Genomic DNA, 51,181 nt, shown 5'->3' with positions numbered 1-51,181 from the left:
ACGTGGAGCTGACACTGGGGGCACTTGGCGACATGGAGCTGACACTGGTGGCACTTGGCGACGTAGAGCTGCCACTGGGGGCACTTGGCGACGTAGAGCTGCCACTGGGGGCACTTGGCTTCGTGGAGCTGCCACTGGGGGCACTTGGCGACGTAGAGCTGCCACTGGGGGCACTTGGCTTCGTGGAGCTGCCACTGGGGGCACTTGGCGATGTGGACTTGGACCTGGACTTGGACTTTGACGTGAAGTTGGACTTTGACGTGAAGTTGGACTTTGACGTGGACGTGGACATTGACTTTGACGTGGGGTTTGGTTTGATCTTGGAGCTGGATGAGGTGGCCTTGCTGGAAGCTGCGGCTTAATCGGCCGAAAAACTGGAGGTGGGGGACGTGCTGGCCGCTGTGGCTTGGAACCGCACCGGGCAGAACCAACCCACAAGCTCCCAGCCCCAGCCCCCCCCCCCAGTGGTAATGAGAAAACAGGTGTGAGAGCTGAGGGACGGGGCGTGACTAGGATGGCAAGGTGAAAATCAATGGGTTGGCATGGAAACAAACAAAACCAGGGAATGCAAAACGTGAAGCAAGAGTCCAAAAACAAAACAAAACAAAACATGATCAAACATAAAACCAGATTCACAGGCGTGACACCCTGGCAGTTTGATGGCATTATACAGCAAGGTCCATACAAATCATGTACATAAAAGTTAGACAGCACCAACTTACGACAAAAAAAGTACAATAAAATACACAAACTCAGATGTAATAATCAAAATAAAATAAAATAGAGACCCACATAAATCATTAGGTTGCTGCATGACCTCAGCTCAGGACACATAGTTTGCGTGTGCTAAAACATGTGCAAAGCTGATCTACTAAACGTTTGCAAAGTGGATTGTGTCAGGTTAGTGAGCAGAATAAGGCGTGCAATCCATTTTGCGTCTATGTCTTCATTTTTATGCAAAATGTATGCTGGTCATCAAAACCCTCACGATACCTAAAAATGCAAACATAATTATTAAGCACACGCAATTTGGTTTATCAACACTCATCACTGTTTTGGAGCTCTATTTTCCGTTTTGTTTGGCACGTGTGAAAAAGACACGCAAACTGACACAGACACACACACGCCTGCATGATCAGTGCTTGCGCTGAAAAAATCCTCTGTCCTATGTGTGTGTGTCAACATATTTTGGACGCTCTGAAATAAAATATATTAGACAGATCGTCTATTCGGCAAAATCCTTTTGTAATTTTACTGCTGCTGTAATAATTAAATGATGCATTTTGATGTGTTTTGGTGTCTGCTGGCGCTTTTAATTTAGTGAAGTGAAGTGAAGTGAATTATATTTATATAGCGCTTTTCTCAAGTGACTCAAAGCGCTTTACATAGTGAAACCCAATATCTAAGTAACATTTTTAAACCAGTGTAGATGTAGGAAATATATTACTATGATATATCTCCTAGATTAAAAGACATCTTTCATTTTGCATTTCCTTGCGTTTGAGTCATTCCAGCTGCATGAACACACTGGTGATGCGATCCACAGCCTCGTGCACAGAATGAAGTGTCACTGTGCGTATGTTTCTGTTGTCCAGCTTGCGATTCAGAAAACGTGTAATGGATGATTGATGTGTGCTGCTGGTTCAACACATTGCACACAGTTAGGAACGTAATAACATGATTGTGCAGAAAAATGTTTCCGTGGTGAAATCTCATATGCATGCAAAATCCTCATTTAAAAAGGGCGGCCTGCACCACTTTTCAATTGCCCATGCAGTCTTAGTACATTACAACACGCTCACTCATAGAACATGCTTTTTTTTTTTCACACGCTGTCGAGCTTGTGATATATGGATCTTAGTAAATCGGGCCTTTTGTGTTGTAACTTGCCTGTGTATGAAAAGTGCTGAATAATATAATTTTTTGGTTTAATTTTATGATATAAATAAGCTCTGCTTCTTTCTTTTTTGTGCAAATGTAACCATGAGACGTTCCCTAATAAAACTTGTTTTAGATGTAAGCCACAAATAAACTTTTCTCTTCAACAAAAGTGTTGCTCCGTATCAGTCACAACATGCTATACATCTGTGCTTCACAAATAGTTTCCGTCATGACCTCCCTGGGGGCCAAAATCCATACATCCATCCATTTTCTACCGCTTATTCCCTTTGGGGTCGCGGGGGGCGCCGGCGCCTATCTCAGCTACAATCGGGCGGAAGGCGGGGTACACCCTGGACAAGTCGCCACCTCATCACAGGGCCAACACAGATAGACAGACAACATTCACACTCACATTCACATATTTTTCACAATTCCCTTGAATTGAATATAATTGAGCACTTGATATTTTTCAATTATTTATCTGTACAACACTGCGTGGGTTACATCTTTTACATATACGGCTAATGACTGCATTTTACCATTTCATTCCTGTCCAAACCTTTTCCATTACTTCCGAAGCGTCCGAGCTGTAGAAATACCGTATTTTTAGGATTATAAATCAGAGTTTTTTTCATAGTGAAATTATTAACACATTACCATAAAATATTAAATAATACTATCTATCTAATTCGCGGAAGAGACGAAGAAAATGTCAGCAATCGTCACACACACGTCAACCAATAAGAATTCGGTGGGGGAGGGTCATGGCAGAAGTGCATTTTGGGTCATGGGATGCTAACACCTATATACTATATGCTACTGCCGTAGCTATTAAAATTATCATTTCAACTTTGGCGGTAACTTATCAAAATTGAGAAAGGCTGAACAAAAATGGCACCGAAAAGGAAATCATGTACTGCAGATTACAAGCTGGATGTAGTGAAATATGCAGCAGAAAACAACAAGAGCAAGCGGCCCATACCTTTAGAGTTGGCAGAGTTGTTTGAATGAAGAAGATTTCATTGGATTTATCGATTAGGAGTGACAGATTGTTTAGTAAATGTATAGCATGTTCTATATGTTATAGTTATTTGAATGACTCTTACCATAACATGTTATGTTAACATACCAGGCACCTTCTCAGTTGATTATTTATGCGTCATATAACGTATACTTCTTAAGCCTGTTGTTCACTATTCTTTATTTATTTTAAATTGCCTTTCAAATGTCTATTCTTGTTGGATTTTATCAAATAAATTATCGCCAAAAATGCGAATTATATATATTTTTTTCCTTCTTTATTATGCATTTTCGGCCGGTGCGACGTATACTCCTGAGCGATTTATAATCCGAAAAATACGGTACTCTTTTAAATGACAAAAATCACTGAACTGATTATGGTTTTGGAGCGAGTGTCTCCTGTTTTAGTTTTCTCTGGAGATCCCGCCACAACAACACTGTTGCCCTCTAATGATGTCAGTCCTCTAATGTTCACATTTCAACATATACCAAAGCAAAATGAATGAAAAAAGACACACAATATCATGTTTACATCTGTAAACTCTCCATATAGCATGTAAGGCATATGACCACTCTTGAAGCTTACATTTTTTGTTGTTGTTTGAAAAAAGTACAATCATGATGCAGATTGTATAAAACATACTAAAAACATGCATAAAACTGTCGAACAAAAAAACACATCATCTTCCAAATAAACAGGTTTTAATGGCCTACCACCCGTGACATAGCCATGACAACAGTCCGGGCAGGGGAGTCTAACTCAACAGAACCAAACTTGGTTCCAAAACACTGCTCAAGTCCACCCCATAAAGAAACATTCCTAAAGGGCTACTGGGTGTAGCAACCATGTCCTGCCATGTAGTGGGTGGGGAAGGAGAAATAGGTCTTCTCTCAGGCCTGGCAAGGGATACGCTACAAGTAAAGTGTAAAGCTGCAATTGGTCATAGTGAATGATCTGCAAAACAGGCTACTAATCTGATGAGTGACCCCCTATCTCACCATCCCTATCCATAGGGATGGTGAGATGATGATTAACTTGTGTGAAGACTGTATTATGCTGATAGTATGTATTTGTACCATGAATTGATTAACGTGGACCCCGACTTAAACAAGTTGAAAAACTTATTCGGATGTTACCATTTAGTGGTCAATTGTACGGAATATTAGACAAACTTAGACTTAGAAAAAATGTAATGATCCACAAGGGAAATTGTTCTGAATATGAACTGAACTATGCAATCTACTAATAAAAGTTTCAAAGTTTCAATACGTCGCCGCACAACATAAATCTAAAGCCCGTTTACGGCGGCTCTCCATGGGGTTATTCAACCAGACAAGTTCCCCAACTTCATACGAGTCGTACCTTACCTTGGCGTCATAAAAAGTATTTTGCATCCTGCTGGCCACAATGGTGTTGTCCTGAGCCTTGCCAAAAACTGTGCCCTAATGCCAGAGGAGAGAGCTAACAGAGTCTTCTGAGGACCGAGGCTCCAAGCCGCTTTGCACCACCTCAACTGGTGTCCATGCCTCCCTGCCCTGAGTGAGGATGTAAGGTGTGCAATGCACAGTGATATTATAAGCAAAGGCTACCTGTAGCAAGAAACAGTCCCACTCCCCATTATGTGACAGGAACGTTTTGGCTAACTGATCAATAGGAGTCCTATTAAACCTCTCGACCATACCATCTGACTTTGAATTGTAGGGTGTTGTATTAGATTTTTTTCACCCCCCAAATCCTGCATAGATGTTTCACCACGTCTGACTCAAACTTTCTCCCCATATCAGTATGCAACTTCTCCATCACCTCATTTTCCAGATTGTAGTTCTGAAAGAAGCATTCAGCTAAGGTGACGGCCCTCTTACTACAGATGGCATTTTGGTTGACCAACTTAGTGAAGTAGTCCTCAACAACTGACTGGTAACTCAAGTATGACGGCTGCAATACGCTGGAAAGGCTACTCCCCATGTAAAGTCCTCTTAGGGCCATGATGTGAACTGTGGACTTCCTCCTTTGACGGGCATAACAATGGTCACGCCAGTTCTAGGCCAACAACAAGCAATTCGGCCACCTGCCAAGACCTGGTCTTTGGCAAGGTAAGCTGTCAAAGAAGTACCATGCAAGTGAGCCAGGACCTTTGACACTATTACAGCCGGAACCACAACCTGTGCCATTTGCTCTTCCTCGGACAGCTTCACATTTCTACACAAATGTCCATCAACAATAGAAAGTTGGTAGAACTCATGCCACAGTCTCTTTAAACCCCGGATCGCATTCTTCAACCTCCATCGGAACTTTTGCGAGACAGGTTAACCATCAAGGTCTGGTCCATACAAGAGGGTATACAAGGCATACACGAAGGTCAGAAGGTAACTGGCACCATAGGCTGAAACTAAAGTCCATCGCAGGGGCCCCGGTGGGGGTCTCTACCACACACACCGTAATGGGGGCGTCATCCATGAGTAGCCGTGTGTATGAAAGTCTGGAATCCACGTCCACCAACTCTGCATTAAAGTTAAAGTTAAAGTACCAATGATAGTCACACACATACTAGTTGTGGCGAAATTACTCTCTGCATTTGACCCATCACCCATGTTCACCCCCTGGGAGGTGAGGGGAGCAGTGGTTCAGCAGCGGTGACGCGCTCGGGAATCATTTATGGTATTTTACCCCCAATTCCAACCCTTAATGCTGAGTGCCAAGCAGGGAGGTAATGGGTCCCATTTTTATAGTCTTTGGTATGACTCGGCCGGGATTTGAACTGACGACCTACCGATCTCAGGGCGGACACTCTGCATTGGGGACAGGCCTGCGCGAAATAGCATCCGCATTAGTATGTAAAGTGTCACCGCCTGCTGCCACATTGTGGTTTGTATGTTCAGTTTTCCTTTGTTGGTGCAGTAGACCTGGCTCTTACATTTATTCTTCCCCCTAGAGTTCTTCTTGTAGGCGGAGTTGTGAGATGTGCACAGCTGTGTCCAATCTTCCCGACACAACTTAAGCGGCACCTTGACAGCTGGATGGCACTCGGCAAATTCCACTCCTCGACTCTCCATGTCAGAAGACTGTTATGCTCCTGAAGTTTTTGATGCTTACCTTCTTGACAATTCCCAATGCCATCCAGCTTGGTGTTTTGTGGTAGTTTGCACACCTTGCAGCGCCAACCCAAGTCTAATTACTTTTGTATATTAGCTTTTGTTATTTTTTTCCATGGTGCTCATTTTGTTTTCTTTTTTTCGCACCGTCACTTTTTGTTATCTCCTGTTTGGATCATTGTTGTGAGTACTTTTTCCTTAAGTAAAATAACTGTTTTACTCACCGTCCATCTGCATCCTTGGGTTCCTCTGTACTGCATTTAATTGCATTGTGACACTAAGGCCCACTTTAGTGCACAATCACAAAAGTGATTGCTGCGACACGTGGCAGCAATTAACCCAGATAAAGGCCCATAAAAGAGCCTACGACTCCCAATCGTATGTAGACCACCGACGTTCAACTGCCATGAGGGAACAACTAGAATACGCCACGACTCTCTCTATACCATCAGCATCCTGCGCCAACACTGCATTGACAGCCGCAAGTGAAGAATCTGTATAAAGAATGAAACAATAGTGGAAGTTTGGACGTCTCATAATTGGTTCAGCACAGAGAGTGTCCCGCAGGAACTTAAATGCGTCTTGAACAATAAACTCTGTGGTTTTGACCAGTTGGTTGTTTGTGAAAAGTGCATCCAATTCCAGAAGAAACAAGAACAGAGTGGTTGAGTAATAAAAGGGTGACAGACACCAAGTGATTATCATTCCATATGTGTCAGGTCTGTCTGAAAACATTTTTAACCAACACAACACATCACAACATCCCAGTACACTTTAAACCAGGCAACACCCTGAGACTGGTGCATTAAAAAGACCGGATGCCCCACTCCCACAAAAACAATCTGGTGTATGCTATCCAGTGTAATGATGAATGCACCGATTCATATATTGGGGAAACATAACAACCACTAAGTCGACGCATTGCACAGCATAGACGGGAGAACTCTTCAGGCCAAGACTCAGCTGTCTACCTGCACCTTTTGAAGAAACAGCACTCCTTTGATAACAAACGTGTACATATACTGGACGAGGAGGATGGATGGTACAAAACAGAAGTGAGAGAAGTCATCAATGTCAAGGTTGAAAAACCATATTTGAAAAGAAGGGGTGGTCTGCGACACTGTCACTTCAATCAGCAAGATGGCTGCAACTGTTTCTCTCTGCTGAAAGGCCTAATGAAATCCACTAAAATCATCAAACTGCACTGACATCCAACAAAAGTCCAGACTGCTCAAAGAACAATGACTACCAATGCAAAGTTAGCAGCTGAAATGGTGGGAATTAAAGATTCCCTAAACTTTATGTCAAGGGAACTCAGTGAAGTGGTGGAACAACAGAGGAAACTGACAGGCCTCATGGAGGAGATCAGGCAGCTAAAGGCTATCATCCAACACAAGAATGAACGGATTGAGCTCTTAAAACAAAGAGTGGAGGATTTGGAACAGTATTCCAGAACTGATGACCTTGTGGTCACCGGCCTGGAGACCAGGCATCGGAGTTATGCCCGGGTTGCTGGCCCACCTGATGACAAGCATGGTGAGGATGCACCATTTGAGGAGCTTGACACCTTGGAGCAACAAGTGGTACGCTACATGAAGAGTAAACATATTCCTCTGGAGAGTCAGCACATATCAGCATGTCACATTATTCCAAGTAAGGACAAAAAAAACAAGCCTAAAGTCATCATCACGTTTGCAAATAGAAAGCACAAAGTGGACATTTTGAAGGCAGCTAAAAAACTTAAAGGCACTGGAGTTTAACTAAATGAGCACCTGACAAAGAAAAATGCGGAAATTGCTTGGACAGGCCGGATCCTCAAAAAGCAAAATAAAATCCAATCGACCTGGACCAGGAATGGAAAAGTTTTCATCCGGACAAACGGACCACCAGAACAAGCCAAAGTGATTGTGATGAGAACATTGAAAGACCTGGATCAGTACAAATGAACATAGTGAGTGCATTTTTCATTTTCTTTTTTTTCTTTTTTTGCTTGATAATTGGATCTCCTGTAAGGAACTCATGACTCTTTCTTTCAAGACTAAAGCCCTATCAAGTGTTGATTACACAGAACGTGGCACATTTGATTTTCAGAATGAAGTGGATCCAGAGACTCATATATTTAAGCATGTTAAGGATTCTTGCCAGTATTATACTGAGGAACAACTTGATGACGCAAGCATAGAAAATACATTTTCTTTGATTCATTTTAATTGTAGAAGTCTACCAAAACACTTTGCTAAAATCAAAGATGTTTTAGAGTCCCTTAAAGGTAGATTTAAAGTCATTGCTTTATCTGAAACATGGATAAAGAAAGACAAGGAGGTTGATCTGAAATTAAAGGACTATGATCTGTATGTCACTAACAGAGACAATAGGACTGGAGGAGGGGTGGCCCTCTATATATAAAATGAACTTAAATGCAGACCAGTTAAATGTATGACAATGGCCATAAATGATTTACTGGAGTGTGTAGCTGTTGAGATAGAATTACAACAAAACAGAAACATTGTTGTTGCATGTGTATATAGAAAACCAGGATCAAAAGTGGAAACCTTCATGGATAAATTAGAGGAAATGATTAATGGTTTAAATAAAAATAAAACTAAGGTAATTTGTGGAGATTATAATATTGATCTTCTAAAGGAGGATTCACATAAACAAACATCAGATTTTTCAGAGATATTATATGAAAAAGGGCTGTACCCATTAATTACAAAGCCTAGCAGAATAACCACAACTAGTGCAACCTTAATAGACAATATCTTTACAAATGTTTTAGGGATTCACATCACTACTGGGTTAGTGATAAATGACATAAGTGATCATCTGCCTATATTTGCAATATTTGACTATCAATTCCCTAAAAGAACATACTATCAAATACTTAAGAGGAAAAGAAGTGTCAACCATATTAACAACTTTAGGGATGACCTATTAAAACAAGAGTGGAAAGAGGTGTACACAGACGATATAAATACTGCCTATGATTCTTTTCTTAAACATTATATTACTCTGTATAACAAGCATTGTCCTGAGGTTCCATGCAGATCTAAACAAAGGCAAAATAATGCACCTTGGATGACAAACAGTTTGAAAAATGCATGTAAAAAGAAAAATAGACTTTATAAGGAGTTTATCAAATCAAGAACAGAGAATGCTGAAAAACGATATAAAAACTACAAAAACAAGTTGACCAATATATTGAGACAAGCAAAAAGGGAATATTACAAAAGACTGTTGCATGAAAATAAAAATAACATAAAGGCTACATGGAATATTTTAAATAAAGCAATAGGGAATACGACAAGGCGAACAGAACTACCTAGATGTTTTAAAAAAGATAATATGTTCATTGAAAACAAAGATGAAATTGTCAATGAATTGAATCAATTCTTTGTAAATGTAGGACCTAGCTTAGCAAACAAAATACCTAGAGCTAATGATCAATCAGGGGATGTCTGGAAAAGGGAAAATAGGGTTATGCAGTCAATGTTTCTTAGTGAAGTGACTGAGAATGAAATATTATCTGTGGTTTACAAACTAAAAAACAAGACCTCAATAGACAATGAGGGCATTGACATGAGTATAATAAAAAACACAATTGATTGCATCATTAAACCATTGCATTATATAATTAATTGTTCTTTTAAAGTAGGGGTTTTCCCAGACAGTATGAAAACTGCTAAGGTTATACCTATATTTAAAACCGGAGATAAACATACATTTGGTAATTATAGACCAGTATCTCTCTTATCCCAATTTTCAAAAGTGCTTGAAAAACTGTTTGTTAATAAATTAGACTGTTTTATTGAAAAACATAAATTATTAAATGAAAATCAGTATGGATTTCGATCAAACAGGTCTACGAGCTTGGCCATCATGAACATTATTGAAGAGATTACAACTGCAGTTGATCAAAATAAATACACAATAGGAGTGTTCATTGATTTAAAGAAGGCTTTTGACACTGTAGATCATCAAATTCTCATTTCTAAATTATATACTTATGGAGTCAGAGGAGTTGCACTGGACTGGTTAACCAGTTATTTACATCAACGACAGCAATATGTTGAGATCGATGATCATAGGTCAGAATGTATGAATATTGAATGTGGAATTCCACAAGGTTCGATTTTAGGACCCAAACTTTTTACTTTATATATAAATGATATTTGTGAGGTTTCGAAAATTTTACAGTGCGTATTATTCGCAGACGATACAAATTTATACTGTTCAGGAGATGACTTGAAAATTTTAGCCAATAATATTAAAGAGGAAATGGTTAAACTAAAATTGTGGTTTGATATAAATAAATTATCTTTAAATTTGGAAAAGACTAAGTATATGGTATTCGGTAATAAAAGAAAGATAGAAGTTAGTTTATCCATAAACAATGTGAAAATTGAGAAGGTGTCTGAAATCAGATTTCTTGGGGTCATCTTAGATGAAAAGTTGACATGGAAAGCTCATATAATGCATGTGAAAAATAAGGTATCTAAAAGCTTATTTATTTTGAACAAGGTTAAATATAGTTTTCCATACAACACAATGAGAATGTTATATTGCTCAATTATTCTACCTTATTTCAATTATTGTGCAGAAATATGGGGAAATACATATCATAGCAACATAATGCCTTTATTTCTTTCACAGAAAAGAGCAATTCGAATCATTTTTAAAGTAGGATATAGAGACCATACAAATCCACCCTTCATTAGGTCGGGATTACTAAAACTAAAAGACATTGTAGAATTGAATACACTATTAATGATGTTCAAAGCGAGAAATAAAGTTCTTCCGAAGGACATACAAAAGTTATTTGTGTTCACATCTGAAGATGAGAACCACAGAAGGCCGTATGACTTTAAACATCCAAGAGTGCGAACAAATTTGAAACAAATGTGCTTGTCTGTTGTTGGTGTGAAAGCATGGAATTCTCTAAACAAAGACTTAAAAAGCTGTAAGAATATATTTGTATTTAAAAAAAGTCATAAAAAGAGAAAACTGAAATTATATCAAACTGAGTTTTGATTTAGATTGGACGTGTCATTGTGAAAGTGCTTAAAGGAAAATGGAAAAGTATGTTGGAGTTCGGGTGTTGGTGGAGGGAACAGTTATAATTCATCTAAAATACTGTAATTTGTGTTAAAAAAAGGGGCAGATAAATATAAGAATATAATTCTTCCATCTTTTAGATTAGATAGTACTTTATTTATTCCGTCAGGAGAGTTCCTTCAGGAAAATTAAAATTTTCAGCACAATCCAATTCAAGATCAGACAAACATTACAGGGAGACGGAACAGGATCGCTGACGGGTCTGCCGGCTTCCAGCGCCCCTTACAAAAAAGATGACATACAGGTAAACAAGGGGGGGTAGAAAAAAAAAATAGAAGATTAAAATTAAATAAAAAAATAAAAAATCGGTCTTAGCCTAGGCCCTGGAGTGGGGGTGCAGACTGAGGCCAAGGGAAAAGAACAACTCATAGCCATAGTACACATCCCTCTTACATGTGTGTAAGAGGGAAACATCAAACATCAAAGAACACAAAGGACATTAAAGACATTAAAGCAGCAGATAAAAGCAGACACTTCTACATACAGCTATGAATAAAAAGTAAAATAAACATATCCACTGTGGTGGCCTCTGCGGTGTTCCACGCCATCATCCGCTGGGGAGGAGGGAGCATGGCCAGAGACAGAAGCAGATCCAACAAAGCAACCAAGACAGCCGACTCCACTCTCGGCCAATGTCCAGTCCGCATGGATGAGCGATGATACGTCCAAGGTGACTGAGGTGTCCGACACCTGCTCACCCAGTCAAGACACCGCGGAGCCTCAAAAAAAAAGAATGACAGTGTCAATTGTACGTGGCTTGTAAATATGCATTTTCATGAAAGGAATAAAAATAAATGATGATGATGATGATGATGAATCATTCCTAACAGCCTCTACAATTTAGCCTCCAACAAATAACAGGAGTTATAATGATTCTGGTCACTGTATGCCATGTATGCCATTTGTTTACAACTGAATGGAATGCTTACGTGGGGGATTCCGACTATTTTGGACTGGTAGTAGTCGATCCACAGCGATTGTTCTGGCACACAATACTTCAATGGTATCGAGGGGAAGTTACACTTCAATCACTGTTGTTGGTTTTGACAGTAGGACTGCTTGTTTGCATCAAAACAGTTGCTTTTCCCACTACGATAGGGCAAAACCATCCTTGCCCAGGCCCACCCTCCTGGTTTTTGAGTATAAACATTAGGGGTTATGGCACCAGCCGCGAGACTAGACTGATGAAGCGTACTTGTATGAGAGGATAAACGTCTTCCAAGACAAACCAAGCAGTTCAGTTGCGATCCATTGAATGCCCTAAGATTACAGTGACCTGGATGAATGAAAACATTCATAGACATTCCTTGCGGTCGTATTCATCTTGGCGCCTAATCTTCGGAGACCAGCCCCTCATGCCCTTGTCCAGTCGGAGGTTCCTGGTGTTGGACCCGCAGCTGTATTTGCCATAAGCACAGCCACATGAGGGATGTTGCTTCCTGTGCGCCCCAAACCCAAGCAAAAGAGAAGTGACGACTGCTGCACTCGGCTTCACCTGTGCGTGCTCTTAAATCCTTCACTTCTGTCTGCAAGTTGTCCGTTTTTCTAGTGAGCTAATACAAGGCATGCACAAGATTTTCAGTAACATGGTCATTATAATTCACAACTTTATGCGGGATGGAGTAGGGCATTACGGGTGTGCCTGGTGCGTTCACAATGGCCCAAAGATCAATGCTTCTGTCACGTCTGCAGCCCCCTTCCCATAACACTTTGCATGGAGAGCTGGGTGAAATCCAGCCAGAAAGTCTTACCATCTCTGGCTGTTTGTCATATTTTGGAAAAGCCTCCCCATAGTCATCCAAACTTACGTCCAGCTAGCGGGGCCGTGCTGAAATGCACAGAGAGAAACTGCCTTTGTTTGAAAGCCTCCTTCAACATATCCTTCACACGCTCATAATCACCTGTGTATTTACAACTCACTACTTTTACTGGATAGTCGTGGCAAATATACATGTGTTCCTGTGTATTTACTACTGCTACTGAGTAGTGGTATAGTAAGTACGCATGTGTTCCTGTGTATTTACTACTTTTACTGGTTAATACTCGTAAGTACACATGTGTTCCTGTGTACTTACTACTACTAGTGGGTAGTACCATAGGCGCTGATCCCGTGGGTTCTTTGGAGCCCGAGCACCAACAGACAATGCTGAGCACCCACGAGGGATTGACAGCGAATTCTTTCTCACCAACAAGTAAAAAAACGCACATGCTGAGGCCACTTCTACACTAAGGTTATCCAGGGTAAATCCCACCTAACCTAATCCTTGTCCACACACACACAATGGTCATCAAACTCACCTCCAGTGTTGCTTCATGTGCAAGTTTTTAAATTTAACTTATCTCAACAATATCCAGTGTTGTGGTATTTCAATCTGCTGTGGGGCCCTATTGAAGTGAAACACACCTGAGCCATCATAAATGAATCAAATCTTAATTGGACAAAAAAGTACACAATGTGACAAAAAACATTTTACAACAATCAATCCATGGATCTAGATATCTAGTCAGGACACTCCTCACTCTTTTGCCTTCACCTTCATTGTCCATTCCTTTTTGTTGACTTTAGATACTCTGGACCTAGATGTTGAGTCCGTGACATACATGGCAGAGAATAACTGATAGTCTGCTTTGCCAGTCCAAAAGCATTCGCCATTTTCCGTAGTCTTCCCTCGACGGATACAAAACACACGCTACCTTTTTTATCACATACACGGGAGCCAGCATTCTCGTTGACTCTCCTTCGACAAATGGACAAAGTTTTTCGGTAAGTAGAATCACAGCTGACCTCGACCTTCGAAAGTTCTCTTGCCGTCTGAGAAGTGTTGTTGTCGTTTTCTCTTAAAGGCCTACTGAAACCCACTACTACCGACCACGCAGTCTGATAGCTTATATATCAATGATGAAATATTAACATTGCAACACATGCCAATACGGCCTTTTTAGTTTACTAAATTGCAATTTTAAATTTCCTGTGAAGTGTCTTGTTGAAAACGTCGCGGAATGCTGACACACACAGCTAAAAGTCGTCTGCTTTAACCGCATAATCACACATGGACATCTGTGTTTCTGAATCTTTTACAATTTGTTCAATTAATAATGGAGAAGTCAAAGTAGAAAGATGGAGTAGGGAAGCTTTAGCCTTTAGCCACACAAACACACGATGATTCCTTGTTTAAAATTCCCGGAGGTGAAACTTTACTATGGATCAGAGCGGTCAAGTGAACATGGTTCCCGACCACTTGTTAACCATCACTTTTCGGTGAGAAAATTGTGGTAAAAAGTCGCCACTTACCGGAGATCAGCTGAGCTTGTGCCGTCCATACAGCTGCCATCGACTTCCATCAGACACTGGCCTCAAGACACCTGTGGACACACCCTTCCCACTACCAGGTACTATCAAACTCACTAAAATACTAGCAACACAATAGAAAGATAAGGGATTTTCCAGAATTATCCGAGTAAATGTGTCTGAAAACATCTGAATCTGTCCCAATGCAATCGCGTTTCTTTTTTTTAACTAGATTTTTTTTTTTTTTTCTAGTCCGTCGCTATCAATATCCTCAAACACGAATTTTTCATCCTCGCTCAAATTAATGGGGAAATTGTCGTTTTCTCGGTCCGAATAGCTCTTTTTGTTGGAGGCTCCCATTAAAATCAATGTGAGGATGCGAGGAGCCATCAACGGGTGACGTCATCGTCTGCGACTTCCGGTAAAAGCGACCAAAAGTTGCGAACTTTATCGTCGATGTTCTCCCTTCTAAATCCTTTCAGCAAAAATATGGCAATATCGCGAAATGATCAAGTATGACACATAGAATGGACCTGCTATCCCCATTTAAATAACAACATCTCATTTCAGTAGGCCTTTAAGGTATTCATGTATGATGTCCACAAGCGTCTGTACAGATGGAAGGAAACACGGGCATGTCTGGATGACTCCACTTCATATTTCCAGTGGTTAGCTCCGAGTTACGAAACCGCTTTATTATGAAGCTGGCTGTGGCGCGTTCCTCCTGACGGCACTTCCGGTGTGGAGCGCGGTCTTCCTGGCGTCACTTTCTCCCCAAACTCAGTTTGTAAACGATCAATGAGTCCCTACAAAGCTAAGGACTGGAAATTCAAGAAATACACGGCGCACTGCGCCATGTAAAAACATTTCCGTGGAGAGGAACCTTAAACGATAGTTTAGTGTGGTTGAAACGGGGCTTAGGCTAAGTAATAATCGTTTAAGAGATTATCCGGCTTAGTGTAGACATAGCCTCAGAAAAGTAGCGTCAGATTTACCGCCCGTCCGAGGACCCACTGGCAGAAATATAGATCGGCCCCTATGGTTAGTACTGGGAGCTTGTTGATTTATTTGAACACCCCCTGCCACCTAGCTGTAAGTTTGTGTATTGTTCGAACATGAATACTAGAGTGTTAGACAAAAATAATGAACATTTCCCCTGCTGCTCACCATCACCTAGGCCAGGGGTCGGCAACCCGCGGCTCCGGAGCCGCATGCGGCTCTTTGCCCACTCTGATGTGGTTCATCTGCATAATCGCCGACCCCTCCAATTATTTCGGGGGTTTCCGGATTTTGGTGCCTCTCCCGGACATCACTCGGGCCTAACATTCTACGATTTTCACTCAGACTACAATATTGAGGGTGTGCCGTGATGGCTTTACTTTTAACGTCCTCTACATGTCATTGCGCCGCTTTTACATTATGCCCCCCTCTGTGCGTCGGTTGAGGGGGGCGGGGTTTGGTGCTAGCGGGGTGCATAATATAGTCAGGATTAGTCATGGATGGAAAGGATTCTGGGTATTTGTTGTGTTGTGTTTATAATGTGTTACTGTAAGGATGTTCTCGCGAAATGTGTTTGTCATTTTTGTTTGGTGTGGGTTCACAGTGTGGCGCATATTAGTAAGAGTGTTAAAGTTGTTTATATCACAACCTTCAGTGTGGCCTGTATGGCTGTTGAAAAACGATGCCTTGCAGTCGTGTACGTCCATCTGTGGAAGCCACACATAACATATTACTCGGCTGGTAAGCTGTTTGTACATGTTGTAGAAGGCGTCAAAGGCAGTGGCTTCATAGCACGCCCTTATTATTGTTATATGGGTGACCATCAGCAGATATTCGCGACAATGGCAGCTTTGAGAATCAGGGAAACTCCCGGAAAATTTGGGAGGTTTGACAAGTGTAATGCTGTCAAGCGGAATTCATGTAAAAGTCACGGGCCGGGTGTCTAAGACCCCTGGTTTACACATAGCACAAAGCAAAACGAAACTTTTTATGCTGAGTTATTTCATTTTAAATTTCAAAAGAGTTTTGTGGCTCGCGTTGTCTTCATTATTTTGTGAAACGGGTCAAAATGGCTCTTTGAGTGGTAAAGGTTGCCGAAAAACACTGCTACAAAGACAGAAAAGTTTCCTGTATAGTTGCCACTGAAGTAATTTAGAGCTAACAAGTGGACGCACTGTGCACTAATGTGTGGATACCCAGAGGAGAGAGAGAAAAAAAAAGTTTAATTTGGATGCCAAGCCCTCGAGCAGCAAACCAACACTATAATCAACTAAGCCACAGCAAGCGAGAGAGGGATAAAAACAAGAAGCACAGCAAAAGCTTGAATCTACAAACTGAGAGTGAGAGGAAGCCAAAAAAAAAAAAAAATGTTATCTGCAAAGGCCTCAATCCAAACTCTATCTCCCTGCCAAGGCCCCACAGGACATCAGGCTGATTGACAACAACGGATAGTCCACTGTTAAAAGGACAGGAAGTTACTATCTAAATAGATGGCGTGAGTAAATAACATGATGTGACATTCAAAAGCCGCGAACAATGGCGCTCAAGGACGGCATGTAGTGAGCTGAAAATATTTGTGTGGCTGCCGTTGAAAGAAGTGGGAAAAGCTCTCAGATGGTACAGCTCGCCAAACACACTGCCTCGTTCTGCAGGGCGCGGGCAACCTGCAAAAAGCCAATGAGTGACAGTGTTCATCCTGCCACAACAAAATCATAGAGAAAAAATTCGGACGGTGTCTTACAACCTGCACTTTCTTGCACAAATATAGAAAAAAAAATTGATCTACGGTCCTCATGGAGCCTTGATGTGACACCATGTCCCCTCAATGGATTACAGTACTGTTACACAACTGTCTACTGCTAAGGATGGGAAAGATAACACATCTCAAGAGCAATGAGTGGACAGTTACAATATAACAGAGGCTCTCAATAGCCAGAAAAAAAGTCTATATTTTAATCATTTTTATAGAATCTTCTAAATCCGAAATGGCTAAAGTCAGCAATGAGCACAACAAATTGCATCATAATCTGATTTCATCAATCATGCATATGTCTGGTAATCTTAAATGTGATTCATTTTTGTGTATCAAATTCAACAGAGTAAGATCTTATTACCATTGAGCTGAAATCCAGATCAAATCAGTTTATTTTTCAACATCTGACATATTTATTTATAAATCACATTCTTGTATTTTAGTATGTGGATTGACTCACTCATTTTAAAGGTATGTGATCTGCTTATAAAAAAAAAAAAAACGGAGGATAAAAACACCAGTATAAACATAACTTCCCTACTTCTGTTAGTAATATACATTTTGACACATCTGTTTTTTTAAAGTAATTATAATAGTTTTGTGGTTGTAATATAACTGACATTTCACATTTTTCAACAACCAACAAGAAGTTAACATTTATTATTGATTTGATATGCCTGGCCTTCAGTTAGAATTGAACAATAAACAATACTAAGCAAGTTACTGTAAGACTTCTAACGATAACTTTTGACTGGCTTTTGTAAATGTTATTCTTATTTTGAAGAAAGCAATGAACCTGTCAAAACACTCACAGCGCTCCAAAGGTGTTGATCAGATGCAATGCATTTAATTAGTGTTGCGTTTTTGAATTTTCCACTTTTTTTATAAAGCAGAATAGAGTATAGTCTTACTTCTCCTCCTCCTCCTCCTCCATCCAAAAAAGGGGAGAAAGGAGGCTGGCTTGTTGACTTTATGGGCTGGAAGTCCTGACTTGGCTCACAGAGGCACACGGTGGTGGAGGAGCAGAGGCTGGATGTCAGAGGACCACAGAGAAATACTGTAATAATCCCTGAATGTGATGAACATAGAAAACCAATAATCTGCAGGATAATCTGACGCACAGAGGGAGGCAACAATCTTGGAATTTGGAATTAATATTATATTTCTACTCAAAAGGTAGGGAACAATGAATTACCCTGTTTTTCATTTCAAGTCATCCAATTGTAACTATAATGTTTTCATAGCAATATTAAGCTGCACATAAAGTTTCACCGTATTATACCATTTCTAAACTGTTTTATGTAGTCAGGCATTGGAGTTTAAACTCTCTCACCTGTGCACATATGGTCATGGTGATTGTAATATATGTGACAAGTTCTTTACTAATTTACCTTTCCTCAAAAATGGGACTATTACAGTGTGGCAAAAAAGTATTTAGTCAGCAACCGATTGTGCAAATTTTCCCACTTAAAATGATGACGGAGGTCTGTAATTTTCATCATAGGTACACTTCAACTGTGAGAGACAGAATATGAAAAAAAAAAATCCAGGAATTCACATTGTAGGAATTTTAAATAATTTATTTGTAAATTATGGTGGAAAATAAGTATTTGGTCAACCATTCAAAGTTCTCACTGATGGAAGGAGGTTTTGGCCCAAAATCTCACGATACATAGCCTCATTTATTCTTTCCTTAACACGGATCAATCGTCCTGTCCCCTTAGCAGAAAAACAGCCCCAAAGCATGATGTTTCAACCCCCATGCTTCACAGTAGGTCTGGTGTTCTTGGGATGCAACTCAGTATTCTTCTTCCTCCAAACACGACGAGTTGAGTTTATACTAAAATGGATACATGGATGATACAGCAGAGGATCGGGAGAATGTCATGTGGTCAGATGAAACCAAAATAGAACTTTTTGGTATAAACTCAACTTGTGTTTGGAGGAAGACGAATACTGAGTTGCATACCAAGAACACCATACCTACTGTGAAGCATGAGGGTGGAAACATCATGCTTTGGGGCTATTTTTCTGCTGAGGGGACAGGACGATTGATCCGAGTTAAGGAAAGAATGAATGGGGTCATGTATCATGAGATTTTGAGCCAAAACCTCCTTCCATCAGTGAGAGCTTTGAATGGTTGACCAAATACTTATTTTCCACCATAATTTACAAATACATTCTTTAAAATTCCTACAATGTGAATTCCTGGATTTTTTTTTCTTCCACATTTTGTCTCTCACAGTTGAAGTGTACCTATGATGAAAATTACAGACCTCTGTCATCATTTTAAGTGGGAGAACTTGCACAATCGGTGGCTGACTAAATACTTTTTTGCCCCACTGTATTTGCCTGATCTAAAACATTTGACTTTGCTCTGATTGCATCCTTCTGTCCACATTTACACTAGATGGCGCAATCTGTTGCCAAAAAGGACATAATTACTCTTTGCGTTCGGTACCCTGATATCAGCACACCCTTCTCCTTATACCAGACTTGATATGTAATTGTCAGCAGCAACAGATGCTTCTGTCCGTCTCAGGTCATAATCAGCCTCTGTTTGTTCTGTTCATGCGTCACAGGGTGAAGGTAATACAAATATTACCATAGCAAAATGATTACTTTGTCGTCAGCAACCTGGGTTTTATTCTGATGCAAAGACTTTTCAAAGGTATAGGGCTGCCTCCCCCGGCGGCCCCATCGCTCCTGTTACTGTGACCTCACGTCCAACAGTGAGTCACCTTGACTGTGCAGAGACACAGCAAACAGTGTGGTGTCCCTGGCCAGACACCGAAAATGAAGCGTGTCTGTTTCCTGCCACTTTTACGTAGCCTGCTTATTAGCCACCCTGTGGGTTGGTGTGTCCGTCTCCATCCACCTGTTTGTCTCAGCAGCCATCTCAAAGAACCGCTCCATATTTTGAATGGGTCATTATCTATGAGAAGAAAGTACATCTGAACAACTCTGCAGTCAAACCCTTCTTTTGACTCTTTTGCATGCAGCCCGGCTCTCTGCTCTAGTTTGACTTTGTCTCTGCATCCTGCCACCACATCCAAGCTCGGCCGCCTCATGAAGTTGCCAAGCAGTTCCTTTTTTAGGGGCAGCAGTCACCAAATTACAGCCGCCATGAGGCACTTAACTCCACCCGGAGACTTCTGCTGGACCCGCCTATACAGTAGTTTGTCCTGTGTGTATGTGCTTAGTTTGTGTGGAATTGCCTGCGTGGACACCAAAAAAAAAAATGTCTTGAAAAAATAGGCACTTAAACCAACCCCTTTTAAGGAGGGTTTTTCGAAACAAAACACCTCCATAATGTATTTTTGCTTGTGCTTGGCCCTGAGGCGAACACTTGAGAGTTTTACGTTTGTGTTGGTTTAGCTTTATTGGATTGTGTTTTATATTGGCTTCCGGTTCAAAATAACATGGACTTGTTACAAAACACTTTCTGTACACACAATTAAATCCCAGGATATAATTAGATTCTCTCTTGGCGCAACAATAGAAAGCCGTTTATCAGTAGCAGAGGCTAGACATGGCAACTTTTATGACATTTTATGCTCCTCCTTAACTACACTCTTCTTGTTTGATCTTGTTAATGTTATCATTACTTACCCTACCTCATTTTTTTCTGAAATACCAATACCAGCCTCTCTGTCTTCTTCCTACAAACCTAACTTCAGTACATGCAAACTCTCCAAATAAATGATTTAGCAATTGGATCGTCTTTTCTCTGGCTAAACACTTAACTACCATAACCTACTCAGTGGCCTAGTGGATAGAGTGTCCGCCCTGAGATCGGTAGGTTGGGAGTTCAAACCACAGCCAAGTCATACCAAAGACCATAAAAAAATGGGACCCATTGCCTCCCTGCTTGGCACTCAGCATCAAGGGTTGGAATTGGGGGTTAAATCACCAAAAATGATTCCCGGGCGCGGCATCGCTGCCGCCCACTGCTCTCGTCACTTCCCAGGGGGTAATCAAGGGGATGGGTCAAATGCAGAGGACAAATTTCACCACACCTAGTGTGTATGTGACAATCATTGGTACTTTAACTTTAACTTAACATTTCCCATGTCTCTAATTACTTTACGTACCTGGATCCACACTATCAACCCAAAAACTTGTCTGCAGTGCCAATTTAGGAATGTTAAATACTTATCTAAATAACTTTGCGCTTACTTACATAAAAACTTATCTAATACCCATTTTTTAAAAAAACTAAAACTATGCCACCAGCCTCCATGCTTTTCAGGGGTCTTCTACTGCACTGGTAGAGACATGACGTGGCAGCTTTTGTTAAACTCATGACCCCATTGTAACTCCGCTTCCAGTCTGTATCATCTGACGGTGACAAAGCCACAGAGGGGGGAAAAAATTAAAATGGCTTCCTATTTTCAAATAATGTGGAAATATAGTCATTAAATATCACCACGTCACTCAATTTTCTTAATTATTTTTATGAGACTTGACTCCAAATCAAGTAATTCAAAGTGTAACAATGTGACTTAATTAGTTTTATGAGTCTTCTGACTCACTCACAGCATGCCAGGGTAATTGCTTTTGTCACACAGACAGATTGGAGTTTTATGTAGATATATTGAGTTTGGCAAGGGCAAAACCTGCCCTGGGGTATCGACAGTTGGATTAGATATTAGTGATGGATGGAAGGTATGACAGCTATCCACCTCTCGATGGAAGATGCATAGTCCATATAGAAAATATGAAGCCAACCTCTCAAACCTTAAACCACCAATATACCTAGAGGCTACAGTGTTAACGGGGTGGTTTTCACACCCATCAATCATCTGGTTCTCTTTTAAATATAACTAAACCACTGGAATTCATTCCTCTTTAAACTTTTATACCTGTCTGGGCAATGAATCCCAAAATACTTTTGAGCTGGAATAGAAGCTGGCGAAGATGCAGAATTGTCTAACAGTGAAGAGTTTTGGCGAACAGTCTGAGAATTGACAGTTCGATCCAAAAGTACGTCGATGCTTTAACATTATCGACACTAACAATTTCCAAAAACTGAAGTGTGGTCAGTGGGTTATTTATTAGTTTAATTTGGAATGGAATTAAGTTTGAATATATAAATATTATTCCTATGTCTTATCTGCCAATTCCTATTTTTCTTGCATACAATCCTTTCAGAATTTTTATTTAATTCATTGTCGTCTCATCAGTTCAAGCTTATTAACATTATGGGGTTTGTTCAGTTTGTTAGGTTAATTTTTCAATTTCTTTTATATTCATAATAATAATATTTTGTACTGTACAATGCTTTCTGAATCTTCATCAATGTGAATTCCTTGAAAATATACAAATTCCATCCATCCATTTTCTACCGCTTATTCCCTTGTGGGGGTCGCGGGGGGTGCTGGCGCCTATCTCAGCTACAATCGGGCGAAATTCCTCTTCACTTTTTACACACGTTCAAACATACAGCTACTAGTAGTTCAGTTAAAGCCTTTGATCTCTGTCTTGCAACATAGCCAGTAAACAAACAAACAACACAATATTGGTTTGTTTACATCTCACATGAGAAGCTGCATGGCCTAACTGGAAGGATGGAAGCCAGGATTTTTCAAAGATCAAAGAAATATGTTTTTCTCCACCATAACCCAGGGATGTCTCATTGTCTTACCATCTTGTTGTGTTACCAGTTACTCTGGGGAGACGATAGTCTGCTCCTGCTTTTTTGTATTCCAATCCACCTCATTTGGCGACAAAGCCCAACAGAAACAGACAAATCATCGGTTTGAGCGTCTAAAAACCTCAGAGATGTGCACACATTTTTAGATTGACAATATATTTGAGCTTTCTTCCATAATTTTGCACTGCACATGTAGAAATTGTAGGTGTCTGTTGGTGCAACGTTTCAGATTTTCTGTGTGTGTCATTGTGCACCACTGTGCATGCGCCCTGGTTCTGTCCTGTTGGCTACATTCTTCTGACCAAGCCAAGCCCGCTGGGGTTTTTTCTTTGCTTCAAAATGGTATAATTTGGATTCTATTTATATTGCAGGGAACAAACGAAGGGGCCAGATCGGGTCCACGTCAGGAAGGCTTTTTTGTATTGTTGATTTAAAGTAGAAGAAAGGAACAATGGAGTATTTTCGCCCTTAAAAAAAGAACAGTTTACTACAGACAGTAGTAAAACATATACTAGATTGTATTTCACAGTTATACATTGTGTCATTATATTAGTTTGTGACAATCATTAAAGTTACCAGATGTAGTAATGTGGCCAGAAATGGTACTGCAATCACGGTCATTCTGTAGTCCCCTCCCACTCTCCATGAATGACGTTGCCAGATAAGCAGCCGAATCCAAATCCTACTCCAAGGAACTTCAAATGACAATCGACGAACCCGACATTGTAGGTTTCTCTTGTTTATGCATCTTGCAAAATGATTTACTAAGTAAACATGCCACGTTTTAATGATGTCGATTAGCCAAATGTATTTGTAAAGTTACGCAGCAATATTTTCGTCGGGATTCGGAACAGATTGTTGGCATTACCCTGTTAAAATATCTTGTTTGACCGCACGGACTATCATCAAAATAATTATATATAATAATATAAAATGTGTTTTACATCACATGGGCCTACTTTTATGTCAAGCAGAGGCCAACAGTAAAATTACCACCACATTCCGTTCAGCATAACTCCATGTTGCATCTAACCTGACGCACTGCATTATCTTCCATGTACGCACATCACCATCTTTCAGCGCAGATGAGCCAACCCACGTTACGCAAAAACCATGCAACGCATAAATCTAATAGCCTACTACCATGTCAGTACACAAAGTAGAACATCGTTACATGTAATGCATTATATTGTGCTAAACGACCCCATATGTGTTTGATGCACATACAGTACCAGAGAGAGCAATTTGCCGTGCTAGTGTTAGGACCTATTTCCTCAGCGTATCAACATATTGAGAATAAAGTAGGCACTGACACTACCTTTATCCACATAGGTTTTATTTGTCGAGATAACATTTGTAACTGTCAGTTCAAATACACATCGACATACATGCTATAGGGGCATATATATCCCCCGTTAGCCTGTATGTCAATGTGTCATAGACCGGGCTAGCATGCAATGCATCACACACTAAGCATTCATTGCACGAACATACAAGCTTTGTTGGACAAGATCATAGACTGTATTGGACAATATAGTTAACGTACGAAATTTCCATTTCCATTTATTACAAGTAATAAGAAAACGCAAATGCCTAACTTACCTATCAAAGAGAAAATTAGCAAGTTTGGCGTCAGATGAAAAAATCTTCTCCGCCTTCTTTCAAAATAATTCCTTAATACAAATCCTTGTTTTGTTCCTGGCATTGTCATGAATAAGTTGAGAATTGTAACTATGCCTTTTAGATTGACTAAAGTCTGACATGTTAGGTATCTTTACCAGTGGCAGTAGCCTGACGAAGAGGGTGATGCATAACTGGCAACCTGGATGTGACACAATCACGGACTTTCTAATTGGTCAAACGGTGGAGGACAGGGCATTGAAATAAAAACAATAGAACATTTTTGGGGCTGTAAATCAAATTTTTAAATGAGCATATCCCGATATAAAGGTATTCGAAAAGAATATGACTTATTAATGACTTTTAACATATCAGGGCCATTTAATGATGATTTGACATGAAATTATTACATATGGCCCCTTTAAACGAGGGCCGCAAACAACTCCAAACAATAATCCTATTCCCCGGAAATATATTCAGGCAGGCCTGAAATTATATATTACCAAGGAGACAGAAACGCTTCATTTTGTAAGCCGACAAGGTCTCCAAATAATTTTGAATAACTTTTTTTCACCATAATAGTGCATAATGTTGATATCATGTCTTTATCCTTATATACTGTATTTTCCAGGCTATAGAGCATGACAGGGATTAAGCCGCAGCCACCAAATTTTAGTAGAAAAAATAGTTTTACATATATTAGCTGTACGGGACTATAATCAGCAGATATATATCCATCCATATCCTACCGCTTGTCTCTTTTTGTGGTCGCGGGGGTTGCTGGAGCCTATCTCAGCTGCATTTGGGCGGAAGGCGGCGTACACCCTGGACAAGTCGGCACCTCATCACGTTAATAATAATAAATAATAATAAAAGTTGATGATAAAAGTTAATAATACTAACACAGACACTTGTATAAGGTTATACATGAAAACACTCATACAGACATCACACATGGGACATTTTGGTAAGGATGAATTGTTTAAGTTATACTGTAAAACTTACAAACGTTGCTTGTAGTACTGAATGAGGAATCCTTTCGCACAGAAATGCTATGGATGGTTATATATCCGGTTCAAGGCATGAGGCAGGAAGTTCTATTTCAACCCGCAGCACTTGCAGTGAGCAAACTCGTCCAAAAGTTTGCAACATAGCACAGACAATATTACACCTTTCCGGTGTCTTTTTCCATGTAGTATGAACATTATTCGTTGAATACAAACTATTCAATTCATGAATGAGTCTGACCGTTTTATAAACTGCATGGTTCAAAGTGTTGGAAAGAAGTAGCAGTTTAAGAGTCCAGAAAATATGGTATTGGGGGGTGGTCGGGGGGCGTGGTCGGTGGTGGGGAGGAGGCGTGGTTGGGGGCGTGGTTAAAAGGGGAGGAGTATATTTACAGCTACAATTCACCAATTCGAGTATTTCATATGTATTTCATATATATATATATATATATATATATATATATATATATATATATATATATATATATATACATATATGAAATACTTGACTTTCAGTGAATTCTAGCTATAAAGATATTTTTTATTATATATATAAATAAAAGAAATAGTTGAATTTCAGACGGCACCTATCAAATACACAGTAAAAAAAACACAGTTGTTCTACTAACTGTACTGTGCTTGCTGGTTACTAAAAAAAACACAACACTTACCTTTCACTATTTGAGTAACCTTTGTTCTGCCATTCGCGTACTGGCGAGCGATTTCCGAATCCGGGAACATATCCTTCACGGATTTGTTGTAGACATCCGGAAATGAGAACGGGATGTTGCTTCCAGCTATCAGCTCAGCCATATTTGTCTAAGCATAAGTTACGCTGTCGGGTCTCCATTTTGCGACGTGGCCCATAATACTGGGTTTTGAACGGTGCTGCGCTGCGGACGTTTTGTGCCTCGCTGACCTTTCATGACTGAGTATATCCATCCGTTCGGCCACCGTGTTCAATGGAGAAGTCTGTTCTACAAAATTTACAGGCAACATACCCCTTCGAACTCTCCTGGATAAACTGAAATTCTTGTTTCCATTCGTTTTGGAACTTGCAAGCGTATTTCTTCATTTTGCTCGTCGACGGCGTCGCCATGGCTGTAACTTCCTTGTTCTTCTGCTTCGTCTTCTTGTGTGTGCAGTTTTTTTCATTAAAATCCGTAGATATTGTAACCTGATTGGGCAGGCAAGCTGTTAATACACTACAAAAAGTCAGTCTTGAAAAACCAGAAAAACAAAAAACAAAAATGAGGGGTAATTTACTTGAACTAAGCAAAATTATCTGCCAATAGAACAAGAAAATTTGGCTTGTCAAGACTTTCCAAAACGGGTAAAATTAGCTAACTTCAATGAACCGAAAAATACCTTAAAATAATTATTCTCACTAGTAACAAGTGCACTTTTCTTGGTAGAAAAAAAATATGAGACCTTTTTGCCCAATATGTTGAAAAAAAATTCCTAAATTAAGTTAATGCTAGTGGCATTATCTTGACATAAAGAAATAAATTATTACTTTAAAAAAGTACTTTTATACCTGTGGGTGTTGATGACACAGCTTTGCAACAGTTGATTTTTGTAGTTTCAAGTATGTTTTACTCAATATAGGTCATGACATCTCAGCTACAAGCTGTAATATCTTACTGAGATCATTTAGGACCAAAACCCTTCAAATAAGAAAAACACTCTAACATAAAATCTGCTTAGTGAGAATAATTATCTTATCAGACATAAAATAAGCAAATATCACCCTTAAATGAGATATTTAATCTTACTTAGATTTCAGTTTTTGCAGTGTATATAGTGGGAAAGCGGACGTGAAAACAGGCTGTCCCCACTCAGGTCCGCATGGAGCTGGAGGGGGCGTGGCCTCCAGTCCTGGCTGAATTTTGGGAGATTTTCGGGAGAAAATTTATTCCGTGGGGTTTTCGGGAGAGGCGCTAAATTTCGGGAGTCTCCCGAAAATACATCTTGGCAATGTATTTAAAATACATGTTGACAACAGTGAGTGTGGAACTGTACATCAACTGAGTAGCTGCTGCCAGATCCTCACAGTTTTCCACACTGATACTTGTCACCAATTTTTCTTTGTCTTAATTATGTTTGAAACCAGAAACCACTGGCACCATAAACACGAAGAACTGTTCCAGCTCTGCCGGATTATGCAGCTGTAGTTGAAAAAAGCAGTTAACACGACAATGTTTAAAACTGAAGAAAGAGGCTGCACTTTGCTTCATGCCATTAGCCTCTATGCTGAAGATCCACATTTCCAGTTGCATGGATCAATTGGCCCAATCACTTACTTTCTTTTTATAGGGATTAGTCTGAGTAGAAAATGGTGTCTAGACTATAGTGTTGGTTAGTCAGCACTGGCAGAATAACACATGTAGCGAGAATTCAATTAGCAGTGTATGCAAAGGCAGCCTTGACATCAAGGAGCCTTGCTGACAGGCATCTGTGTGAGAGGAACATGCATACACTTGCACTTGCTTTTAGGGAGTTTCCTCTGTAAATGAATTGCAGCTTTGTTAGGCTGCTCCATTGCAATAATTTCCACGGCTAGGCCCACAGAGAAAGCCGACCTCAGCTGGGTGTGCAGGAAGCGAACAGCAACATTTTGTGGTTTGAGAGGCTTCAATTGCCTGAACTGATTTTTGGTGTGGTATAAATTTTTAGACTGTGTAGTTTAGGATCATCAGACTGTATCGTATTATTACAAAATCCATTATTCACTGACAACTATACATAGCTCACAAAGTACTCGCAATCATTGACCTTGACCATTGAAAACAGGGAAAACATTGGCTGTTGGCTCACATCTGAGAGACGGTTATTGGATGTCTTGGAGACATAAAAGCACATATCACTGTGCAGTGAATATCAGGAAAAATCTTCCAGTCTTTTGATCAAATTTGATACGCTAACATTTAACAATGCAGAACAACATTTATTTCAATTTAAAGAAAACAAGCTAAGAATCAACAGAGAAATTTACAGTATAATTAAAGTCATAATTTTTTTAATACAACATTTTTATCTCTCCTAAGAGTTATTCCTTCCTCCCACATCGTCACTTGCATTCAATTCTGCAAATGACGTGATGACGTCATCCGGCAACTTTTCAGACAGTCAGTACTTACTTTCCTTACACTGCCGTGATGACTCAACTTAGTCGCCATTAACCATTAAAGTTAGTCAACAACATTTTTTGAGTCGATCAAATGTTGATCTCTTATTAACGACGAGCAGCATCAGGCTTCAACGAACATACTGTCAAAGCATCCTACAAGAGGTAGCTAGCTTGCGCAGCCAAACTGGTCCTAAAGTTGTCCTAAAATCATAATTCTCAATTCCATTTTGTCATTAAAACTATTTAATTTTTTACAAATATTGTCACTTGAGGACGGCAAAAAGCTAACCACGCAACACACAAAGAAAGAAAACAGGAAACAAGAGAAGCCATGCTAACAGCTTAGCTAGCTTGAACGTAAAGTAGCGAAAACAACAGGAGAATGTTTCGTACACTTGAACAAAAAGTTACTATGATTTGATTAACGTGGACCCCTACTTAAACAAGTTGAAAAATGTACTCTGGTGTTACCATTTAGTGGTCAATTGTACGGAATATGTACTGTACTGTGCAATCTACGAATAAAAGTTTCAATCAATCAATATATCAAGTCTAGCTGGATCTGTATGACAGCTGAGAGCAACCATGCGCTATAAACAAAAAATAGCGATGCCTTGAGTGCTTACGTGAAAATACAAGGACACATCATGAGTAAAGTTAGAACTGGGATTCCATGCACTGAAACCATGGACGTGTGTTGCTCTGCAAAAACCTGGCCAACATTCGCAGTTATATGATCTGTAGCTGTTGTCTTAGCAAAGATTAAGTTCATTTTGACAAGTTCATCTCACCTTAGCATTGCCCAGACAGCTGCTGGGAGTAGAATGCAGTGTTGCAAGCAATAATGGCGCTGTGAGTCTCATGGAGTAAGGTTCGTCTCGGGTTTTGCCTTTTAGTAATGCTCATGACCATGGGTTTTAAACTCAATTTACCTGGGGGCCACTGGATGCAGAAACTGGGTGAGGCTTGGCCGCAAGAAAAGATTTCTTAAAAAATCTAACATGCGCTTTTTAATGAATTCACCTTCTATGAATGGCTTTCCCGCCCTAGCGTTGCTAGGCCGGGAAAGCCAACCCTCACGATTTTTCCGGGAGACTCCTGAATTTCAGTGCACCTCCCGACAATCTACCGGTGCAACCGTTTTCCCGAATTTGTCCCAATTTTCGCCGACATTATTAAGGGCTGCCGTGACTACACTGCCTTTAAAGTCCTCTACAACAGTGGTTCTCAAACTTTTTTCAGTGATGTACTCCCTGTGAACATTTTTTTAATTCAAGTACCCCCTAATCAGAGCAAAGTATTTTGGTTGGAAAAAAAGAGATAAAGAAGTAAAATACAGCACTATGTCATCAGTTTCTGATTCATTAAATTGTATAACAGTGCAAAATATTGCTCATTTGTAGTGGTCTTTCTTGAACTATTTGGAAAAAAAGATATAAAAATAACTAAAAAACTTGTTGAAAAATAAACAAGTAATTTAATTATAAATAAAGATTTCTACACATTGAAGTAATCATCAACTTAAGGTGCACTCTTTGGGGATTGTAATAGAGATCCATCTGGATTCATGAACTTAATTCTAAACATTTCTTCACAAAAAAAGAAATCTTCAACATCAATATTGATGGAACATGTCCACAGAATATCTAGCTGTCAACACTGAATATTGCATTGTTACATTTCTTTTCACAGTTTGTGAACTTACATCCATATTTTGTTGAAGTGTTATCCAATAAATATATTTACTAAGTATTTATGACTGACTGGTATTTTTTAGAATGTTTTTGATAAATCTCACTTAACCCTTGGTATAACTTCACATAGCGTACCATCTAAAAGAGAACTAGTGCTCTACAACTCGTCATTGCGCACATAACACAACTAAAGTAACAACTCTAAATCATGTTGTGAGAGACTTGTGCAGAACAATGTAAGTGACAGCAAGACGTACTTACTCAACAGCCATACAGGTGACACTGAGCGTGGCCGTATAAACAACTTTAACACTGTTACAAATATGTGCCACACTTTGAACCCACACCAAACAAGAATGACAAACACATTTTGGGGGAACGTCCGCACCCTAAAACAACTTAAACACAAGAGAACAAATACCCAGAACACCTTGCAGCCCAAACTCTCCTGGGTTACAATAGACACAACCTCAACCGACGCAAGTAGGGAGGGTGGGGGTGTGTGTATTGTAGCCCGGAAGAGTCAGGGCTGCATGGGATTCTGGGTATTTGTTCTGTTGAGTTGATGTTGCATTACAGTGCGGATGTTGTCCTGAAATATGTTTGTCATTCTTGTTTGGTGTGGGTTCACAGTCTGGAACATATTTGTAAAAGTGTTAAAGTTTTTTTTTATGGCCACCCTCAGTGTGACTTGTGTAGCTGTTCACCAAATATGTCTTGCAACATTACACATGGGTACTGCTCAGCCAAATGCAACAATCAAATAGGCTTGCATGCTGTCTGCACAGGATTCAGAGGGCGTTAAGAACGGTGCCATTGCGGCACCCCCTGAGTATTGTTGATTGGGTAAAAATCCGCAGGGATTACCAGAGAATGGATACCCTGAAATTAAGAGGACTCACATGAAGATTGGTAACGTTGGGAAGTATGACGCTGTCAAGTTCCGTTCATATTAAATTCGCGGGCCGCACATACATTAAATTGTCATATCAAAGTGCGGGCCGCAAAATAACGTTTCGCGAGTCGCATGTTTGAGACCCCTGCTCATGACAAACGCTCACCAATGTGGAGATGTTTAAAAAGTTGTTCTTCCAACTTTTGTCCGCAAATTTTAATGTACATTATAAATATTGCACTGAAGCTTGATTTGAAGAAAATCGTGAATCGAATTGAAATCTGAAATAGATATATCAAATATTTTCCCCAGAATGGTTTAGCAACTTTAGCCATATGCAGCAACTTGCAGAAAGCAGCTTTTACATAAATTCCCTTTAGGCTACTGTATGTAGAGTTTGAGTACCATTCACTGTGTATGCCAGAGCTTTAATGACCAAAGTACCAACAAAATGTCATCATTGAAACTTTAATATTCCTAAATTTGACTTTATCCATTTACACTTTGCAATATAATCTAATTCTGCTCCTCTTTCTTTTGTTTTTCCAGGTGTGTCAAACAAAAATGCAGTCCTGTTGTTCCTTCTTGCTGTTACTATGCATAGCCCAGCTGCTCTCCCCCTCCACTGCCCTGCCCTTCGAGCAGAAAGGCTTCTGGGATTTTGCCTTGGACAGTCTGGACAGTATTGATATGATGGCCATGATGAAGGATGAGGAAGAGGGCTCGGCCATCGGAGAAGTTCCCCGGCCTGATATGCCCGTGTGCCCCTTCGGCTGCCAATGTCGACTCAAAGTGGTCCAGTGTTCTGACCTCGGTTGGTGAAAGTGTTTGAGTGGATGTGTGTGCCCGTGTGTGTGTGTGCGTGTGTGTGTGTGTGTGTGTGTGTGTGTGTGTGTGTGTGTGTGTGTAAAGGAAAAGGAGCAACATGGAAATGTATCTGTGATAATATGATTGAGTCACACACTGACTAAAAGTCTGAGCTTTGCATGACTTTCATATTCCAGAGAGCAAAGCCATCTTTTTTTTTTTTTTCTAATTTCAAATAGAGAAATGTATCCCTGAGGATACTGCAAGTATATTTTGATAAGGGGAGGCATCGCCTTGAAGGATTTTCTGTTCCAGACTTTTTGTGCAGATACAAAGTGGAAGAACAGGAATTTGTACACGAAAAAAACTAAGCTTTGGTTAAAAAGAGAGAAAGTCGATGTATTGAGAGGAAGCAAAGAGTGAATAATGTAGTTTGAGGGCTGCAGAGAAGAAAAACAACTTAATCATGAACAAATAATTGACATGATGATAGGAGGAGACAAGCTTGTTTATGTTTAGGGCAATGCCTTCTCACAAAAATTTGGTCAGAAAATATAAGTGGTTAAAGGCCTACTGAAACCCACTACTACCGACCACACAGTCTGATAGTTTATATATCAATGATGAAATATTAACATTGCAACACATGCCAATACGGCCTTTTTAGTTTACTAAATTGCAATTTTAAATTTCCCGCAAAGTGTCCTGTTAAAAACGTTGCGGAATGCTGACACACACAGCTAAAATTCGTCTGCTTTAACCGCATAATTACACAGTATTCTGGACATCTGTGTTGCTGAATCTTTTGCAATTTGTTCAATTAATATTGGAGAAGTCAAAGTAGAAAGATGGAGTTGAGAAGCTTTAGCCTTTAGCCACACAAACACACGCTGATTCCTTGTTTAAAATTCCCGGAGGTGAAACTTTACTATGGATCAGAGCGGTCAAGTGAACATGTTTCTCGACCAAATGTCAACCAGCAGTTTTCGGTGAGAAAATTGTGGTAAAAAGTCGGCACTTACCGGAGATCAGCTGAGCTTGTGCCGTCCGTCCAGCTGCCGTCGACTTCCATCAGACACTGGCCTCAACACACCCGTAGATACACCCTTCCGATTATCAGGTACTGTTAAACTCACTAAAACACTAGCAACACAATAGAAAGATAAAGGATTTCCCAGAATTATCCTAGTAAATGTGTCTAAAAACGTCTGAATCCGTCCCGATGCAATTTTAATTTGATTCTTTTTTTTTTTCTTTTTTTCTAGTCCGTCGCTATCAATATCCTCAAACACGAATCTTTCATCCTCGCTCAAATTAATGGGGAAATTGTCGTTTTGTCGTTCCGAATAGCTCTTTTTGTTGGAGGCTCCCATTAAAAACAAAGTGAGGATGTGAGGAGCCCCCACACTTGTGACGTCATCGTCTGCGACTTCTGGTAAAGCCAGGAGTTTTCTGTTAGCGACCAAAAGTTGCATACTTTATCGTGGATGTTCTCTACTAAATCCTTTCAGCAAAAATATGGCAATATCGCGAAATGATCAAGTATGACACATAGAATGGACCTGCTTTCCCCGTTTAAATAAGAAAATCTCATTTCAGTAGGCCTTTAAACTACCATAGTTCTCAAAAGTTCAATCTAAGGACTTACTTGACTAAGATGCTTAAATATTTTTTCAGTTCTCTTGCGGATGAGCAACTTCAACAACCCATCCATTTTCTATCGCCTGTCCCAATTGGGTTTCCGGGGGTTGCTGGAGCCTATCCCAGCTGCATTCAGGCTGGAGGAAGGGTACAGTCACCACCTCATCACAGGGCCAACACAGACAGACAACATTCACACTCACATTCACACACAGGGGACCATTTAGTGTTGCCAATTAACCTATCCCCAGGTGCATGTCTTTGGAAGTGGGAGGAAGCCGGAGTACCCGGAGGGAACCCACATAGCCAGGGGGAGTACGTGCAAACTCCACAGAGAAAGCCCGGGGATTGAGCCCCGGACCTTCTTATTGTGAGGCACCGCGCTGTCCGTCTTCAACAAATATAAAGGACAAATGCCTACAATTTAACTTTTAAGGACTTGGATTGGATGGACCTCAAAGGCCATTTGAACCTTAAAAATCTGGGAATCTCCATGTGCATTACCGTCATTTCCGGTCAACAGAGCCCACCTATATACAGTATAAACTGCACTCACCTGATTTTTTTGACACGTTTTATTTTGTACATACATTGACAGCATAAATCTTTTAGTGTGTACACATTGAAACATGAAATATATACTGTACACAGGCGCTTCTGTTTATTCGCATGGTTAGCAAAGGTTAGTGTCTGGAACAAGACATTCAGCAGCATACCATAGAGGTCATTGAGTGCGGCGTTCGTCTTTATCCTCCTCCTGCTGGAATCAAAATGTTGTCTTCTTCAGCGCACGGCCGTTTGGCCTTTCCAGGTACTTCTATCCTTTTTAAATTGCCGGGTCGATCATCTTCGGCTTTTGTCACGTGTTCTTTATGATGAAGGTAAGTGAATGACATTCTAAATCAGGCCTGGGCGATTATTTGGACTCGGGGGCCAAATTTACAGAAAACAATGTGTCTGTGGGCCGGTATATCTATTTTTAGGAACACTAATACAAAACCTCACAATAATAAAGTTAAAGTACCAATGATTGTCACACACATACTAGATGTGGCGAAATTATTCTCTGCATTTGACCCATCACCCTTGATCACCCCCTGGGAGGTGAGGGGAGCAGTGGGCAGCAGCGGTGCCACGCCGGGAATCATTTATGGTGATTCAACCCCCTTTTCCAACCCTTAATGCTGCGTGCCAAGCAGGGAGGTAATGGGTCCCATTTTTATAGTCTTTGGTATGACTCGGCCAAGATTTGAACTCACGACCACTAGGCCACTGAGGCGACTGATTGAATGCCAAAAACGTTATGACAGATTGCCTTAAAAAACATAATGGAATTTTTCATTTTTCTATGAACGATAAAACACTGAATATTGACACCAATGAACGTCACACCCCTTTTGATCAACATGTTTTACAATCAAGTGAAACGCAGCAAACAGTGAAATATGAACGCAAGGGTACAAAAAAACCCCACCTAAAATCTGATACATCTTATATTTGCTGAACTTCCCCCAGGGATGAATAAAGTACTTTATTGTCTATTATATTCTACTGTATATATCACTGAGCTTTAAAACTTTGCTGTGAAAATCTCTTTCCGTGTCTGTGGAAATGCTTCCCGCCCACTCTGCTTGGTGCCTTGTCTGAGCTGCCGTGATGCAGATGACCATAGTAACAAATTAGATGACCATAGTAACTAATTAGATGACCATAGTAACTAGTATATCATCCATAAGCGCAGATTCCAAGCATTGAAATACTTTGTATAGTTGAAGACTTACGGTCATTAGAACACATCACTGCACATCATAATGGCAGCTACACTTTCCATCTTAAAGATCTAAAAAAATTATTTGGGAATGTCCGGCCGGCCAGATTGAAAAGCTCAACGGGCCGCATGTGGCCCCCGGGCCTTAATTTGCCCGGGTCTGTTCTAAATGGCTGACTTCATGATTGAGAGAGTGCCCTTGATTAAATGTGAACAATTTCATTGGTCTATCGTGACCGATTCTGCAATTTCATTGTTCAGAACTAAACTTGGAAAAATCCATGAATTAATAACTAAAATTGTATAATCTTAATTTAATCAATAACTTATTATTGTTGATATTAAATACAATTATTATTATTATTAACATTGCACAAAACAAGGGGTTAAAAGCGTGGGGGCAAAAGTAGCCGGTTATAGTCTGGAAAGTAAGGTATGTTTAAACAATTTCCAGTAATATGAATTTCACGTGTTTTTTCTATGCAAAAACATCTTTAGTTATAATTTATAATAAACAAAGTCAACACAAATCACGTAAGAAAATCTCCATGCTGAATATTTGTTTGTTTAATCCAAGAGAAGCAGTCGAAAATTTGATTTATGTCGATTTCAAAATGGCTTGAATTGTTTTCATATTTTGCACAACATTCACAATCATTATGTGAGACAAGAACAAATCTCCTTCTTTTTTATGCATTTTAATCTTAAATAAACACTAGCAATGGGTGGTAACAATTCAGGCAGAGGGGATTTGATTTATTTGCCCATAAGTGCCCGAAAAAAATCCAACACCCTCCATCACCATTTTTAATACATGCTGTAAGTATATATCTAATGTAATTACAGGCTTATTCATAATAACATGCAATATTTCGGTAGAAAATGGATGGATGGATTTACGTATTTTGGTAATTTTAAGCATTACAGTAGTGCATTAATTTCAAAGAGCGCATCGCAACGTTCGCTACTGCCTTCAACAAAACTTCATGAGAGACAACAATAGCTACTTTGGTATAAATAATGATCTATAACCTTCTATTATTGAGCCTGACGATATGGATGATGAGCTATAAGTTTTAGAAGCTCAGTGATAAGCAGATCCAACTATACCGAAACGCGACGTATCATTTAGCACTATTGCTAAGTGCTAAACTATGAAGATAAATAAACAATCACTTACTCTATAACGTCTGCTTTCACTGGGTTGATGACTTATGGGATGGTTGTATCTTTCAGCACAAGACTTGTGTTCCCTGTTTAGATGATACATGATAGATAATCCTCACTCAAAGAATGAGAGAAAGCAAGTATTTTATCATGTTCTTCTTAATGTCTTTAAGTCTACATTGAAAATTCAAAGCTGACCAACTTCTCTGTTTATGGCCACAACATTCTGCTATAAAAGCGAGAGGAAATGATCTATAATGCGGCACAAACGTTCACCAACTCACAGGTGATGCAGCAGCAGCAGCTTACTATGTCATTGGCCGCATTTGCAGTTACCTCGTGATCATATGCACTGTTCCTCGGCCCTAGCTCTTATAACAACATTGATGAAATACTTGGCCAGTATGCAGGTCACGGAATTTAAATGGAGTATTATTAGCGGGTTTTGAATGTTTTTCAGAGGGCTTTGTAGGGGGAATAGATGACTCCGATTAGCTACATTGTTAGCCGTCTATTACGAGCCTTATTTTACAATTTAGGATACACACAAAAAGACAAAAATGTGTTACTATGTCACTTAGGGCAGTGGTTCTCAACCTTTTTTCAGTGATGTACCCCCTGTGGACATTTTTTTAATTCAAGTACCCCCTAATCAGAGCAAAGCATTTTTGGTTGAAAAAAGTAATAAATAAATAAAATACAGCACTATGTCATCAGTTTATGATTTATTAAATTGTATAACAGTGCAAAATATTGCTCATTTGTAGTGGTCTTTCTTGAACTATTTAGAAAAAAAGATACAACAATAACTAAAAAAGTTGTTGAAAAATAAACAAGTGATTCAATTACAAATAAAGATTTCTACACATAGAAGTAATCATCAACTTAAAGTGCCCTCTTTGGGGATTGTAATAGAGATCCATCTGGATTCATGAACTTAATTCTAAACATTTCTTCACAAAAAAAGAAATCTTTAACATCAATATTTATGGAACATGTCCACAAAAAAATTTAGCTGTCAACACTGAATATTGCATTGTTGTATTTCTTTTCACAGTTTATGAACTTACATTCATATTTTGTTGAAGTATTATTCAATAAATATATCTATAAAGGATTTTTTAATTGTTGATATTTTTATAATATTTAAAAAAAAATCTCACGTACCCCTTGGCATACCTTCAAGTACCCCCAGGGGTACGCGTACCCCCATTTGAGAACCACTGACTTAGGGATTGTGAATGACAGAGGCAAAACAATCCGAAAAATGTGCAGTTCCCCTTTAATATGAAAGTTAACGTAATGATTATTATTGTTAAAATAAGAACCAATTAATATATTTATTTTCAAATCAAAGTTTTCAAAATCAAGTTTTAAATTTGCCACATCTGCCACATTTACTGGTTTGAAAATCGTTGACTTTCTCCATTGAGCGTGTTTCAACATAATGGTTTTGTTTATTCATCACTTTGTGAACCCTCTGTATTTACTGTGGAACCCTGGTGTTTCTGCAGAGGGTAAATGTGGAAGCATATAATTTCCTGGATGGTTATTTGGAACAGATGTGTATTCGGTGGCGTCGTCTGTCTCCTCTCAGTGTGCATCTCCGCATGATGTTAAGTATTTGTATGAAGGGGTTGTGGGGTTGCAGAGGGTGCTAGTTTTGTCGGTCTGTGGTAGCACCTTTGAGCTTTGTGGCTTTGTGGGTGAAATCTGCGGTGTGGGGTTTTAGGGTGCTTGAAGATTCATTTTATCAGTGTGTACTTTTGTTCAACTTTGTTCATAAAGTCTATCAGCTTTGATGTTACATTCCGCATTTAAGGTTCATCCAGGTGGTATCATGCATGCTCAAAGCTCCTCTGGCATGGATGCTTTTCTCCCTGACGACCATATAGGTCATAAGCAGTCTGGAATGTTTTAATATACAGCACAATGCTCAGGATACTAACTTTGATCCCCGCAGCTGCATTACTCTATGAGATAGGCTGCCACGCATCTTGCCATGCTTCTATAAAGCCTGCATGGGATTTGAACCGAAACTGGACTGAGTTCGATCCCGTGTGGTGACACAGAGGGTGTGGCTCAGTAAAGCCAGAGCTGTATCTAAACTTAACTCTGCTGGACAGCTGGGACCGGTAGATGTGGTTGGTGGCACGCTGGATCCCAGTTGGACAGCTGGCAGTTTGCAGCTTAGATGACCCGCTTGCATCATGCTCGTGGTCCAGATGAGGTTCACTCTGGTCTGGATTCGATTTTTTTGGTCAGTTTTAGCAACTGAATGCATTTGATACATGCTTACACTTGGTTCTGTGATGTGGCTAACGATCAGGACTAACTAACATGCTGTTCTACTCAAATGACTTAATAGTGAGGCTCAGGTGTATTAGTTGAATACGTTTTGGGAACTTAAGTGGGACTTCAATATAAACTATGCACACCTCACTAATAAGGCATGATTTTTTTTTTTTGCAAGAAATCATCACAAAACAAAACAATGAGCGGGTGGCTGTGTGCAGTCTTTCTCTTGATGATTGTGCAATGTTAAAGTTAAAGGCCCACTGAAACCCACTACTATCGACCACGCAGTCTGATAGTTTATATATCAATGATGAAGTCTTAACATTGCAACACATACCACTACTAAATTGAATTTTAAATTTCGCGCCGAAATATCCGGCTAAAATGTCTCGGTATGATGACGCGTGCGCGTGACGTCACAGATTGTCGAGGACATTTTGTTCCAGCATCGTTCCCAGCTATTAGCTCGTCTGTTTTCATCGCAAAATTCCACAGTATTCTGGACATCTGTGTTGCTGAATCTATTGCAATTTGTTCAATGGACAATGGAGACATCAAAGAAGAAAGCGGTGTATTGCGGCCGGCTTTAGCAACACAAACACGTGGTGTTTCATTGTTTACATTCCCGAAAGAGGTCAATCAAGCTTTACTATGGAACAGAGATGTCAAGCGAACACGGTTGGATTGGACCACACACACTAAGTATAAACTCAAACTCAACTCAACTCAACTCAACTCAACTGAACAGTGTATTTTGGAGCGATCATTTCGAATTAGGATTAGGTCTCTGCTTTTTGCAGATGATGTGGTCCTGATGGCTTCATCTGACCGGGATCTTCAGCTCTCGCTGGATCGGTTCGCAGCCGAGTATGAAGCGACCGGAATGAGAATCAGCACCTCCAAGTCCGCGTCCATGGTTCTCGCCCGGAAAAGGGTGGAGTGCCATCTCCGGGTTGGGGAGGAGACCCTGCCCCAAGTGGAGGAGTTCAAGTACCTAGGAGTCTTGTTCACGAGTGAGGGAAGAGTGGATCGTGAGATCAACAGGCGGATCGGTGCGGCGTCTTCAGTAATGCGGACGTTGTACCGGTCCGTTGTGGTGAAGAAGGAGCTGAGCCGGAAGGCAAAGCTCTCAATTTACCGGTCGATCTATGTTCCCATCCTCACCTATGGTCATGAGCTTTGGGTCATGACCGAAAGGATAAGATCACGGGTACAAGCGGCCGAAATGAGTTTCCTCCGCCGTGTGGCGGGGCTCTCCCTTAGAGATAGGGTGAGAAGCTCTGCCATCCGGGAGGAACTCAAAGTAAAGCCGCTGCTCCTTCACATCGAGAGGAGCCAGATGAGGTGGTTCGGGCATCTGGTCAGGATGCCACCCGAACGCCTCCCTAGGGAGGTGTTTAGGGCACGTCCAACCGGTAGGAGGCCACGGGGAAGACCCAGGACACGTTGGGAAGACTATGTCTCCCGGCTGGCCTGGGAACGCCTCGGGATCCCCCGGGAAGAGCTAGACGAAGTGGCTGGGGAGAGGGAAGTCTGGGTTTCCCTGCTTAGGCTGTTGCCCCCGCGACCCGACCTCGGATAAGCGGAAGATGATGGATGGATGGATGGCATTTCGAAAGATCGTGTTTCGAAGAGGGTCCCTTGCGAAGGGCAGAGATGGGAATCGCCACTACACGTCGACTGGTGCTGAAGAAAGGTGCGGGGCCGACCTTCAGGTTGCACAGGTACGACCATATAATCTCACTAAAACACAAGTAACACAATAAGAAGATAAGGAATTTTCCAGAATTATCCGAGTAAATGTGTCTAATAACATCTGAATCGCTTCCACTGCCCTCGTCTTTTTTTTTTCCTAGTCCTTCACTCTCACTTTCCTCATCCACGAATCTTTCATCCTCGCTCAAATTAATGGGGAAATTGTCGCTTTCGCGGTCCGAATCGCTCTCGCTGCTGGTGCCCATGATTGTAAACAATGTTCAGATGTGAGGAGCTCCACAACCCGTGACGTCACGCGCATATCGTCTGCTACTTCCAGTACAGGCAAGGCTTTTTTATTAGCGACCAAAAGTTGCAAACTTTATCGTGGATGTTCTCTACTAAATCCTTCCCGCAAAAATATGGCAATATCGCGAAATGATCAAGTATGACAGATAGAATGGACCTGCTATCCCCGTTTGAATAAGAAAATCTCATTTCAGTAGGCCTTTAATAGTTAAAGTACCAAAAATTGTCACAGTCACACACACACTTGGTGTGGTGAAATTATCCATTATCATCCATCCATCCATTTCCTACTGCTTGTCCCGTTCGGGGTCACGGGGGTCGCTGGAGCCTATCTCAACTGCATTCGGGCGGAAGGTGGCATACATCCTGGACAAGTCTCTTCCTCATTGCAGCTTGTGGAGATCAATAAAAAAAAAAATCGAAAGCAAAAGGAAATTTGCATTTTTGGATATTTTGAATTTCATACCTGCCGTGTTAAAGGCCTACTGAAATGAGATGTTCTTATTTAAATGGGGATAGCAGGTCCATTCTATGTGTCATACTTGATCATTTCGCGATATTGCCATATTTTTGCTGAAAGGAGTTAGTAGAGAACATCGATGATAAAGTTCGCAACTTTTGGTCGCTAATAAAAAAGCCTTGCCTGTACCGGAAGTAGAAGCCGATGTGCGCGTGACGTCAACGGTGTGAGGGCTCCTCACATCTGCACATTGATTACAATCATGGACACCAGCAGCGCGAGCAATTCTGACCGAGAAAGCGACAATTTCCCCATTAATTGGAGCGAGGATGAAAGATTCGTGCATGAGGATAGTGAGAGTGAAGGACTAGAAGAAAAGAAAAAAAAGACGAGGGCATGTGGGAGCAATTCAGATGTTATTAGACACATTTACTAGGATACTTCTGGAAAATCCCTTATCTGGTTATTGTGTTACTAGTGTTTTAGTGAGATGATATGGTCGTACCTGAAAGTCGTCGCGGTGTGGTGACCACCAGTGTCTCTGAGTGAAGCCATGGAGGAGCCAAGCAAGCCACAGCTGCCTCTTTGACAGCTGCAGAAAGAATGACACAAGCTCCGCTCATGTTTACGGTAAGAGCCAACTTATTACCACAATTTTCTTACCGAAACCTGCCATTTGACATGTGGTAGAGAAACATGTTTGCTTGACCGCTCTGTTCCATATTAAAGCTTCACAACAAACAAAGAAACACCGACTGTGTTTGTGTTGCTACAGCTGACCAAAATACACCGCTATCCACCAAATGCATTCGTCTTTTTCGTATCCATTATTTATTGAACAAATTGCAAAGATTCAGCAACACAAATGTCCAGAATACTGTGTAATTATGCGATTAAATCGGACGACTCTTAGCCGTGAGTGGAGCTCGGATAAAACTAATGACGTCACAAGCACGCGTCAACATAAGCGTCACCATTCCGCAATGTTTTCAACAGGACACTTCGCGGGAAATTTAAAATTGCAATTTAGTAAACTAAACCGGCCGTATTGGCATGTGTTGCAATGTTAATATTTCATCATTGATATATAAACTATCAGACTGCGTATAGTAGCGGGTTTCAGTAAGCCTTAAAGTGCTCCCTTCAAAACCCTGGCTGTCACTCACTTCGTTAACTGCACATTTTCACAATTTCTTTGCACTTCATTTTTCTAAAGAAGCCCACAAAGGTAATTCTCCCTGGTGCCAGCTCTCCTCTACACATATAAACACACTGCTTACTGTGAGCTTATGCCATTTCCTTTTGATTTTGCGAGAGCTTTACACTGATAGTCTTTAAATCGCCGCCTCTCTGACTTTGGTCAAATGGAAACCAGACAGAAAACATCTGGTGTCCCCATCTGGTGTGTGTGCATGAGTGTGTACGTCTTAGTCTGCGACAAACCATGACTGTGACATATGTGCTGCTGTGACGTCTGGGACTGACCTCCAGGGTTGTGTCTATGTCCACCTCTCATTAAAATAATAGCTTAGGAAGCCCAAAGTGCTCATTTGACATTGTGTGGCACCGTGATTGGTTTAATTCTTAGGCCTGAGAGAGGTTTTAACACACACATTGCCTCCTCATTTTCCAAAGTGGCTTCAGAGTGAACACATACCAGCTTTTAGGGTGTTGGTTCACAAGTCACCCATGGAAGTGTTTAATGAAGTATGGTTCCCTTCTGTGTTTTTATTGGTCTCCAGGTCTGAGCGAGGTGCCAAGTAAAATTCCTCCTGACACTAGGTTCCTGGACCTTCAGAACAACCATATCACCGAGCTTAGAGAGGATGACTTCAAGGGTCTCACCAATTTATACGTAAGATATAATCACACTGAATGTTTGCATTCACTTTCAGCTTTCCTGGTTGTATAATACAGTCAGCTTAGATTGGCTTCACTGGTGGTGTGAAATATCATTAAGAACTTCCACTTCCCAGAAGACTTAGTGACTTACATCCTTTACTTTTTTTTCTCACCCTCCACACCTCGCTATGAGAGATTTAATTGTGTGTAAAATGAAATCTCAGGCCAAATGGGAGTAGACAAGCTTGCGGAAAAACTCCTTAACACCATTCTCTCTGCAAGGCATCAATATTTAGCTTGACATAAATGCAATATAGAAAAACCTTGTTGAACTAATGATGTCAGTACAGTGGACCCCCCATTTATGAAATGTATTGTTTCTTAAACAGGATTTGTAAATAGAACAATTTGTAGCAAATGTACCGAAAAGAAACACTATACTTCCAGCCTCGACAAAGTCCATATTTCAGTGAAAGTTTGTATACTTTGAAGACAATATAAAGCGCTACAAAGTATTATATATCGAACAAACTATAACAATGGGGTGATGAATCAACTCTCTACTTAATAACAAACCCCCAAAAAAACTGCTGAACTGGTCCTGTTTCTATGCAGCCACCACACGTATTGTCACTATAGCCCTGTGGTGCACTCATACTTGTCAACCCTCCCAATTTTCCCGGGAGACTACCGAATTTCAGTGTCCCTCCCGTTAATCTCCCCTATTGGCAAACAATCTCCCGAATTTCTCCCGATTTCCACCCAAACAACAACATTGGGGGCATTCCTTAAAGGCATTGCTTTTAGCGTCCGCTTTTCCTCCACACAATCATATAATATATGCGGCTTTAACAGACACGCAAGTGAATGCCACGCATACTTGATCAACAGCCATACAGGTCACACTGAGAGTGCCTTAATAAAAAACTTTAACACTTACAAATATGCGCCACACTGTGAACCCACACCAAACAAGAATGACAAACACATTTTGGGAGAACATCCGCACCGTAACACAACATAAACACTACAGAAAAAATACCCAGAACCCCTTGCAGCACTAAGTCTTCCGGGACGCTCCAATATACACCCCCTTATACCACCAAACCCTGCACCCCCAACCCCGCCCACCTCAACACTCCCCAACCACCTCAAACCCCGCTGCCGCCACCCCCAATCTCTGCTCTCACAGTTTGAAATCACAAAACTCCTTAACAGCCAGGTCGCTACTATAATTGCGAATAAAGAAAATGCACATAACAGTGTTATCCTATCTTCTTTGTGTTCCGCCGAAGAAATTGGGAGGCTTGGGAAACTGTGTCGACAACTTTGTAGATAGTTCCTAAATGTTTCAAAATACGCATCACTTGTCCATTGCTTTTTTTTGGACTCATAGGGATCTTGCAGACGATGGAAGTTGTCGTATAATGCCTAAAAATTAAAACTTAGTCTGCCCACATTGGATATGCTGCAGGCACAAAATGCCATGGATGCACACAATAGGTGAAAAGTTTGTACACAGACAAGGTTTCTACAACAAAGCATATTTCTATTCGGTTTGTGTTTTTTAAAAACAAAAACTTTGTACAATGAGGGGTTTGTAATTTGAGGTTCCAATGTTTCATGTGGAACTTTATTCCTCTTGCTTGTGTTGCTGTTTGAAGACAAATACATTTATTACAATTACTTTTTCATAGGGCTTGTCTTTGAGGAACAACTACATCTCCAGAGTCCACCCCAGGGCCTTTGTCCCGTTGAAGAGCATGCAGAAGCTTTACTTCTCCAAGAATCTCCTGACCACTATCCCCAAGAACCTGCCTGCCTCCTTGGTGGAGATCAGAATCCACGAGAACCTCATCAGGAAGGTGCCAGCTGGCGCCTTCTCAGGACTGGTCAACATGAACTGCATAGGTCAAAAATACTGAACAAAACTATTCTTGTCTTTGTCATTCCAGTGGATTTTTAATGATTAAAGAGTATTCTGAAATGACGTCGCCTCTCTTTTGCAGAAATGGGAGCAAACCCTATCCAGAACAGTGGATTTGAGCCAGGTGCCTTCAAAGGACTCAAACTGAACTATTTGCGCATATCAGACAGCAGACTGACTGGAGTGCCCAAAGGTAAAAAACACATAAAGGCATTATGTTGATAAACTTCAGAGTATTATTTTTCCTTTGGGTCCAAAGACATCGTGTCAAAGAAATGTTAGTTCATTGAAGATTCTAAATTGCATGGAAAAAGTAAAAAGACGGTTGCATAGATAATACGTGGTCTGAATCCTTGCTGCAATATTGGAAGATACCATGCAAACTGACCATCAAATTTAAATAATTAATTAATTTCAGCTAATATTGCATTTTTCCATGCCAACAATGCAAGCATGCCTGATAGAAAGCACTTAGAGGTACAGTAAAGCTGCATTTTTTAAATGTGCAAGCTCAATACTAATTTACATTGGATATGGCATGTACAGTACATGCTACTAATTAGCATGATGATTTGCAAACTTTAGGGTGGCTTTCAAAAACATCCCAATTTGGTAATCAAAACAACTAAGATGCACGTCACAATCAAACAACTGGTGTGTAAGAAATACACTACAAGTATCAACACTTTGTAGGGCTTAACGAAAGACAAGACGGTACATTCAACTTGAAGGCAAAGACTAGATAGATAGATAGATAGATAGATAGATAAATAGATAGATAGATGGATAGATAGATAGATAGATGGATAGATAGATAGATAGATAGATGGATAGATAGATAGATAGATAGATAGATAGATAGATAGATAGATAGATAGATAGATAGATAGATAGATAGATAGATAGATAGATAGATAGATAGATAGATAGATAGATAGATAGATACAAACCCCGTTTCCATATGAGTTACGAAATTGTGTTAGATGTAAATATAAACGGAATACAATGATTTGCAAATCTTTTTCAAACCATTTTCAACAAAGACAACATATTTGATGTTCGAACTGATGAACCTTTTTTTTTTGCAAATGATCATTAACTTTAGAATTTGATGGCAGCAACAAGTGACAAATAAGTTGGGAAAGGTGGCAATAAATACTGATAAAGTTGAGGAATGCTCATCAAACACTTATTTGGAACATCCTACAGGAGTGCAGGCTAATTGGGAACAGGTAAGTGCCATGATTGGGTATAAAAACAGCTTCCCAAAAATGGTCAGTCTTTCATAAGAAAGGATGGGGCGAGGTACACCCCTTTGTCCACAACTGTGTGAGCAAATAGTCAAAAAGTTTAAGAACAACTATTCTCAAAGTGCTATTGAAAGAAATTTAGGGGTTTCAACATCTACGGTCCATGATATCATCAAAATGTTCAGAGAATCTGGAGAAATCACTCCACGTAAGCGGCATGGCCGGAAACCAACATTGAATGATCGTGACCTTCGATCCTTCTGATGTCAAAAACCGACATCAATCTCTAAAGGATATCACCACATGGGCTCAGGAACACTTCAGAAAACCACTGTCACTAAATGAAGTTTGTGGCTAAATCCGTAAGTGCAAGTTAAAGCTCTACTATGCAAAGCGAAAGCCATTTATCAACAACACCCAGAAACGCCGCCAGCTTCTCTGCGCCTGAGATCATATAAGATGGACTGATGCAAAGTGGATAAGTGTTCTGTGGTCTGACTAGTCCACATTTCAAAAATAGTTTTTTGGAAATATTCTACATTGTGTCATCCGGACCAAAGGGGAAGCGAACCACCCAGACTGTTATCGACGCAAATTTCAAAAGCTACCATCTGTTATGGTATAGGGGTGCACTAGTGCCCAAGGCATGGGTAACTTACACATCTGCCAAGGCACCATTAAAGCTGATTGGTACATACAGGTTTTGGAACAACATATGCTGCCATCTAAGCGCCGTCTTTCTCATGGACGCCCCTGGTTATTTCAGCAAGACAATGCCAAGCCACATTCAGCACATGTTACAACAGCGTGGCTTTGTAAAAAAGGAGTGTGGGTACTATTCTGGCCCCCCTGCAGTCTAGACATATCTCCCATCGAAAATGTGTGGCGCCATTATGAAGCGTAAAATACGACAGCGGAGACCCCGGACTTTTGAACGACTGAAGCTCTACATAAAACAAGAATGGGAAAGAATTCCACTTTCAAAGCTAGCTTGATAGATAGATGGATGGATAGATAGATAGATGGATAGATGGATAGATAGATAGATAGATAGATAGATAGATAGATAGATAGATAGATAGATAGATAGATAGATAGATAGATAGATAGATAGATGGATAGATAGATAGACAGATAGATAGATAGATAGATAGATAGATAGATAGATAGACAACACATTGTATTCTATACACTACTACTATCTAATGTATTGGGATTGGAACTGCATGCAGTCTACTATATAATGCATGCAAATGAGACTCAGAGGCATAAGAACACAATATGTAAAAATTGCACAGCACAGTTATCATGATCAGTTTACTGATAAAAAGTGATTTTAATATTAAACAAAATACATCGATGAACACACCAAGACACAATGACGTATCAAATATTAGTATCGTTGAGTACCGGTATGGATTCCCAGGGTACAGAGAATTAGTACTGTATGGCTTCATATGTGGAATGTACAAACCCTAAAGATATGTGCTATAAAGATATATTTTGAATAATAAAACTACAATAGTAGTGACCTAAGGTTTTTGCACACTACTATGTTCTAACATGCGCACGGTGTCCTGCTACAATATGATACATCCAGAGCATACATTATTCAACATGGTCTTGCTCCTAAGTCTGCAAGTCTCTGCTCTGAACCCACAGTCCATTAGAACATGTTTCGGTCAGGTCTTCACCTTTTTTTTATCGAAGGTAAAATTTCACACTACTCAATTAAAAATATGCACAAAAAAAACCCCGATACCAACCAAATATTTTCTACTTCCGTGTTATAGTTTATTAGACTGATGTATATGCATATACATTTCTTAATCTTGACAGTGAAATAACATCATGTTAGAATGCGCAACAAATATGCTGCTACCATAGTTAAGCTTTCCTGCTGCTGCTTTTAATTTGAACTTCAAAAACACATAGCTTTTAATAGCCTATGTGATTGTTAAATTCAAGATAAAATGAAATAAATTTAAAAAGAAAAGATAAATTAAAGTATTTCTGTAATACAAATGAAAAGGGATTGTCATTTTGACTCAACATAGCCTTTATGTCAATAACATAGCAATAATAGTTTACAATATCTTAAATAACTATAACTTCAATAATAGCATATCCAATTCAAAATGTAGAATTGACCCACTACATGCCCTCCTCCTAATAATAATGGATACTCTCTGGATTTACTCCTTTGCCACTCTTGTTTAAAATGTTTGAATTTAGTAAAGTAAGAGCTGCGATGACAAAGGCGCTAAGCTGGACTAATTGACTTACACTCTAGCAACTGTGTTAGAAAATGTCTGGGTTTACGGCAAATAAACATTCATTTGAACATTTTGGTGATAGTCTGTGCTTTTACATCAGGTACCATTCAATACCAATCGCCTAGTATTGAATCAGACAATCTATAACATACACATCTAAACTAGAATAAGCTCATTATTCTTGACTGATATTTCTGAGATGTTCCTCCTTTAGTTATCGTTCTTATGTTCTCCCAGCATCAACTTCAAAGAGTCCATTGCTATGTAGTCTTTTAGTGATGATGCTTGTTTTTCAGATCTCCCGGAGAGTCTCCATGAGCTTCATCTTGACCACAATGAGATCCAGGCAGTGGAACTGGAGGACCTGAAACGCTATAAGAACCTGTTCAGGTAACCACCTGCTTGAGGAATTTTATGTATTTTATCCCGCAATGTCAAGATAAACAACTCTTATTATTTTAACAAGACCCTTCAACAGTGAAGTATTTGGTCATTACATACTCCTGTCTCATTTTGTTCCAGGTTGGGTCTTAGTTTTAACCACATCCGTAACATCGAAAGCGGAAGTCTTGCCTATGTGTCGAGGCTTAGAGAACTGCACCTGGACAACAACCGTCTCTCCAATGTTCCCAAGGGTCTCCCAGACATGAAATACTTACAGGTGAGTCCACAGTCCATAGTCCTTTTTAGCAGGACAATAAGAACAATGTGCCATTAATGTTTGGTTGTTTGTTTTGCAAGGTTGTGTACCTCCATTCCAACAACATTGACAAAGTGAAGATGGATGACTTCTGCCCAAAGGCATTAGGAACAAAGAGGGCTTTCTACAATGGCATCAGCCTCTTCGGCAACCCTGTCAACTACTGGGAGGTGCAGCCTGCAACATTCCGGTGCACCAGCAACCGGAATGCTGTTCAGTTTGGAAACTACAAGAAATAGAGGAAGGGGGTTTGCCTGGAGATGCAGCGTATTAGGGGATTGTTAATAAACTGCAAAATTATTTGGAAATATTAGTTTTTTTTAATTGATTACTTGTGTTTGAAGAGAATAAAGTGAAAGAAATAGAAAGAATGTGGCCAGTGTAGAACCAACAATTCTTCCTTTGGGAGAATGCTTGGTTCCTGCCAAAATCATAAAAAAATATACAGTATAAAGCTGTAATTTTCCCTTGCACAATGTTGATATCTTTCTTGTGAAGATTACTAGTGAATACATAGAAAAGCCACATGCAATAAGGTTTCATTTTAAAAATACACTTTTCATGGGGGTGAGTGTTCTAATATGGGAAAGTTGATGCCATCTTGTCTTTAAATTCTGCGATCCATGGGTAATATCTGAAAATGTGTACACAGTCCTTTTTGCACGCAACAACACAATTTACAGGAATTTTAGTTACTAATCAAACTTTATGTTGTTCATTTAATGTTTTGTTTGTACTTGGGGTTCACAATACAGAGCAGCCTCTCCTCAGCAGTTTTAATTGATCCGACTGAAACCCCCAGTCTTTTCTGTGTCAAGAGGCTCTCTTGCGCCATTTATGAATATTTCGCTCTGTGTAAATATCCCTTAAGAGGGCACACTAAAGTCGCAGGGTGTGCCCCAGATTGAGCAACACACACACATCAGCTTTGCTTTGGTACATTAAAGGGATAGTGTACAAATAGTGCTGCAAACTAAAGTGACGTTCATGCATTGTTTTGCACAGTTTGAGCTCCATCTGCTTGGTAGTGCAAAGGCGCTTTGACCATAGATGTGTTGTCCTGTCTCCGCTCTGTAATCTGAAAAGCCTCTGCTGCATGTGAATAAAGACGTTTCTAACTTGCTGCATTAAGCCAGAGAGCAACACCTGCATTGAATATCATATTGAAGAACTTATGAGGGTACAATTTGAAAGAATGAATCAAATAACATTTGAATATTATTATTATTATTATTACCATGAAAGTATAATTGGAATTATTATTTTAGGTATACTTCGGGCATGATGTTTTGGGTCCTTGTTGGATCTTAAATTTCCCTTTTACACATACTGGCTTGAACACATGACTTTACATCCATATTATATGTTTGAATGGTGCTACATGTACATTTTTCCAGTGTAAAATTTCACAGATTTTAACCAATATTATCAACAGAATGCAAATAAATTATGTCAAAGATGTCTATGTGCCATTTTGCAGAGATAGATCAATTGAAGTAAGGTATCCATCCGATTCATTCAGGACTCCTCCATTATCAATCAATGTTCATTTATATAGCCCTAAATCACTAGTGTCTCAAAGGGCTGCACAAACCACAACACAAACCACTACGAAATCCTCGGTAGGCCCACATAAGGGCAAGGAAAACTCACACCCAGTGGGACGTCGGTGACAATGAGTACTATGAGAACCTTGGAGAGGACCACATATGTGGGCAACCCCCCCTCTAGGGGACCGAAAGCAATGGATGTCGAGCGTGTCTAACATGATACTGTGAAAAGTTCAGTCCATAGTGGATCCAACACAGCCGCGAGAGTCCAGTCCAAAGCGGATCCAACACAGCAGCGAGAGTCCCGTCCACAGCGGAGCCAGCAGGAAACCATCCCAA

The 51,181-nt window shown here is 40.1% G+C and overlaps 1 protein-coding gene across 1 annotated transcript; it reads left to right on the top strand.

Annotated features, from left to right (window-relative positions):
• The first annotated feature begins 18,119 nt into the window (after window positions 1-18,119).
• Window positions 18,120-50,753, top strand: bgnb (biglycan b). The gene is made up of 8 exons (XM_061904461.1): window positions 18,120-18,326; window positions 31,702-31,966; window positions 43,040-43,152; window positions 44,837-45,050; window positions 45,149-45,259; window positions 48,889-48,982; window positions 49,115-49,253; window positions 49,334-50,753. Exons 2-8 carry the CDS (start codon window positions 31,717-31,719, stop codon window positions 49,529-49,531), a joined length of 1,119 nt encoding a protein of 372 aa, XP_061760445.1. The 5' UTR covers window positions 18,120-18,326; window positions 31,702-31,716; the 3' UTR covers window positions 49,532-50,753.
• Window positions 50,754-51,181: the final 428 nt, after the last annotated feature.

This window comes from Nerophis ophidion, linkage group LG06 (assembly GCF_033978795.1).
Source record: "Nerophis ophidion isolate RoL-2023_Sa linkage group LG06, RoL_Noph_v1.0, whole genome shotgun sequence".
Classification (NCBI taxonomy): domain Eukaryota; kingdom Metazoa; phylum Chordata; class Actinopteri; order Syngnathiformes; family Syngnathidae; genus Nerophis; species Nerophis ophidion.
This window is presented reverse-complemented; position numbering and strand designations above follow the sequence as displayed.

Coding starts and splice junctions, on each gene's coding strand:
- bgnb (XM_061904461.1), top strand. CDS start 31,717: ATGCAGTCCTGTTGTTCCTTCTTGCTGTTACTATGCATAGCCCAGCTG. Junction 45,260..48,888: donor ACTGACTGGAGTGCCCAAAG/GTAAAAAACACA, acceptor CTTGTTTTTCAG/ATCTCCCGGAGAGTCTCCAT. Junction 48,983..49,114: donor CGCTATAAGAACCTGTTCAG/GTAACCACCTGC, acceptor ATTTTGTTCCAG/GTTGGGTCTTAGTTTTAACC.